At 40.4% G+C, this 72,089-nt stretch overlaps 3 protein-coding genes and 2 pseudogenes across 4 annotated transcripts; 2 read left to right on the top strand and 3 right to left on the bottom strand.

The window, feature by feature from the left end:
• Nucleotides 1-640: 640 nt before the first annotated feature.
• nus1 (NUS1 dehydrodolichyl diphosphate synthase subunit) lies at nucleotides 641-13,477 on the bottom strand. The gene is made up of 5 exons (XM_084737706.1): nucleotides 12,910-13,477; nucleotides 11,344-11,475; nucleotides 4,958-5,110; nucleotides 2,698-2,797; nucleotides 641-1,441 (listed from the first exon to the last, which is right to left on the bottom strand). Exons 1-5 carry the CDS (start codon nucleotides 13,304-13,306, stop codon nucleotides 1,351-1,353), a joined length of 873 nt encoding a protein of 290 aa, XP_084593832.1. The 5' UTR covers nucleotides 13,307-13,477; the 3' UTR covers nucleotides 641-1,350.
• Nucleotides 13,478-16,795: 3,318 nt separating this feature from the next.
• On the top strand, nucleotides 16,796-20,715 carry LOC146313712 (uncharacterized). The gene is made up of 7 exons (XM_084738170.1): nucleotides 16,796-16,903; nucleotides 18,322-18,336; nucleotides 18,825-18,936; nucleotides 19,264-19,490; nucleotides 19,632-19,806; nucleotides 19,915-20,045; nucleotides 20,398-20,715. Exons 1-7 carry the CDS (start codon nucleotides 16,796-16,798, stop codon nucleotides 20,713-20,715), a joined length of 1,086 nt encoding a protein of 361 aa, XP_084594296.1.
• A 17,118-nt stretch (nucleotides 20,716-37,833) lies between these two features.
• On the bottom strand, nucleotides 37,834-39,911 carry LOC146313711 (E3 SUMO-protein ligase KIAA1586-like). Its single transcript, XM_084738169.1, has 2 exons — nucleotides 39,832-39,911; nucleotides 37,834-38,935 (listed from the first exon to the last, which is right to left on the bottom strand). The coding sequence occupies exons 1-2, from the start codon at nucleotides 39,909-39,911 to the stop codon at nucleotides 37,834-37,836; spliced, it is 1,182 nt and encodes a 393-aa protein (XP_084594295.1).
• Nucleotides 39,912-42,986: 3,075 nt separating this feature from the next.
• LOC146313710 (uncharacterized) lies at nucleotides 42,987-44,964 on the bottom strand (annotated as a pseudogene).
• A 6,823-nt stretch (nucleotides 44,965-51,787) lies between these two features.
• On the top strand, nucleotides 51,788-57,065 carry LOC146313709 (uncharacterized; annotated as a pseudogene). The gene is made up of 7 exons (XR_014771968.1): nucleotides 51,788-52,452; nucleotides 54,063-54,203; nucleotides 54,580-54,690; nucleotides 54,792-54,847; nucleotides 55,220-55,424; nucleotides 56,289-56,354; nucleotides 56,871-57,065. The product of XR_014771968.1 is annotated as an uncharacterized LOC146313709 (transcript).
• Nucleotides 57,066-72,089: the final 15,024 nt, after the last annotated feature.

Genomic DNA, 72,089 nt, shown 5'->3' with positions numbered 1-72,089 from the left:
TCTAGAGTTAGTACAGTACAGTTAAAAGAAAATTTACAGAGAAGTGATGGTTCACAGATAAAGGGGTGAGGATTGGATTTTTCTACACAGCAATGCCACTATATTGAGTTGCAGCATTTGCCATATGTACTCAATAAATAAGACTGACCTGTGTGTTTGTTTACCAGCCATAAGCAAATTATCAAAAAATTGTAAAAAAAATAATAAAAATTTTTACCCTCATTTTCTCCAAGAGGTTCGTCTAACCTGACAGATTTTTTCCAACCTGTCTGATTGTCTGACTGCTCATCTTTCTTGACCTGTCAGACTTTATAGTGATGTTGCCGTATCCCCTGATCTCAGGTATTGATTTAGTGAGCAAAAAGTTATCATTACTGATATGTTTGTCAAATCTATGAGAATAAGACCTAAGTTGAGTGTTAATAAACCTTTCATTATACATCTAATGGTCTGTGGAAGCAGGTGGAGCCAGCCAATTGGTCAACACAAAACACAATTACATGGTTACATGAGTACCAATAACTCACTTACAGAAACTAAGCTAGTCAAGATTAGTTTATATCATGGGGAGTTAATGCTTTTGTCATGGAATTATCAATTAAAGTAAAACAAAATGGACTTATCCATAAGAGCTGTCATCAGACATAGACAGTGCATTTCTTTATTTCAGAATGTGGTCAGTCTTAACAGAAGCCTTAAACAAACATGTATGTGTCTGAAGCAACACATGACTACAAGCTGGAAGCCACAGGAACAAACAGAGCCACATGAATTTTTCATATTTACACATTATTAACCATTCCATCCCTAGGTTCAACTTCAGCTGTTCAACTTATGTGTCATGAGTAGTTAAGCTTCTGCCTTAAATACAGCTGTAGTTCCCAAGACGCCTCACGAGGATGGGCACAAAGCCTTGTTTCTTCTTTGTTATCTGCTGAGTGAAGGCAAGTGTTCAGCAGTAAATAGCAGCTGGAGACTGAATGACAAACAGTGAGCCAGAGGGTTTGAGAGGACAGAGCAGGGCTTGTGGAACACTGAATATGTGCAGACAGTCTTCTCATGTCAGTGTGTGTCTCTGATGTGCTATTTTCTCTTGGCTTGGAGAGCATGTTCCAGAAGTCCTGGAATGTGGAGTTCATCATAAGACAAGAGTTGGTGGCAGGAAGTGAGCTGGCTGGCTATGTCTCCTGATTCCCTTGTCTTTGAGATGTCTTCAGTCTGTTAGAAATCCAGAAGATGGGCGGAGAGGAAAAGAGAGTCACATAGGGGAGCCATAACCTGTCCAAACTCTCCTGATTGTGTGAGCTGCACACTTGTTTCTGTCTGAAGAATCTGACGCTGGCCTGCACATCACTGGCCAAGCCGCTGCTGACAGGCACCATACTGCTGCAGGGCACCTAATAAGTCCTCATAGGAGACATTTCTGTGGGAAGGCATGGAGCTGAGGACACAGAGCAGGACACACACTTCAAACATACAGTATCAAACTGTACACAACTGAATACATCCAAAGAGAAGATACAACCACACAAGTTCAACAGTGCCATCTACTGTTCATGTTGAAGGGTCTTTTTTGCTTTCTTTTCTATTATTCAAAATGGCAATGCAGTTTTGTAATTAAATGATAGTTCACCCAAAAATGAAATTTCACTCAATATCTACTCACCCCTGTGCTGATGTGAAGATGGGTGAAGATCTCCAGTTCACAAAACACTCCTGGAGCTTCAGCAGAAAACAGTGTTGCAGCCAAATCCAGTACAATTGAAGTGAATGGTGACCAGTTTTAAAATGTTAAAAAAAGAACACAAAAAACCACAAAATGTCCCATACTGCTCATGTGGTGTAATCCAAGTGTCCGTAAGACACAACATTAAAATTTGACCCAAAAAGATGCCATTTACACCATGTTTTTAGCCTATATGTCAACTGTAGCCTCTCAGACCTGATCCTCGTGCACACGCCTGAAGCAGGTACACAGGCTCTCGCCCAAGCGGCGCAACACGAGATATACGAGATCTCACGATACTTTCATACCTGTGTTTACATGCTACCTGGAAGAGACTCGGACAACAGAGAGATCTTTTCAGAAATAGTGACTTGTTATGCATACAGTTGACTTCGCAATTTTAAACAAAGAAGAAAATGTCTGAGGACTTTGACATAGAAGAAGAACACCATTTCTTTGCTGCAGCTGTGCCACCTGCGAGAGCTTGTGTACCTGCTTCAGGCGTGTGCACGTGTTTCTGGTCTCAGAGGCTACAGTTGACATTTAGGCTAAAAACATGAACATAAAAAACATAAAAACATCTTTTTGGGTCAAATTTTAATGTCGCAGCTTACAGACACTTGGATTACACCACACGAACAGTATGAGACATTTTGTGGGGTTTTTTGTGTTCTTTTTTTACATTTTAAAACGGGTCACCATTCACTTCAATTGTACTGGATTTGGCTGCAACGCTGTTTTCCGCTGAAGCTCTGGGAGTGTTTTGTGAACTGGAGATCTTCACGCATCTTCACATCAGCACAGTAGATTAGTAGAGATTGAGTGAAATTTCATTTTTGGGTGAACTACTGCTTTAAGCCTGAACGCTCGGCATGTGTGTGCAGAATCAGGCCTAATTCATAATTCTCGGTGCCTCAGACACAGATATATTCAAATGACACATCTAAGCACAAAGGTAGACAGTAGCTTACATGAATTCAGTGAGTCTGATGTGCCAAGGAAGGAAGCCCAGTGTGCTGTCCACAGGACCAAACTTCACCACCAGCTCAGGGTCTGGAATGTTCTTTGACTCTGAAAGGGGAACAAAGACAGGTCTTGGCTACAGTGGTGAGCTGGTGAGCAAGTTGGTGAACCACCCTCCCCAAAAAACAACAATGTAATTGTCCATTGGTGAAGTTGAACTATGGACATTGTCATATGACAATCTGAGTTTGCATCAGGCTGAATGTAAACAGCAGCAACAAGATGGTGATGATAACAAGATCGACACGTAACTGGTTTGACATCTGGGAGACAATGGGCCTCATGCAAGAACATTTTCGTATTCTTGTCTTACAATTCTGTCACTTTTTTCATATGAAGGACTCATACGAACATGCCATGTCAGATTCAACAAACGCGCGTATTTCAACACCTGTGCATATTTGACTGCACATGCATGAGAGTTGTAAATTAGTACGGTTAACACCCCTGTTGTATAAGGAAGTGTCCATTTATGAAAATGGCATCAAAGAGAAAAAAGAACTTAACGAGTTTGGACTCTGACATTCTGATTTCAGAGATCAGTAAAGGAAACTCCCTCATTTTAACGGCATTAGCAGTAGAGTTAAAAGACATGTTAAAGCAAGGAAATGGGAAAAGCGAGTGCAGTTATGCCATGTTACCTGAGGGTTGAACCATCACTGACATTAAGAAGAAGTGTCTTAATATGAAAATTACTTAAGAGAAAAAAACGACTCACCACAGCCACAGTAAGGGCGATAGATTACTGCAGCAAGAGGAGAGGGTTAAGGGGAAGTTTTCATCATGAAGTCAGAGAGCAGAATAAGTGAAGATGTTCGCCTGGACAGAGACTTCATAAACCTGCATGTGCAGATATGCAGCCAATATACCTGACAGCTGGTAATAATAGATATTTGAATGAATGATGATAGGCCTTATATGTAAATTTACAATTATATTATAATTTGAAATGTAGTCAAACAGGATAATGTCGACATAATTACGAAGTCAAAATGTTTTCAAACTAATGAAATATGCAGTCATAAATTGTGTTTGTATCTGAAAGAAAATTCAAAATATGAGAAAACTGGTGAATGCAACAAGTTCTTGCAACTTTTATGCACCACTTAAGAACAAATCTTTTCGTATGAGTAGTTCTTGCATGACACCCAATGTCCATAAACTTTAAATCTTCATGCTACATGTCTTGCATGTTGCATCATATCAGCTCAGAACTGGTTTTCCCTTCAACTGCGAAACCTATCTAGGACGTTGTGGTGGAGCAGGTATTTTGATGTGTGAAATAGCTAATTAAGCACTGTGCAGCACAGACTGTATCCACTCTTTTTAAAAAGGGTAAATTTGGTAGTTTTACATTTGAATATATGTTTGAGACATACAGATGACTTTAACTTTGTGATTGTATTTATGTCTTACCCGATTCTAGTCAAAAATACATATAATTAATAAGTTAATAGTATATTTCATACCAGTGTTTTATATGCTACTGGGTTGCCTGCTTTTCACTTTGAATTAAAACAGTTATTGGTCAATTTGATGGCAATAATAGCTGTAGCATTTTTGAATTTGTAAAAAATGATCTGAATGTATTTCAAGATGTGCTTTATTGTACTATGTGCAACTGATGGATATTAGAATGCACTAATATATATATTTTTTATTTATACAGGCTTATTAGTACAAGCTAGAGCTTGAGATCAGCTCTTAACTGCATCAAATGTTTTAATAAATCAAAACACTTTGTTGTTATTGTGATAACTTTAATAATTATGACCTAAATGAAGTCACTGATGCCCTCTGTAACATCCTATGTTATCCGGTTAAAAACTCTTTCACCCTCTCCCACCCTCTCTTTCTGTCTCTCTTTGTAAATGGATTGAGAACTTAATCAGAGAGGCAACATATAAATTACCTAACAAGCTGATCACTGCACATTAGTTCAATGGTGTCTCCAATCCACAAATTACTGTTTAACTCAGCCATGACACTGCAGTGCAGCATGCCTCATGTGCTCCATTGAAGCACAAGCAGATAATTATGAGGATTTAATTTGCCTTTTGTGTGTAATTTGTTGCAGCATAGTTTTGATATTAAGACTATGGAAAACATGAAGCTGTGACATGTTGGATGAAAAGAAATACACCTTAAAGCGCATCTTAATTAAAACAAGTCAAAGGAACTTTTCTGCACACAGCCATGAACTGGTACCTCTGAGCAGTATGTCCAGCATGGAGACACTGATGTCTTTGGAGCTCCTCTCTTTGTTCTCCACAGATCTACAGAGCTGCTTTGCTGCCTGGACAATGCTCTGCTTCCCATCCTCTGGAGACAACACCTTCACTGTGGGCCTGCAGGACATCACTGACATATGCACACACACAACACAATGTTTGAATTTATTTTGAATGTTGGAATGGTGCTGACCAATCAAACATCCAGCAGATACTAAAGATTTCAGTATTTGTATTCAAGTAGGCCTGGGCAATATGTCAACATTATATTGTATCATGATATGAGACTACATTGGTTGAAAAAAGTTTTCGGACACCCCATGCATTTGTGAAATATTTAAGAATCACTCTTAGGTCTTCAAGTGCAATTTCTTTTAGTACAGTCACAGCCAAAATACTAAACAAATCCTAAAAAAGGCATAAAAAAAAGACTTAAAATTGATTGGTTCCATAAAAACACATAAGAATTTTTGGTACCAGTGATCCACTAATGAAGGTCGAGCTTTTTATTAAAAGACACAATTTTTGTTGCTGTGCTTCGTGTCTATATAAAGCCAGCACATTTGAAAGTTCTTCAGAGACAAAAATGGCTAAAGCAAGGAACCTAACGCAGGAAACACGCCTGAAGATACAGATTCTCAGCCAGGAAGGGTACAGCTGCCGCCAGATAGCCAGGAAGTGCAGATGCAGTCCTTCAGCAGTTGGATACACTCTGCAGAAATACAGACGAACCAACAGCTTGGAAGAGAAACCAAGATCTGGGCGTCCAAGGGTTTCTTCAGCAAGAAATGACCGCATCCTGATCTGCATGTGCAGGGAAAACTGCCGAATAACATCACAGGAGCTTCAGCAGCAGTGGTCAAACCAAACTGGTGTCCAGTGTTCCACCCGCACTGTACGTGGCCGACTTTTAGATCATGGCTTAAGGTCCTACAAGGCTGTTAAGAAGCCCCTGATCAATGAAAGACAGAGGTTAGCCCGGCATCGTTGGGCCCAAGCACACAAGAACTGGACAGCCAGGAATTGGAAGAAGATTCTGTGGTCAGATGAGTCCAGTCTCCAGCTTTATCTTCCTCCTGCTAATCTGAGGGTATGCAGAAGGCCAGGCGAAGCATTATCTCTAGCATGTACAGTACCTACTGTCAAGCATGGTGGAGGCAGTATCATGGTTTGGGGATGTATGAGTGCTGCTGGTGTTGGTCATCTCACTGTCTGTGATGGCACATTGAACTCTGCCAAGTATTGGGCCATTCTCGAAACCCACATGCTCCCTTCTGCACATGCACTGTTCCGTCGAGATCAAAACTGGATATTTCAACAAGATAATGCCCCTTGCCACACATTCAGGGCCAGTAGAACTTGGCTGCAGGAACACAGTATCCAGGTCTTAGAGTGGCCAGCTCAATCCCCAGACATGAGCCCCATTGAAAATCTGTGGTGGATTATCAAAAGGTCTGTTTCAAAGCGTAAACCAAAGAATTCAGAAGAATTAAAAGCAACAATTCAAGAAGAATGGGACAAGATTACCCCTCAACAGTGTGAAAGGCTTGTGGGGAACATGCCAGCCAGGATTAGAGCTCTACTGCGTGCTAATGGCAAGACTACTAAATATTAATTTGATGATGTGATGGTTTATTTTTTGTTCAGTTTTGAACACATTCTTTGTTACTTGTTGACTTTGATACCGACAATGTTGAGAACTGACATATTGAAACTGTCAAGAATTTAGTTTTGTTAGTTTTTCTTGTAAACAATAAACAAAAAAATCATTTGTATTTGTTTGTGTCTGTCTAATGCAGCCACACCTTTTGAAACACAATATGTATATATACATACATACATATATATGTATATATACATACATATATATGTATATATACACATATACATATACATATATATATACATATATACATATATACACACACATATACATATATATATACACATATACATATATACACACACATATACATATATACACATATATACACATATATATATATATATATATATATATATATATATATATATATATATATATATATATATATATATATATATATATATATATATACACACACACACACACACACACATATTATGCATGCCATTGCTACCATTGATGAGGCTATGCTACAGAAAACATGGCAAGAAATCGAGTACCGTCTTGATGTGCTTTGTGCAACTAATGGTGCCCATACAGAGGTGTATTAAATGAGGCAAAAAAAAAAAAAAAACCCTTCAATATCTACTTTTCATTTTGTAATAATTTCCACAGATTTGTCTATGCATTTGCTTTTGTAATAAATTTGTTAAATTGTGATGAGACTGTATTTATGGACAACCTGTATATTGAATCCAACATGTTCAAAAAATTGAATTCTATTATAATGAAATTCATTTGGGATGGCTGGAAAACAAGATTAAAAATGAAACTCCTAAACTACCAAAAGAAATGGGTGGTCTAAATTTACCAAACCTGCAAGCTTACTAGCAAGCAGCAAAAGTATAAAGTATCAAAGTGCAGATGCTAGAAAGCTCACATATAAGATGGAGAGAAATGGAATTAAATTGTGGAGATATTCCATTAACAGTTTTACCTTTCTCCAAATATAAAAAAAAATCATATGTTGCAAATTTAGACAATAGGTGGGTAGTTGCTACGTTTAGAATTTGGAAGGAAGTCTGTCAAAATCTATCAATCAAGATTTAATATCTAGGGATGCACCGATCAACCGTCCAGAGACCAGAACTAGACGGTTTTCAGCATGACCAGCCCTGACCGGTGACCAGCCAGTCAGCGTCACATATCCAATTCTGTGCCAGTTATTGTCACACACAAGTTCTGCACGATGGTCAGACGGAGAGAATGTGGCAAGCCGACAGCAAAACACAGTCACATATTTTGGTCTTGTAAAGTGATAAGTAGCTTTTGGAAAAAATCTATTGAAGAACTGTCCAATATCTTTGACATTTCTTTAAATAAAACCCCACTAGTTCTGTTACTTGGGAAAATACAAGAAGTGATCAATAAGAAAGATTCTCACTTGTTTTTAATATAGGGTAGCAATGATTAAACAAATTACAAGGAACTGGTTAAAAGATAATCAATGATAAATGGAAGGATCTTGTGAAGGAGATATATGAAATAGAAAAAATTACCATGAGAATTACAAATCAAGTGCATATTTTTTAAGTGAGATGGGGAAATGGTTGGGATATATGTCAAATGATGTTCCCAATGATCTTTGATTAGATGACAGCTGAAGTAATGAGACTGATGTGTTTTCTTGTTCTTTACCATTCACATGAATGTGTGTGTGTGTGTAACTTTGTGCCCATGTCTAGGTACACACATTCATGTGTGTGAGCACGTACGATTAGCTATATGGGTATCGTATGTTGAAATCTGTGTGTACCTATGATATACCTAGTTGTTATATAATGTATCCTGTATATCCTATGAAATAATGTATTTTTCATATAAATAAGGTATTTTTTAAGTTTCTTATTTTATTGTCATATATTGTTGTCACTTATTTTCTGATATTGTTACTGTTTTTGTTTACATTTTATGTATGTATTTTCTTTTTTCTCTGTTATATGTCATATGTTAAATAATCCTCAAAAATGCAAATAAAAAAATGCTAGATGGAATTCAATTTTAAATGGATACAGGAGATCTACTAATATAGACATTAAAACTATAGCGACAGGTGTAATATTGCTGATATGATGTTGATATGATTATTCACAGATCATTTTCCATTGTCTCTTTTTTCACTGATCACCATATGAAAAAACAGACAATACACTGAATGTCTCTTAACATGGGAACTGAAATGAAAAGCAAGAGGTTCTATTTCTGTGGGCTCACTGGCAGTGTCAGTTTCTGTCTTTTGTCTCCTGGAAGAATAGCCTGAAAAACTAGTCTAACACCTTGCAACAGAATGCAATGTCCTCATCCTGGTTTTCATCCAACAGAATGACATTAGACAGAGAAAATTCACTACACTGAGCCTTTCGTTTGTGAATGCAAGCTTCATGTTTTACATTATGTTCTTACATTTTCGTCTCATTCTACAGTCTCCCCCCCTTGCCTTGTGGATGTTGACGTGCTTTTACATGTTGGCCTTGGTTAAGGACTAGAGGGTACTGGTCATGTAAGCAGTGGTAGCTCCCTCAAGGAGGTGGTTGTTGACCTCAAAACTTTACTGGTGTGTAATTGAGGTCAAATTCTAGGCAGAGTTCTAAGACAGGTGTAGTCCAACTCATGAGTAATGAGTACTCATGTAATAATGCAGTAATGACAACCGAGTACTCGTGGGTCGGAACATCAGCATGTTGACAAGCGTCACCGCTGGTGTGATCCCCTTGCAAAATGGTCTCTAGTTGTCCTTGTTTTTAGTTGTATGTCTTTTTTTCCACTATTTCTATTGGAACTGTGTACATAACATAACCTAAAGCACTGTCAAATTCCTTGTCTGTGTATACATACTTTAAACTGACATGCCAGATGGTTTGTTTGGATGAACCGTCTGTCATGTCTAACATGGGCTAACTTCAACCAATTAGATCAACCCACTGAACTGAGGCCAAAGCCACCTGGAAGAAGAGTGAAAACATCTTTTCGTTTGATAAAAGCTTTCAGTGTTGTTCTTTGCTTTTCTTTCAATGAAGAACTACTCTCTACTTCTGATATAACTGATGCTATCACAGTATCTACACCAGGGGTCCCCAAATGGCGGACCGCGGTCCGAGTCCGGACCCACACGCCGTCCTATACGGACCCCCACCTATAACCAATAAATTATTAATAGATTTTATTTTTTTACAGGACACTTCCATTTTAACTGGCGCAACTTTTCTAGTCTTTCCGGCGCTGGTTTATCTGATCAGGAAACGCACAGACCAACTGCAGAAAAGCTGCGCGTGGAGGAGACTGTTGTTAATGATGGAGTTTATTACAACAGAAACTAACGTGATGGTTAATGACATCGACACCAACCAGATGCTCTTATAAAATTAAACAACTGTATAAGGAGGCCTATACGTAAAACAGGAGAGTCTGTGTTTCTCTGAGAGAAACTTTCAGATCTTCTCACAGCAGTGACCATTACATTGTGGTATTAGTGTTTTTACTTAATTACAATTTAAAAATTGTGCATGTTATCGTTTCATTTTTTGAAAAATCAACATTTTTATTGCTGTTGTTGTACTTTAATGGTATTCTTATCGCTATTTTTTTATTACTAAATACAGACGTGCAAACTCATAAGAGGAGAAAAAGGTGGCATGTTGGTAAACCAGTCCCCTGTCCTCTGTCCCCTGTCCCCTGTCCTTTGGGGGTCTGGGAGCATCTGTCCTGCTCTAGAAGAAAAATGTTGCGATTTTAACATGTGAACAAAACATCCTGGTGACTGTTTCAGTTAGAAGAGTTAGTTCCATCTTCTGTTTGTGGTTTCTGCAGACATTACTACCTTTACTTTTAACTTTGTACTTGAAAAAAAAAAGTAAAGTGAAAACAGTAAAAGTAAATCTACATTAAAAGTAAAGTTACTTTGCTGAGTCTTTTTACTTTTACTTTAGCAATTTATGGTTGTTCATTTAATAGAGCTGTCTTATCTTTTCTTTTGTATATTACCATTGTTCTTAAATAAAACAAAAGTAATGTAATAGAAAAAAATGCAGAACAATATTTCTTATCTGATTACTCGATTAATCGGCAGAATAATCGATAGATTATACTTCAATTTTACTGGTTCGGCCCACTCAAGAAAGTTAGACATTATGATGTTCCGGACCTTTGCTTTAGGAAATTTTCTCTAACTGGACCTCTTTGAATTTTAATTGAATACCCCTGATCTACACTAACAGTGTAGGAGCTGTCAGGAGCCCCCACTGTTTGTTTGAAAGAGTCATTTCCATGGACGCTTCTCACTGTCAGCACACCTAAAACCATGCCCACAGCTACCTATACTCCCTCCGAGGACACTGAATGGCTCGCGCCACCTCTGGTGCGGACACAAACGGAAAATTGGAGCCTGGCAAGATGGATTCCAGCATGATCTTGCGAATGCAGCTACACATACTTGGCTAATGAAGCCGATTCTGATTTGGAAAAAGGAACCTGGTAATGCATACACATAGCAAAGGAAGCAGAGTTCATGAGGAGAAATCTAGCTGGGGAAATCAGGTTTTTCTACTCCCCTACCCTGACTAGAGTAACCAAGTTTCATCTTTCCATGAAATTTAAGAAATCAATTAACAAGAGCAAGCTGACTGTGGCCCAATTCCACGTACATACATGTAAACACATTGACTGATATAAAAGTAGAGCCAGCAGTGTTAAGTCCTTACCATGATGCTGTTGTTTGTCACTGCCATTGCTCAGGAACTCCACATTGTATTTTGATCCATCTACACCCAGCAAGTCCTGCTGCTGCCTTACTATCTCCTCCAGCATACGGGAGCCGTTCTTCCGGAAAATACCTGAGAGAGAAGAACAATGAGGATGAAAGGCACATCATGTGCAAACTTCCGTAATTTCACAAAGATGCTGAAGTAGAAAGTAGCCAAGATCACAAGTGGAAGACTTCTGACAAATATATGCAAGTGCTAAATAGGTCTGCTGTTCACCCATCATCACAGCAGTTTAGACATATCAACACCAACTCCAACTCTTAACCAAGAGCAACTGGATAAAAAGACAAACCAGAACTGAGAACTTGGCACTAACACAGGTTTACCAATATGCTTTTGTGGTTTCTTTCTTTTATTAGTTTCAATCAGAATCAACTACAAATTAAGTTATTGAGCAACAAGTAGTTTTAGTAAACATAAATTAATCAAAGATGGCTCCCCCAATACAGATACCTCAGTTGGAAAAAAAAAAGACAGAAACAGGGCAATGAGTAGAGAGCATCTAACCATATGTGTGCATGCACAAAAAGAAAATATATTCACAAAGTAGACAGCTATAAAACAAGGGTTTATGTGACCAATTGGAATCATTTGATTAGAAAACAAACTTAAAGCAAGATGAAGTTGCTTTTGGAATAAACCAGTTTATTCTGATCAAGACGTTTACTTGGGGGATGTGTGCTCTCTTTCTGGCTGGATCCATGTTTTGAACACAGCTACATGTACATGTATGCGGGCATGGGCTTATATTCAAACTGCCAATGAGCATTCAGAATAGACTGGAATGAGTCATACTGGTTCCCAATATTTAACCAGTAAAGTAATTTACTATATATCAGAGTTTAATAATATAATAATATAGTTTCACTTAGGCACAGCCTATGCATGACAGTACAACTGAGGCACATAATGTGGAACAAACTAACCTCTCCAGTCACATGATATTACTGAAATAAGCCACAGAAGGGTGGATCATTTTCCTAGGGGAGGCAGAATCATTTTCTGCTTGTATAAATTAAGGTCAGATGACTTATGAAACATAATGGAAGCATACCATCTAACCAGTCAAAAACAAAGGACGCCTAACAATTATGAGAATAGAAAACAATTGTGTAGTTTAGTCTTATAAACATTCCTGAAGCGGTTGAGGACAGACAAGTCCATCCCTGTCTGCTGCTGTCTGCTATAAAAATGTTAGTTGTATTCATTACCTAATAGTAAGCCTTAAAATAGGCAGGAATATTTAATATGCGGGATGATGAAATTCCACTTTTCCCTAACCCTTGTATTAACCCGACTGGATTAACACTTGATGAAAGTTACTTAGGACCACTTGGGAGCACGAGATAGTAATTAGCATCAGACGCAACATGATCATTATGTCACATTAGATATATTAATATAGAAAGGTAACGTTAAGTCAGTATTCAGTCTGTACAGCCAACAGAGACACCGAGGGCAGACTGTAGCTAGAAACCGCAAGGTGAAGTATAAAATGTTTACCGTGATTATCATAGACGCTGACATAAGATATACCAACAGCCATGCACCAGACCACCAGGTTTGCTATGTCCGTATAGCTGGGCTCTTCTTCCGCTACCAATAGGCCGATGTGCACCGGTAACTTCTCCAGAGACCTGCCGTCAGACAGCCAGCGTGACCGGCGACTGGCACTGCGTCCAGTCACCGGGTTAGCGTTAGCATCAGGGTTAGGGTTTAACTTCTTCTGGTGGTCCGGGAAGCCAGCTAGGGCTAGAGGCAGTAGCAAGGCACCCATCGCCTGCTCCCACAACCGGCCCTTCCAGCTCCGAAGCCGGACACGAAACCAGGAGATGAGCGCTCTGTTGACGTGGACCAGAACCAATAAGAGCCGCCATAAAAATCCGTACAGCAGCGCCATTGCTGTCCTCGTTCTTTCTAAGTAAAGTCTAAAAGGATACTGGTCAGTGTCGGTTGTACAGGAGCCTTACTTGTCAGTAATAGCTGCCTGCTAAATTAGTTTCGGCGTTGCCTGCAGCTCAGTCTGCCTGCCGCCATCTTCCTCGCTCCTTGGCAACCTCTAACCTGTGATCCCTCACGTTATACACGTAGCACGCTGATTGGACAATGTAAGAGTGACGCACTGCCCAATCCACCATTAACTTCTTCTTCTGCCTCTATGAGGTAAAGTGGACGCTTACACTGGCGTATTGCTGCCCTCTACTGTTTTGTTATTAATGTTCATTCTGACAGTTATTTGTATTTCTATAGTCCAGTACCATGTAGCTACTCTATCACTTAATTTTAGTCCAGTTACTCAGGTTGAGTGGGCAGTATTTAAATGTAATCTTTTTTTTTCAAAATTGATATAATTTGTTATAAAATACTTTAAGAATTTGCATTTGAAACTATTCTAAATATATTTTTAAATGTGTAATTATATTATATTTAAAATATATTATAATATTATTGTAAAATATATTAGATTCAATTTTAAATAACATTTTTATCCCCAGGTTTAGACTGTACAAAAACCTGTAAAGCAATTAGCCTAACAGTCTGGCTAAATGTAAATAAATCATGTGACATGATGATGTTAACTGCTGTACTTCATTCGTATTCTTTGTGTCTAGTAGCTTGAGGAAAGAAGATGCTTTGGTGTGTGGTGCAAATTAGCCTGTCTATATAACAGTATGTAATTAAAATATGATTAGATAGTGTATCACATGTTAATATTAAGGCAGTTACACTGAAATAAAACAGAAGAAAAGAACAATTAGCAAACTATGCACTTGAGAACATTTCAAATCTCTGATGTGGGAAATAGAGAGATCCCTCCCCTGCCGGTGTGCCCAGTGGAACTTTCTTCAGAAAAAACATGAACAGTATTTAAAGCCTCTGTAAACTCCAATCCAATATTGTCATCTAACCATGTAATTTAGGGTTGTGTGCACATAGTAGTAAGTATCTATATATATGTTATATGTTATGTTGACAACTTATGTAGCACTTATGATGGGAAACTTAATATGTATAGAAATAATATTTATTTGTAAAACATAAAATTATAATATAGAATAAAATAAATGGAATAAGTGAAGTTGGGCTAGTATAAATTCAGCTATGGAGCTGGGTGAAAATTAATGAACCAAACAGACACAGAACTAAATTTACCAGCTGTATTGAATTTTTAAACAGAAAATACTTTAAGTAAATCAAGGCAAAAACATCACAGAAAATAAATAAATACAGCCTTTCAAATTAACAGTGTAGTATCCCACAGTTCAGTATATTCAGGAGTTCAAGTTCTAATAGCAGTTTGATAAACTTCTTCTTCTGCTTACCAGTTCATCAATGCAGTACACACAATCCTATTCTTTCAAGTCCATGAAAGTCCATAGCAAAACCCCAGTCAATCATTCAGTTAAATGCACATCACAGTAATTATTAGTGTGGCACTTTTAAAGTGAGATCAGTGCACCTTTAAACCTGATGATTGTGTAATTTGGGGGGGAAATGTCAGTAATTACGATGTTCACTCAAATTCTTTGTTTACAAAGCGAACATAGTGAAAAGCCTTATTTTGCACACATTATGCAGTCCTACCACACCTTAAGCTCACCCTCCACTTCTTGCCACAGCAATAAAGCCTGGTTGTTCAGCAGCAAATCTCATTCTGCCACAGCAGCACATCATGAGTCGTACCAGCACAAACAGTTCCTTGGCTGCATGGGATTAAAACCAATTTCCAAGTTTCCAGTCAATATGGTATAAGAGGGGTTCAATGCAATGTTGGCATCCTGGATCTTGGATAGGTGGACAACCAGAATATGCCAGAGTGACCCATCATTTTATCCCCTCCCCTCCTGTCCCCGTGTATCCTTTTTGTTGCTGCATGGTCATAGGGACATCAAACAGTGGGAGCTGCATAGATGGTACAGTAAAATTGTATTCAGAACCAGCTAAAGAGTTAGTGACAGCTTTGCTTAAGCCTTGAAGCAAAAACTGGATGGCAGAAATCAGTGAGTTTCCTAATTCAGCATAGTGGAGACACTCTGGTTTCTTTCTCAGTCTTTTCGAATATCTGTCAGGCTCATTATTTTACCTGGGTTATACCTAGACTGGCAGGAGGTGTAGAGCAATGCTATGGAAATATTTATTTGTAATCGAACCAAATCCACCCAAGTCAGAATTGTATATCATACACAGATAACACCAGCTCTCAAAAATAAAATGGATGCTTTTGTGTCTCTGCTCTGCTGGAAGTGTAACTCTGCGACCGGCAATTACATTCACTGTGTCTTGTCATATGTAAAGCTATAAAGGTACTGGTCTGGCATTGCAGATGGATTATAAGTTATTTTTGGTGTTCCATTAGAGCTAGATCCTATGTGCGTCTTTCTTTGTCTAACAGATTGTCATATTGTAAAATATTTATTACAAGAGACTGTTCAATTTACAGACTTTTGTTACCAGGAAGAATGCTCCTTTGGATCAAGGATATTGCTCCAACTAAAATGTTGTGGCACAATCTTACAATGGAGTGTGTGACCAGTGAATACATCTTATGAACACTTCATTCTTCTGTGGATGCTTTCTATAAAAGCATCCTTACTCAAAACACCCTGGACCTACTCTCTTATCCTTAATATTACAACAACTGATTAAACCTGCCTAGCCTGTCTTTGTACATTGTGTATTGTGTCACCAGTGTAACCTTGCCATTTGTTGACACACTTAAGCATTTCATGTTGTCTGTTTCTGTGGCAGGGGATGTGGAGGGTAGGGGTGGGTGGCCTTCTATTTTTATTCATTTATATGTTTCTATATTATATTCATTCCTCTCTGAGCTGCTTTGTTCTCTGTTGCATAAAGAAAATCTATTATTAGATATAAGATAGTATTCCAAAAAAGTATTACAAATCATATCTAATTAAAATTTGAAATAAATTAATGTATAATTTATATAGTTAAATATGCTTATAGTTAAATACATAGAACCTGTTGTTTGTATGTTTTTGTTAAGACTGATAAAAAATGTTAGTAATGAAAACAAAGATGTTAATGTCTTGTAGTACTTGAACATGAGATGACAATATCATCAGTGGCCCCTTTGAGACTGTTGCTGAAAATAGTTTGTACTGTGAAGTTATTACAATCTAGCAGTTGGTGCTAAGACAATATTTATGGATGCCATAAGTAGTAGTAAGTAAGTAGTAAGTTACACACTCCAGTACAGTAAGTGGCAGCATGCACCTTTAACTATGGTTTGTAGCCTGCCATTTAAACTAAAGAAGAAGAACAACAACAACTGAAATTTTGAAACACGATTGGACAACGTTTGGATTTTAACTACGATTTTTGATTTTGACTTGGCGGTTGGCATAAGCTGGTTTGTGACTGGATCAGGATGGCAACACAGGTAGTAGATGATGATGACGATATAGATTTTAATGACTGGACTCCTGTTGTGAGTGGAAGAGGGCAAGGTAAAGTAAACAGGAGGCAGGACAAGGAGGTAAGAGCGAACCGTTATGCTAGCCAGGGAAATAGAGTTAGAGGAGAATAGCTCTGATGAAGGAAACCGGGTTGTTCACAAGAAGGTGGACAGGGAGGAATTTAAAATAACACTTAAATTCAGGAGGGAAAATGAGCAGATGAGTCTAAGCCCTGGAGCATTGTCTTTAGGAAATTTTCTCTAACCGGACCTCTTTGAATTTTAATTGAATACCCCTGATCTACACCAAAATGTACAAGCAACTCCAAAATATGAGGCAGGGTCCCATGCCGCAACAAGGGAGGGCCAAGAAGACTTGTGCTTTTGTGTTATTTTGTTCTTTACTTAAGTTCAGAAAATTTTCAACTATTTTCCCTAGAATAAGCGTTCCCACCACAGCTACCCTCCAGTGTGCCAAGGAAGTCAAACAATAACAACCTGGCTTCACGGGTACTATCCAACTCAGCTGCAGGCTCCTTGCGCAGGACTGTGACAGTTCCACCAGCTGCACCTGCAGGAGATGTTGTTGGTAAGCCTGCCGTCACCCTTTGACACCTCTCATATCACAGTTCTGCAGGCCCAGTTTCCCTTGACCTGTTCCCCATTCTCCCAGTTTCCCTCCTGCCCCTATGCCTCAATAATTTTCCACTCTCCCTGCCTCTGCTCCACTCTACCTGCCAGCCACTCCCACCTCATCAGCCCAACTCTACCCACCTGCAAGCTCAGCTGCAGCTCATCCTCAATGAGCCCAGTATAAAGCCTCTCCAGCACTCTCAGTCCTTGCCAGACTGTTCTTCAGAATTCCCTCAAAGACTCTCCAGCCTTTTTTCCTGGATGGTTTTCCTGTTTGCGTACCCTGCCCGCCTGACTCTCCTGCCTTGCCTGATTCCCAGATATTCACCACAGCCTTCTGTTCCTGACCGTGAGATGTCTCTACGTTCCTTGTTTTGCCTGCCTGTCCCTGTGGCTGCTTGGTGAATCCGCCTGTCATTACTTCTCCACCTGGTTCCAACTTCCCTGCTGCTCATCCCCAGTCTGCTCTGCTGCATCATCGGCCTGCACTTCTGGTTCTGGACTCCTCGCTTTGTTGACCTCATCTCCTGCAAACTCCTCTCTGTCCCCCTTGCCTGCTGTGTTAGGGAACTGTATGGGTCCGAGGGTTCACGTCCTCCCCCTCAGTTCTGCGTTCAGGCTCAGCTCGACCCAGTCCCCAAGCCTAAAACTCAGACTTTGTGTGGGCCCCAAGCCTGAAGGACAAACTGTTTCCTGTGCTTCTTTAAATTTTATTACCAACTATCACAGTTTTCTAGTGTGCTGCTTTTGGGTCCTAAATACACCCTTACATGTCAGCCTGCTAGATCGTCCGTCCGTCCGTCTGTCCGTCTGTCTGTCTGTCTGCATGCATCCATCCATCCATCCATCCATCCCTCCCTCCCCAGGGCACTTTGGGCTATGTAAGTACATAAAACAAGTCTAACCTTTTAATCAATACTTCTAGTATTAATCCAAAAACCGAGTGAGATTTCAACCGATCTGCTCTTTCATCACAGACTACAGTGCATCAGCTGTGGGTCTAACTTCAGCTTGTCACTTCTCTGTCCCTCCTCTCTCTCAGCCCATTCTAACCCCAGCTGACAAAGTTAGCCTTCTGTATATTCAGGTTCATAAAGGTATCACTTGTGTCATAGTCAGACATGTTAACGTTAACTATCCGAGCAGTAAACACTGTGAACAGGTGACGGAAACCTGCACAGCTGTCCACAAGCGGCAGTGTATGAACGGAGAGAAAATAGCACCAGGCGATTTTGAGGTCTGACTTTTTTGAGGACAGCAGTTTTGTGATGCAAATATATCACTTTTTTGAACGCATATTGTTTTGAGACCAGACAAGGACATGTTAGTTTTTTAAGGAGGAAAAATAAAACGCTTTCTTGGTTTTTAGGAGCAGTATTACAATCCAGTAGATGGGAGTGGATTTCTTGCATGGAGAGTGAAAACGCTTCAAAAAGAAGCCTCAGAGGGACAAAAGACAAGAAACCCTCAGCCACTGACAGGTACATGATTTTGAGTGTAGTTAGATTTTTTTTTTTAATGAGAATTCACATGTTAAATTCATTTTTAAAGGGCATTTTCAGTCACAATGGATGTTTACCTCGGATATCAGGTCACCTTTGATAATTTTATTTCATACCATCCGTATTCCCAACTGCAGCGTGCAGACATTTTATATTCTGTTTTTGTTGAAGAATTTACAGTTTTTTTTTAATGTTCATTAATGTGCTTTGGACTAATTTTTAAAATTTCCTGGGGTCGCAAGTTCTGTCTTGTTGCGGTATGTGGTTTCACTGTTACAGGTCACTGTTCACTGGTAACTGTTACAGGTGGTCCAGATTCTGGTGACAGAACCCCCTTCAGTAAGGAAAACCAGCTAACCACAGAAACCCAGTGTCGTGAGGCCATCGCACTCATGCAGCATACAACTGATGAAGCAATCATCAAGGAGAAGATGAAACAGACCTTCACCTATCGCCAAGCAATGGTTCATGACCCAGTGAAGTCCTCTGAAGTATTCACCACCTTTCCGAGATTTCTTGACATCACGGGAATGGTATGTTGCTCTTAAACTGCCTTGCATTAAAATCGAGCTGAAATGAAAAATGACCTTAAACAGATCACATCCCTGGTCATCCCTGGTGCATCTATTAACAATGTATGCCATGTTGTTTTCTGTTTTCCATCTTGTCTGCAGATAGAGCAGGATTTCAGTCTGATGTTTGGTGATGACATCTCTGCTAAGTTCCTGGAGAAGTGGCCTACTCACTACAGGCAGAAAGTCCTTGAACAAAGCCGTGGCCTCACCCAGACAAGCGACCTTGAAGATCTTCTTCATAACGCTGAATCCACAACAGAAGAACTGGATGATGGTACACTTGAATTAAAGAAATAATAATAATGGATGAGGGAAATGGTTTTGAAACAAAAATATAAACAGTTTAGTAAAAATGTCTTTCTGAATTTTCTTGTATTTTCAGGATGGGACAGTGAGATGTCCTCCATCTTGCTCCTTATCCACCTCATGCCACCATCACCTCATGGCCGCAACAAGAGACCAGGAAAGCTCTCCGCCAGACAAGCCATTGACCACCTTGTGAAATTTATCAAGGTAATGTTACAGTTTAATTGAAGTTTAAGAAGGCTCACTGTTCTGGCCATAATATTAAACCTTAAAACTATACTCTTGTGAAATCATGCGATGACCATACTCATCTGTAATCAGTGAGGGCCCTGTGATATTTATCTGATTTTGCTCCCCACAGATCTATCATCAGCCTGAGATATGCTGATATGAATAAGTTTATTTCTTTTACATTTAGCAGAATAAAAAATATAAGGCTGAAAATGTTATGGTTCATCTTGCGTTTTGTTTCATTAAGTGATTCTGGTGGTGATGATGGGGCCCTTAACTGCAACAGATTAATTTTAATAGCAAGACTAATTAAGTTTTCTTGTAACAGACTGGGACCAGTGTTGAGGGGCATCTGGACAGCATCACAGAGAGCCGTCAACCCTATCTACTGGCTGTGGGGACCCGGAGGAGCGCCATACACAAATATTTCATTGTGATTGACAAACATGCAATCCCGTGTCAGTCACCAGATTCTCTTGCCTCTTTTGACGAGCTTTTTAAAGCTCATTTTGTCTTCGCTACCTCATACAACAGGGATCTGGCCAATGTCTACCACTTCTTGCAAACCGCTGTTTACCAGATTGATGCTGCTACCACCAAGGTGAATCCCAGGGTCAAAGAGATGAGAGCTCGGATGCTGCACTGATTTTGATGCTTTGGTTTGGAGGGTTCTGATGCTATACTGCAAAGATCTATTTTGAGGGCTCTGATGCTGCACTGATTGTGATTGAGATGTTTTGTTTTATTTGCAAAGGCCCTCAGGCAAATGCCAATTCACTAACTAAGCACTTAAAGTTGATCCACGGATTTTGTTCAGGAAAGACACTTCGTCTGAAATGTGGTCAACTTGGTTGTTGTCATTTTTTTGGTACTTTTTCTGGGTTTCGAAAGCATCTTAAAGCACATGAACCTTGTGATGATCCTGGTGAAGGCCCCTCTACAACTGAAGATTTAGCCGGAAGTTTTGTTGATGACTTTACATCAAACAGTGCCCCTTCTGACCCAGTCCTTCTCAATAAGAGGCTTGTAGACAGCTGTGCTGCAACAGTGGCTGAACTTAAAGTGGCAGGTGTAGGTGAAACAATCATTAACTCTTTGGTTACTTCAATGGAAGAGATTGTTGATGATATCCATAATCAAGCAAAAGAATCTGTGAAGCAGTGTCTGTCTTTACATGAACCTATCAAAACTGAGGTTGAGTGTAAAATTGATCAGTGCTTTGAAAAAATTGAAAATCCCTTTGGTGTCTTAAATTCTGAAACTAAAAGAAGGCAGTATTTCACAGAGAAGTGGGGAAGGGTGGAACCCGTTGAATTTGTTCTTGGTACAAGATTTGATACACAGCGCAATCGGACTACTGGAACTTATGATCCAGCTGTTGTTACTGATAAATTTGTTTATATCCTAATTTTGAAAACATTAGACTTAATTTACAAACACCCGAAGATAAAGGAGATGATGCAGAGTCATTCCAGTTCAAGAGAAGATCTTCTTAATGACTTTTGTGATGGAGATCTTTTCAAGAGTCATCCTTTATTTTCAAAACAGAAGCATGCAATTCAGTTGCAACTTTTCTATGATGATTTTGAATGTGCAAATCCATTGGGCAGTAAAAAGGGAATACATAAATTAGGAGCAATCTATTTCACCTTACGTAATATTTCTCCAAAGCACAACTCAATGCTGCTTAATATTCATTTGGTCGCTTTATTCCATGCACAAGACATTAAAACATATGGCTTTTCTAAAATACTTGCTCCAATTGTGAAAGACATTAAAGAGCTGGAGACTAAAGGAATTCGGGTCCAACTGTATGAGGAAAATGTATATGGAACTATTGTCCAAGTTACTGGTGATAACCTTGGCCTTCATGGTTTGTTTGGTTTCGTAGAATCATTCAGTGCCAGATATTGTTGCCGCTTTTGTCTTGCTGAGAAAGAGCACTTTCAGACAGAATTCACAGAAGATTCACCCAAGATAGTGATGCGAACTCAAGCACTTCATGCAGAACACTGCCAGATAATGGAGAAAACTGCTAGTCTTCCCTATGTGATGGGTGTTAAATGTTCTTGTGTTCTAAATTCCTTGCAGTACTTCAATACATGTGAAAACTTCTCTGTAGATATTATGCACGATATCTTGGAGGGCGTGGCACAATACGAAATGAAGCTGCTAATACTACACTTGATCAAAAACTACACAACATCAAAGGAAATAGACAGAAGAATTAAGAACTTTAACTATGGCTACATGGAACAAAACAACAAGCCACCTGCATTGAAGTTAGTAGAGGACTCAAATGACTTAGGTTTAAATGCGATCCAATCTTGGTGTTTACTTCGCAATCTACCACTTATATTTGGAGACTTGGTTTGTCGAGATGATCAACACTGGTATTTGCTTCTGTTGTTGCTTCAAATAGCAGATATTGTATTTTCTCCTATGTTATCAACTGGCATTACCATTTATTTGAAACATTTGATTTCAGAGCACCATGGGTTATTCAAGCATTTGTTTCCCAAAAAGAAGCTACTACCAAAGCATCATTTTATGGTGCATTATCCTACATGTATTCGTAAAATTGGACCACTTTTGCATACCTGGTGCATGCGCTATGAAGCGAAGCACAGTTTCTTTAAAAAGCAACTAAAAAGCTTCAAAAATATAACTAAAACATTGGCAAAGAAACACCAAAGTCAAGTAGCATATAGTTGGCAGATATTTGAGCCCGACAGACTGGTGCTTGGTCCAAGTAAAATGGTAGCTTTAAATGTGATGGACAGGGGCTGTGAGATCGCAGAGGCTCTTCAGGTAGCAATTGACACTAAGGTGTTAGATGTTAGATGGGCCAAACACCATGGAAATACGTATCGTCCAGGTTTAGTTGTTTGTCTGAAAGTGCTTAATGAGATGCCAGTTTTTCACAAAATCCACCATGTTGTTCTTAAAGATGAGAGGTTACTGTTGTTTACATTTGCACTACAAACAGTGTGTATGGATGAGCATTTTTATGCATTTAAAGTTGTGTGTACTGCAGATGGACCTCATGTTGTTGACGTCAAAGAGCTTTTGTGTTACAAAGCATTCGATATGCAGATGTCATACAGTAATGATGATTCAAGTTCATTTATTGTTCCATACTGTTTCCTGTGATAAAAGAATCGCTAAGCTAACTATTGCACTGGGGATGAACAGTGGATTTCAGAATGTCTTTGCCCATAACTCAAATTCTAATTTATTTTTATTTTCTCCTCTTTTATCTGATACATCTAATCCACCCAATTTCAAAGAGCACATTGTGTCCAAATTGTGATGGCCCACCAATTGGGTGTGAATGTTTTGGCTGGGCTGATGGCTATTGCAGAAATTTACAGCCTTATCTGCAGCTACTGATGGTGTGGTGATAGTGTGCATACCTGTTTGCAATATTCTGTTTGTTTTTATTATGAAATTATAGGGATGTGTCACCCTGAAAGACTTTTTTCCCCTCATATTGATTACCCTGCCTGTGGAGCCTTATTCATGGAGATTTTTGTTGCATGTATTATACAATGCTGTCATATTACAAAGGACAAACATGTATATTATGAGTGCTCAGTGCATGTGTATTGCATTTAAGAAAAATACAAGTGCATTGTTGAATTTTATTTCTTGTCTTTTTTATTTCAAACATTTTAATCCAGAGTTATTATTATAATCAATATTGAGTAAAATACAACTCTTTATTGAGTGAAATAGAACTCTATTCATAGTAGAATTAGGCCTCTGTTTTGAGGCAGTTACTACTCTGTACAGAGTAAAATACAACTCTTTATTGAGTGAAATAGAACTCTATTCATAGTAGAATTAGGCCTCTGTTTTGAGGCAGTTACTACTCTGTACAGAGTAAAATACAACTCTGTATTGAGTGAAATGGTGTTGGAGTTGTTCTCACTTTATGCTAAATTGAGTAAATTTTAATCTTGTGGAGTAAAATATGAACTCTAGATAGAGCAGAAATAACTCTGAAAATTTAACTCTTTGACGAGAGTAAATTTTACTCTTTTTGGACTGGGACCAAATACTATCTTTTTGGGAGTAAAATTTTACTCAAATTGAGTAAAATTAACTCTTCAAAATTTTCTGTGTACGCACACCACAGGATAGAGAATCTTTAGACCCCCTTCCCTGGCCAGGTGTTCGTGCTCAGTGGAGCTTTATAGTTGTTGGGCTCCTATAGGTTAAGGGATATAGTTTCTGATATGTGGACAAATTTTTGTAGACCATGAATTATGGTTTATAAACATAAGTGCACTTTTTGCAATTTTGAGGAGTATTAGGAATTAATTAGTTCTCAAACTAAATTTCAATCCAGCAAATTTAGATCGATCCAGTTATAATTTGAGTGACTTTGTTTCTGGTAACAATAACTGATGAGTGTTATTTGTGTACTTAGGCTATGTATCAGCTTCCATTATGGTCATCTGCACAATAATACACTCATCACACTTTCTACTTGCTTGTGTCGTCATTCACAACATGCTGCGATTTGCAGTCTGATTATATTAATAATGCCAATAATCAGTTATTTCTTCATGAGCTCTTTGTGAAACCAAAGGTCATAAATATTCACATCAGAATCATTAAAGTGCTGCAAAAACTTTGTCAGTCACTGGACTTTGATCTCCCTTTGTGGGTCTTGATGACACAGGATGAAAATCGCCAAAACTGCCCAATCAAGGGATACACCAGTGAATCCTCAGTCTGAGCTCCTCCCAGTAAAATGCACTGCTCTCTATTCAACGTAAATGAAAAGAAACTAAACTTAATTGATTCAGGATTTTTTTTTTTTGATTGCTTTTTCTGCATTTGACACACCTAGTTTTCATACTGAAAATTTTTCAGCTCTTGCAGTGAGTAAGGTGAATGAAAATTTAGAGTTGCGTGTGTTGAAAATATCTGTTTGCTTAATCAGTTTCAATTTTCACTGTAATCAAAGAGTACATGTAACACTTATTCCAAAATTTTAAGCACTGATAACCCTGAACTTTTGAGTTTATTGGCTCAAAAAAAAGTTAGCTTTACTCTAGTACTTGCCTAACTTACTCAGGTTTACAGTGAAAACATATTATTATTATTAATAATAATAATAATAATAATAATAATAATAATAATAATAATAATAATAATAACGATCATAATAATAATAATAAATAAATAAATAAATAAATAAAAATAAAAAAAGGTCAACCAGTCAAAAAGATGGTATTAATTTTTTTTTTTTTTTTTTTTTTTTTTTGTAATTTCTTTTCATAGCACCTGTTCATAGAAGCACCAAAGAAAAGACATTTGTTGAAAGTATCCCTGAATTGCACCTCAGTGGCGAACCATGACAATTAGAGCTGGGACTTCAGTTCGGCCAAAACTTTGCCAGACACCAAATATGCAGCAAAATGGAAAAGGATTTTGCTGGAATAAGGGGGAGGCCGCAGTTAGCTCATGACATGTTTGTACTATATACATACATGCCATATATAAACTCCACTAGAGGGCAGCAAACACCACACAATAATAGCTGAACAAGAGTTTTCTGTACTAAAACTTTACTGCAGTTACTGTTACTGTTACTATTGTTTGGGTAAGTTATAATTAAGTTTGTGTTTGATATTAAGAGCTGTACTAATGGATAAGGATCATAAGTCTCCAGTTTTATTACTTTTGTCTACCAACATCTGTCTGCTGTGCTGTTAGGAGAAACTAACAGCTAATGAAGAAGATTCAAGTGTCTGAAAATCATTTTCTAAAAGACATCGGAATGAGTGCAATTTCAGTCTCAGACATGCAGATCCTCCACTACACCACGAAAGTCTGCCTTAAACAAGTCAGTACTATCAAGTCAGCCACCGAGCGACAGCGTTGGTCTCGATGGCTTAGTCACCAGCAAGATATCACTGACCTTCAAGAAGGCCTAAGGCAGGGGTCAGCAACCCATGGCTCTGGAGCCGCAAGCGGTTTTTCAGCCTCCTTGTAGTGGCTCCCTCTGGTTTTGACAAAACAAAAAGAAAAGAAAATGAATAACAATTATTTCTTAACTTAATTTGATTTATTTTTATTTATTTTGTTGCACAGATATCTTGGAGTTTGAGGTGATACTAATTTTAAAAAGTTTTAATAAGCTGTCAACTAAAATATGTATCATATCCACGTCTATCCACGCCTTTACCTGCAGGGGGCTTCTTGAGTGTGCGATCCCCGCCCTCTGTAAGCCAACCATGAATAAATCCGAAAAAAGAAAAGTCTCAGAGGAAAATAGAGAGTTTAATTCTGCGTGGACATATTCCTTTGCCTTAACTGTCAGCGATGCTGGCTTACCTGTGTGCTTGATATGTGGTGAGAAATTAGCAAACAAAAAAAAATGTAACGTTGAAAGACATTTTCAGAGCAAGCATTTGCTGAAAAGTACCAAACTGGAGATGAGCGAAAGAGAGTGAATTTCAGAACTACAACGGAAAGTTGAGCAGAGTAAACATACTTTCAAGAAGTGCATTCAGTCTCCAAACTCAACTACAGCTGCTAGTTTTGTGGCAGCTCATGAGATCGTAAGGCAGGGAAAGCAGTTCACAGATGGAGAATACATGAAAGAATTGTTCATAAAACTATCAGCGCATCTATTCTCGAACTTCAAAAACAAACAGGAAATTGTTCAGAAAATTAAAGAAATGCCTCTCTCTTCAAAGACCGTCAAGGACAAACATCACCAGTAAGCAAATTAATCACATCAATTCAGCTCAAGCATATTCATTTGCCTGTGATGGGTCAAGTGATGTAACAGCACTGTTATGCAGATATGTAAACTCTGATGGGCTGCAGGAAGAACTGATTGAACTCATACTGCTAAAAGGACAAACACGGGGGGAGGACATTTGTGAGGCTGTTGTGAGTTGCCTAAAAGCCAAAGGAAAAAAAAACCCCACTCACCTGGTGTCAGTGGCAACTGACAGTAGTATGAGAGGAGCACAGAAGGGCTTTGTGAATTTACTTCAGAAGTCACTGGATCGAAAGCTGCTGACATTTCACTGCATCTTGCACCCAGAAGCACTGTGCGCTCAAACAGCATTAAAAAATAAAAATATAAACAAATAAAAATATATAAAAAAATAAAGGAGGATTTCTTTTCTTTTCTTTTCTTTTATTTATCTCTAGGGTGGTTCTTTGGGGATTGCCTCTTTTTTTTGGGTCTTTCCTTGGTTTTTCATCTTGGGCCTTCTTTCCAATTTCTTTTTTTCCCTTTTTTTCTTTCCCCCTCCTTCACTCCTTGCTTCTGCTTCTGCTTCTGCTTCTTCTTCTTTCTTCTTTCTTTCTTCTTGGTTGGCCTAATGGACTTGACCTGTGGTATGGGATTATCAGGTGGGTGGGGTTGCGGGGTGTGGCTACTGACTGAGGGAGGAGGGAAGGGGTGGGGCTGTTGGTTTTATTTCAGGTTTTTTTTATATACAACTGTGGGGTTTAGTTGGATCTATGGGTTTGTTCGGGGTTGTTGACCATTCCTTCTTGGATATGAGGGGTTGTTTGATGGAAGGAACATTTTTTGGGGCGGTATTTTTTCGCTTTTTTGGTTTGGATTTCCGTGGTGGGAATCCATGAGTCAGGGGAAGCTTCACCACATAGGGCTGGCTGATGCCCATTATCAGAATCTATTCCAACATTCGAAGTCCTTTCTTGGTAAGTACGGGGTAGGGAGCATTTTCTGGGGCCGTGCGATGTATGAGGCACAGGAAATTGGGGGGAAAAAAAAATTTTTTGGGGGGGGTCAGGGAGCCAGTTTGCTGGCCCTGACCCTTCCAAATATGGTTTCCCTCTTTTGTATCTATAGATCCGGGGGGGCTGGAAGGCAATGCTAGAGCGGGACTGGTCCAGGCCTTCCCCCGGTTATTTGTTAAAGTGACTGATGGGGGTGCGTTTTGAGTGTCTAAGGAGGCAGTTTTTTGGCGGCTGGCCTTGGTCATTCCAAACGGTTTTTTTCCCCTTTTTTTCCCTTCCTTTTCTGGCTCCATTTTGATTCATAGATCCCGGGGAGCTGGGAAGGCAACGGTTGGTCGAGGCTGGTTCTGGCAGTTTTCCGGTGTTTGTCCAGGTTGATTCTACCTTCTGCTGCAGCCTTACTTGGGCAGGCCAGAGTAACCTAGCGGTGTTAACAACTGGTCTGTTGAACCGGGTAAGGGGTAAGTATGCGGCCCCCCGTGTCCCGACTCTAGGGACAAAGCACGACGGGTGTGGTGGTCCAGGGCGATAGGACCTTGAACGTGGCCCGATTTTCTATGGAGAATAGCTCCACCCACACAACAGTCCATTGTACACGACACACGTCTTAATTAGATGACCCAAAATTTTTTTTTAAAGGATTCTAATGGTCACCATTCCCCTAAATAGTTTTTCATCCCTAAGCCCAGATTTAGGGGCTAAGCCGTGGATGTATCAGGGGGTAGGCTTGGACATAGGATGGGGGTGGCGTCGTTGCCAGGTTGGGCATCAGCTTGGACAAGTTTTAGCGGGTCCTTTAGGGGGTGGGAGGTATGACACACCCTGGGGTCTGATCAATCCCAGCGGGGCCTTCCTCGGGGGAGAATGTCTAGTGATAATGGCCGAAACACCCGATGATCCTGAGGTTCACTACTGAGGATGTGTGTAGGAATAGCTTGGGACTTGGTTTTGAGGGTGAAGGTTTGTCTGAGGGGGATGCTGGTGGACGTGCGGTAGCTGGTTTTTATGGATTAGGAGGGGGCTGACTTACTTCGTGCGGTCTGAAGGTTTATCGGATAACTAGGGGGGTGAAGTTGTTTTGGCCGGCTTCTTTGTTAGATCCCTGACCCATAGACTTATCCTAAACCTAACCATCATCTCCATCTGGTCTAAACCTAACCACCTTTGTTCTTGCCTAAACCTAACCGCCTTGGTTCTTGCCTAAACCTTACCGCCTTCTCTGCATGGACTGACTTTATTCGGTGGTCTCTCGGGTTATCTTCTTCTTTTCTTTTCTTTTCTTTATGAGACCTCTCCCCTCTTCCTCCCATTGGCGAGGCAGCGGGGAGATGCAGGATATGCCTATTTGGCAGGGTAGTGTTTGAGATGCAGTCCCATTTCCTGCTACCTATTCCTGGTGTCCCTCTTTTTCACTGGTTCTTAATTCTTTCGGGGTTCTTGTTTTCTTTGGGAAAATTCTTTTCCCCTCCTCACCCCCCCTCCTCCTCGACCTTGAGGTTGGTGGGGTGATGCAGGACATGCCTAATCCGGCAGGGTAGTGGTTGAGATGCAGTCCCATTTCCCACTACCGGTTCCTGTTTTTCTGGTTTTCTTTGTCTCTTCCTTTCTTCCTTTTTCTTTTTTCTTTTTTCTTTTTTCCTCTCTGACCCTCTGACCGGTGTACTTTGTTTCACGAGCTTCTTGATTCCTTCAGGGTCCTGAGTTCTCTTTGGGAGATTTTCTTTCTCCCCCCCCCCCCACTCGGTGCGAGGTTGGCGGGGGGATGCAGGACATGCCTAATCCGGCAGGGTGGTGGTCGAGATGCAGTCCCATTTCCCACTACCGGTTCCTGTTTTTCCTTCTTCTTTCTTTTCTGATTACTTCGCTTTACTAGTTCTCGATTCCTTCAGGGTTGCAGCTTCTCTTTGGGGGATGGTCTTTCTCCCCTCCTCTCCCCTCCTCCTCGGTCCGAGGTTGGCGGGGGGATGCAGGACATGCCTAATCCAGCAGGGTGGTGGTCGAGATGCAGTCTCATTTCCCACCACCAGCTCCTGTTTATCTTCCTCTTTCCGGTCTCTTATTTTCTCAATTTTCTCGGGGTGTTATACCTTGTCTGTTAGCAATTGGTAATTGGGACATGGAGGTAGGATGAGCGTCTTGTACAGTTTCCCGGCCTGCCTTGGGTTGGGGGTTACACATTAAGCCAGGGGTCCTGTAGTGACAAGCGTCGGCCAGTGCCTTGCCTTTGTCTTCCCATTCCAAACTGGGCCAGTCGTCGGACTGGTCTGGGGGAAGGCATCGAGAGATCTTTCCTTTTCCTAACCCTTGTTATTCAGATCGTGAACAAAATAATGGCAAAGGGGTTAAACCACCGACAGTTCTGTTCATTGCTGGATGAAGTTGACAACGCATATTCAGATCTCCTGTTGTACAACAAAGTCCGGGGAAGAGGTGCTGAAACTTTGCTGCTTGTCTGGAACATGTGAAAGCCTTCTTGCAAAGCAAAGGCCTCAGTTATTTCATGCTGGGAGATCTAGGTTGGCTGGAAATGTTGCACTTCCCTGCAGATGCTGGAGGATGTTTTGGCGTTTAAGCGCAAGATGACAGTGTTTGCCAGAGATGTACAGAGAGGTACGGTGTCTCACTTCCCCTCCCTGAGGGAGATCAAAGAAGAACACAGTCACATAAATTGTGATTATTTACAGCGTGCAATTATGGCAATGCAAACTGCATTTGCGGAAAGATTCAGCGAGTTCAGAAAGGGGAAAAAACACTCTGTCCTTCCCTGTCACACCCCTGGACATCGACCCATCCCTGCTGAACATTTCTGCATTCACAAGAGTAATTCAGCCCGATCTTGAAATTGAACTGGCCGACATGTCCAAATTCAAAAGCCTGGCATCTCGAAGAAGTCATCTGTCAGAAGGCCGTTCTCGCTAAAGAGCACAAATCGAGTGATATTGAAAACCTCCCCAACCCCGACAGACTTGTTTTTGAAACATGAAATGCCATTCCCGACACTTATATGAACATGAAAACCATTTGAAGTCCTGTCCATCTTTGGCTCAACATACTTATGTGAGCAGGTTTTCTCGAGCATGAACTTCATAAATTCCAAATATCGCTCCCGCCTCACAGATGAAGATCAAGTCACATTAAATAGGTGAGAACACTAGCATTTAATAAGTTATTGCTTTTCAGAAAAAACATTTATTTTAGACCCGGAGCTGATGTAGTTTTGTTTGTATGTTCAGGTGCTTCGGTGCTGATTGCTGTATGTGGCTGAGGAAAACAAAAACAGAAGAGGATGACAGCACACTGACTTTAGTCACAAACATTCCTGATTTTATGTTTCCTTTTTTTAAGGTGCTGCTATATGTTTTATTTCTATTAAAGTGGGCTAGTTTTTATTTTATTAATTTTACACAAATATGGGAAGGACTCAAATAGGCACGTATAGTTCAGTGTTTAATTCATTTCACAGTAGGCCTACACATGCACACTAAACTTCTGTTTGGGGTTTCCTTCATTATAACAGGTAAAAATATAAAAAGAATAAAAGCTGTGTGTGTGTGTACATATAGGTGTGTGTATTCATATCCATCACATCAGGAAAAATAAAATAAAAACTAGAAAAAAATAGGTAGAAAAAAATAAAGTGAACAAGTTTAGTTTTCCATCAACATATTGATGGAGTAGTAAAATATGTCAAATATGTCCCTACCTGGGAAGCTGGGGCATTATTCAAGTACTGTCCAAATTCCTTTATGAAGACAGTATACTTTATGCAGCCAGTGTGCCTAGCATTTTTAATCACCCTTTAAAAAACTGCCGCTTACACAACAATTTCTTGTTTGTTAAAAGTGCAGTAATCCATATTAGTGAATTATCACACAGTAAAAAATAATTAACACTTTTTAACCTTCTTTTAACTGATTGTTCTGATTTTCTAGATGGCAAACTCAGATCTCAGCCTCAGTGTTATCAACCCAGGTTCTAGCAACAGCAGGCAGCTATTCAGTTTTCAGTGAAAAGGCTGTGATAAATTCACTGTACACTACCTACCCAGCACCAAACAGCAGAAATTTGGTGCAGACCAAAACACAAATAAAGTGAATATTGATATTTGGCATGATATTTTGTCATGACAAAGAGACAGAAAAGGCAGGGGAAGACAAATTTCTTCTTGGGACAAGAAACCCAAGTGGGAACTGTGAAGTCCCACTATTGAATTAGAAAACCCTTCACATTAAACTTCTTTACTTCTTCTTCTCTCTTTATTTTTGCATATTCTTAAATATTGAGCAGGTTCTTTAGAATGATAGTATTAATTGTTTGATCTTCTAGCTGCCTTGTGTTACATAAACAATGAATGCAGCATATCAAGTCGACTAAGACAAGAGACGCCAACAATCTGAAGGCAGAGGAACGACCGACCAAGACCTTTAGGTGGAAAGCTGCACAATAAAAGCCCAGTAAGTTTAAAATTAAAGTCTTTGTGCTGGTTATTGGCATGGGTGATTCTCTGAGATGGGTGCCTTTAGAGTCATACAACTTTTGAAAAAATTACCTCAAATAATTGTGTTTCTGATCACTACATCTGATAGTGGACGAATTAAACCATTGAGAAATTACATTTTCCCACCTCAGGCATGACATCCCAATCATTATGAGACTTTTTCTTCTCACTTAAAGTTATTTTGAGTTCAACCCCGTCACAGACATCTTCGACACGGTGTGAATATGATTTTGAAAGATATTCAAGTAAATTCTTGTAGAAGATTAATAATGAGATGTTCCTTGTTTAAGATCACTAGTTCTGAATGACTTTTTAATTTTATAATACTCCACATTTGAGTGCACAAGCAAGGCACTAAAACTTTACCTAACATTGGCCTTCATATTTTTATCAGAAATCTGTATTGACATTAGGAATTTATTAGGTTTTCATATATTGTCTGATTATCATGCCAATTCTGCACACAGTTAAAAGAAGATTAACCACATAATTATTTGGATTATCAAAATATTAATCAAAATCTATTCAAAAATAGGGTTGAACTCAGCATAACAGGGTTGAAGGGACAATCAGTTTAAATGGTATGGATTTATTTGTCTGCGAAAAGAAACATTCAATAAAATGGTAACTGGATGTTATTAAAGTTGACAGAGGGCAATGACCAGATTTTTCAATTGTCATGAAAAAAACACAAAACAACCTGACTGGACCAACTCCCGCCTACTTATTCCCTCGGCCAGTCTAGTCAAATAGCTGCTTTTTTTTGTAATAAATCAACCATTATTAAATTGACTTAATATGTTGTTTGTATTTCATATCTTACCTTTGTCTATTTATGTTACATTCAGCAATTATATCATAATGTTGTAAAATGTGGAGGAGGGAAGGGGGAATCATTTTGGTACTGACTATCTATGTATTTCAACCAGTTAAAATTCTTTGTAGTTTAAACGATTAGCTGGTTAATGGCATTGCCAACTAAGATCTACCACAGTGAGCCAAATGTTCTCCAGAAACGAACTTGCTGCTGATTTGCTAGCTAATGTTATGGAATAGCCTGGTTACCAATAAAGGTGACCTCAAAGGGACAAAATAAATGTCCATTGTGCATTTGGTCAAAAACAGGTGTGTGATGCAACTCATATTAAATCAAAAAACATTATGAGGGAGGGGGACACCAAATTAGTGCCATCAAACTCCACGACAGACAGGCCTCCACAACTATCATCAACTGACACAGCAATCAATGCCCCACTGACTCAACCAAGAATGTCAAGTTGTTCTGAAACTGTCAGGAAAATGATGCTATTTGTTGGTATAACTACTTTAAGTGAGTATACCGAAATAAAGGATACTATCTTTTGCAAATGCTCTAAACATTTTCCCCAGATTCTTGTGTAATACTCATTCCATGGATTTAGAGATTGAATAAATGAATAAGAATGATAAGCATTGTCACCTCCTCATGACAGAGACTGAAACGAGAATAATTACAATGTGGCAACCTCCTCTTTGGGAAAAGCCTCAGGTTTAAAGATCAACACAGATCTAAGATAAATCCATGACAGAAGCTGAATATTCCCCAATGTAAATGTATTGCTAATTCAACTCTGTCACAATGATTCGACCCTATCACAATAAAAATTATGACGAGGTTGAATGTGACCGGGTTGCGCTTTTTGGCTAAAACTAGCCATAATTCCATATTTAGCTAAGATATTAGCACCATGTGGCATTTAGGACATTAAATTGTAATATTTTGCAATTTCTAAGTAGATTTTTTTCCTAAACAGTACTTTATCATCATTTATTCATATAACAGAGTTGAACTGTTGAGCCTGACAATCTCAATCTGACAATAACAACAAAATATGAGTATGAAAAGATAGTGACTCTTCTCTTTTCTTTGCAGCATGTTATTCAAAAGACTTGTGTGATGTCACTTCCTCAGTTCTGATATCACAGGGCCTAATCTACTACTTTTATAGAGGTAAATGGTATGTTGTGACGGGGTTGAAAACAAATTGGGGGACGTGTGCAAAAATTGCAGGATAATAGATCATTGATGTATTTACACAAACACATGATTACATCAGCCAAACCAAAATTGCATTAACTGCAATTTTTATCTGTTTGTTTTTCAGTGAAAAGCTAATGATGGTTATTGAGGACCGGGGGGGGGGAGTTAGGATGATTCAAAGGGCCCGGGCCTGACAGGGGGCCCTTTGAGAGCTATCAATATTATTTTAATGGTATTATCTATTGTAGGTTTTTTTTCTCAAAAATATTTTTATTAAATTTATTCACATATATATGGTACAGGTATAAAATGTTGACAGGAAGAAGTAAAATACACAAACAACTTCAGTCGCGAAAGATAATCCTGTCCATGCACAATGGGGAGAAAATAAGAACAACACAGAACAAAAAAATGTTGTCTAACCCACCCAGCCCACACATCATTACCAAGCCAGACTTTTACATAAAAGAATCAGCAGGACAAATAGACCAATTGTACTTCATTCCTGGAGTGTTACAGGTAACAGCTGGAAGTCCGGTGTCAATCTAAGAAGGTAAATAAATAAACAAATAATAATAATAATAAAGTAAAATAAAATAAAGAAATATACACACACACACATATGTATGTATGTATGTATGTATGTATATGTGTGTGTGTATGTATATATATATATATATATATATATATATATATATATATATATATATATACATATATATGATGTATATGTATGTATAAATTATGAACCCACACACCGGCCAAAAGGAGGAATCAGAGAGAGGACCATTTATACACTTGGTATTGCTGATGTAAAAACAAAGAACAGAGTGTGAGTGAGGGATCCAATCCCTAGCTAGTTTGAAGGTTATGGAAATATACCAGGAAGGGTCCCCACACTTTTTGAAACTTTTCTTTAGAGTTGCAAAGTGAGTAATGGATTTTTTGTAAGGTTTAAACAAGACATAACATCTCTCAACCACTGAGCGTGGGTGGGTGGGGCAACATCTTTCCACCTCAGCAATATTGCACGCCTGGCCAAGAGAGAGGCAAAAGACAGTTGGGCGTTTGGCTGGGGTCAGGCGCACATCAACATCGTCTGTGGAGCCAAAAAGAGCAATCAGAGGATTGGGCTCCACATCCACGCCGACAATTAGAGATAACGTTTGGAAGACTTCCCTCTAGTATTTCTCCAAACTTGGACATGTCCAAAACATGCGAATAAGTGAAGCCTCCGCTCTCTTACATTTGTCGCAACAGGGGTCTACATCTGGGTAATAGCGAGACAATTTTGATTTGGATATATGGGTCCTGTGTACAACTTTGAATTGCAACAAGCAGTGATGGGCACAAAGAGAAGTTGAGTTAACTAACCTAAAAATGGTGTCCCACATGTCCTCAGACAAGGTTAGATTCAGATCTCACTCCCATGCGATTTTAATGTTGTTGAGTGGGGCCTGCCTTATACCTAGCAGTTTATTGTAGATAATGGAGATCAAACCCTTGCTTGAAAAATTGTAAATTGAGAAGTGCATCGGCCATGTTCACATCAGGTGTCTGAGGGAAGTTAGGTATCTGACAGCGGAGGAAGTGTCTTATTTGTTAAATACCTAAAAAAGTGAGACTTTGGGAGACCAAACTTTTCAGTCAGTTGCTCAAATGATACAAAACTAATATCCGAGAAGAGATCTCTGAAGCGCTTGATACCCAGTCTCCGCCATTCCTGAAAAGTTGGGTCCAGTAAGGAGGGTTGAAAAAGATGGTTGGCTGGGACTTGAGAGGCAAAAATCAAGGAAGCCAAAATGTCTCCTGAACTGAGCCCACACTCTCAATGTGTGCCAGACAACTGGATTGTCTATGAGTTTGTTTGGTGGGAGAGGGAGTGGAGATCCAAGAAGTGCTGGAATGGAAAAGTTTTTAGCAGAGCCCAACTCCATTGCCACCCATAAAGGGCAATCAGATCGATTATGAAAATATGACCAAAAAGTAAGACAGCAGATATTGGCTGCCCAATAATAAAAACGAAAATTAGGCAGCGCCATACCCCCCTCTCCTTTAGGCTTCTGGAGATGGACCTTATTTAGCCGAGGGCGCTTGCCCTTCCATATATAAGATGATATGACAGAATCTAATGTATCAAAGAATGATTTAGGAATGAAGATCGGTATTGATTGAAAGATGTATAGAAATTTAGGGAGAATATTCATTTTGATGGAATTAATTCGGCCAACCAGGGATGTAGAAAGGGGTGACCACTGTGTCAGGCACCGTTTTGTGTGGTTTAGCAGAGTGAGAAAGTTTTCTTTGAAAAGGCACTTGTGCTTTTTCGTGATTGTAATACCAAGGTAAGTGAATTTGTTTTCCACAATCCTAAAAGGGAACTTGGAGTAGTCTGATGCCGGCGTCCCCCCATTGACAAGAAAAAGTCCAGATTTATGTAAATTTAATTTGTATCCTGAAAACAGGCTAAAATCATTAAGTAAAGATAACATGGCAGGTAGGGAGGTATCTGGACATGAGATAAAACTCAACAGGTCGTCTGCGTATAGGGCCACCTTATGTTCCACTCCATTCCTCCATATGCCAGAGGTATTCTTACAACTGCGGATTGCAATCGCCAATGGCTCTATGGCCAGGTCAAATGGTAGGGGGCTTAGAGGACACCCTTGTCGGGTTCCCCGGTGGAGGTTAAAGGGTTGTGACAACTGAGAGTTGGTAAGAACCGAAGCGGTGGGACCAGTGTGCGAAATACCCGTCAATATTCGGGGGGGTCCCCAACTCCCGATTGTTGCGCAATACCGATGTACATTTTCTCAATATGCAGTAGGCCTATAACATTACAATATTTCATGGATGCAAGCCGAGACAATCAGTCTATAGCCTACATGACAACACACAGGCACACATATCAATTTTTGATAATTCCATAGTATTCGCAAAGCAACACTGACATAGGAGGTTGCATTGGCTAAAGTTGTATGGATGCACGTTGTTTTATAACAAGGAGAGGCAAAGTTGTGCATTAAAATGCAGACACAACAACGATTGGCACCAATCTGGCGCACTTACAAGAGCAATTGACTGAATAAATGTCAGGTATAGCCTATCAGCACGCAATCAGTGCACTTGCACTTGCACCGATCGTGTGACATAATTTAACCATCCATCTACAGCAAATATGACAGACAGATACATAATTGAACACATACACAAAGCACAATTGCCTAACCATGCAAACAGGCCATCTCTCAAATTGAAAAAGCACCACGGCGGATGCTGACAGACAGCATACACCACTCTCTTTCACGCACACACGCACGCACACAATCACCCCAACTTCTCCAACTCCAAGGCTAGGCTGCTTCACTAAGACCACAACCAACCACAAGGCCTACATAACCATGCAGTATGTCGAAGCCGGAAAGCACGCACAGTGGCGCACACAACAATCAGTTATATCATCACAATTCAGTCACTGCAAAGATTGAAATAAATTGCCTCTTACCTTAAGCTAGAATAGACCAAACATGCCTTGGCTCGACTTCTTGTGGTTGCCGTCCTGGTTTCCAGGAAGAAGAGAGGCGATGTCCTGCTTTAATCCAGCTTCTGACGAATGGAACTGGGTCGAATTTGTCCAGAGGAGGTCCGTTGAGGTCCACAAACAGGAGTGACGATAGGCTGTCTTCGCGCAACCTGTTGCGCATCTGGTTGTCCGTGTTATTGACTGCGGAAAAGCCTCGTTCGCACTCAGCTGACGTCGGGAGATATGTGCGACTTGCTATGCAAAGTCTTTCCAGTGTTTTCCCCGGTGCAGTGCCATGTAGTTTCCAGTCTCGAAACTGCTCCACGGCCTCCCTGGTTGGTTCTCCAAGCGCTTTCGCAAGGCTGTGTACTTCTGGTTCGCCATGCAAAAGCAGGTCCTCCTGCTCTCCTGGCCAAAAACGCCTGTCAAGAGCTTTGAGCATCAGCACCAAATTTGACTCCGGTAATCGCTTACTAAGAGACGCAATCACTGATTCATAAAACCAAGACCTGTTTATTTTCGCCCTGCCTTCACTCAGCTCTACGCCCTTAAAAAGGCCAGATGAGACGGACTGTTCAGCCTTCTTGGTCGATTTCCCCCCACCAGTCGTCTTCATGGCCGTCAAAACATTGGTAGTTTGTTGGATGGCGAGACTTGAATCCACGAGTGACATTTCTCTTTTCTGCAGCTTGAGAGACAGGCTCTGGAGTTCGCGCAGGATGTCTTTCATGACAGCCAAATCTTCCACAAATCCTGAGTTAGTTAGGTGCTTCAGAAGTCCCTTGTATTTTTGCCTCTCAAGATCATTGCGTGATGTGTCCTCACTGGCTGTTTTGAAATGGAGTGCTAGTGCAGGGAAATCTTTCCATACTGCTTTTACTGTTTTAAAGCTGCTGGCCACCCATCTGATGGTGAAGATTTGACCAATTTTCAGTATTTCCATGTCGAGCTCGGCCGCTGCTTCTCTAAGCAATCTGGCGTTCCTGGTTGACTGATTGTAGAGTGAGTATAACTTTGATATAAAAAACTCAAACTGATTAGTGCCCGCCACTCCTTTAAGAGCATCTTTGACAGCCAGTTCTAATCTATGCGCCAGACAGTGAACAGACTGCACATTTGGAAACTTTTCTTTAAGTCTAACAACAAGCCCACTGCCTTTTCCTGTGAGCACCGCGGCTCCATCGGTGGCAATGCTTATCAGGTGCGTCTTCAAAAAGTCATCATCCATTCCAGCTTTATGTAGACTCGCCATCATCGAGTTATAAATGGATTCAGCATCAACCCCATCTCTAAGTTCCACTAGATCTAGGAAAACATTGTCTACATCCCCCTTACCGCTGACATCACATCTTACGTAGATTATTAGATAGGGACTGCCATGAATGGTGCTTTCATCAATTGTAATTGACACCCGTGAATTCATTTCTTTCACATTGCTGACAAATTTGCAGCGCATTTCCTTGGCAATGTGACTGATTATTTCTGCGCATGCATGGTCAGATTTGTGGATATTACCAACTTCGACTCCATTAAGTTCCTGCATTGTCATGAGTGGATTGAGCTTTTTGTACGATAGCCTCTCCTTTGCCACGGTGTAAGCTGTTCTGAATGAGACTGTGGTTGTCTTGAGTAAATCGGACTGTATATCAATGAAAGTGTTGGGGAGGGTGTCTTTCTCTTTCATCTGGGCTATTTCCATTGACCTTTTGTGGGCCTGGCTGTCCCTGTGTTTGTATATCTTCTTTCGTAGCCTCTTTGCTTCAGAGCTAGTAACATCACCGTTGATCCATTCTTCTGCGAGGTGTAAACCCGGTCCCTTTTCTGAGAGTAGTAGCGATTTTGCGTTTCTGCACACTAAACACACCAATTTCCCTGCCTTAATGTCAAGCCAAGGGTTGCGGTATTTCCATTCGTCCACCTGCTTCGTTGTCCAACCAGGTGGCAAGTCACTTATGCTAGCAGCAGTAGCAGCTAACGTTACCTCAGCACCTGCTGGGTCTTCGGAGCACTCAGCCTCAACTTCACCCTGTTCTTCTTCACTGGGTGGACCAGCATCTTCATCTCCGAGTGCCACCTTTTTGAATGTGAACCCAAAGTGTGCAAGTGATACACTCTGGGTTAGCTTTCGCTTGCTTGCCATTTTTCTCAATGTTACGTCTGTCCTGTTTGGTGCATGTGGCTAATTTGCATACACGCACGTGGCTAATTTGCATACACGTATGCTGGCTCTGTTTGGCAAAAAATATTTGTGAATATTTTTTTTTTTTTAATTCTGAATACTGGACATGGTGAGCTTAAAAACATTTTAGTGACCATTAGTGACAATGAAATATTTCTTTTGACAAAATTTGAGACCCCCTTCAAATTTTGCTTTTGAGGCTTTGGGGGTCTCATGGGTTAATCGGGGGGGTCGGACCCCCCCGGACCCCCCCGTATTTCGCACACTGGGTGGGACTTAAGTATAATAATTTGATCCAGGTGATAAAATTCGGGCCGAAGCCAAATTTATTTAAGGTCACAAATAAATATGCCCACTCTATCCGGTCAAACGCTTTCTCCTCATCTAGAGAAAGGACACATTCAGGAGTCACACTGAAAGGGAGATACAAAATATCCAATAGCCGACGTATGTTGAAATAGGAGTATCGATTTTTGACAAAGCCCGTTTGGTCTTCAGATATGACAGATGGTAAGATGTTCTCCAATCTTCGGGCCAGAACTTTAGCCAAGATTTTAACATCAACATTTAATAAAGAGATTGGCCTATATGAAGAGCACTCCATTGGATCCTTGTCTTTTTTCGCAATAAGAGTGATACATGCTTCATAAAATGATGTTGGAAGCTTACCCTGCTTGAATGAGTCAGACAGCACTGTGCTTAGCTGCGGTGAGAGTAGTGAGGAAAATGCCTTAAAGAATTCCACGGGAAACCCGTCAGGTCCTGGGGATTTTCCTGACTGCGAGGAAATAGCAACATCTATCTCTTCTTTTGTTATGGGTGCAACTAATCTCATTTTACTGTCTGGGGAGAGCGTGGGAATAATTAGTTGGTTCAAAAAATTATCCATTAATTTAGTATTCGATAATTAAGAGGTGTAGAGTTGAGAATAGTAATTCCTGAATGTGTCATTAATCCTTGCGTGATCTGAAGTAATGTTACCATCCTCCATTTTAATATTTGTAATATGCCCCTTTGCTTTGAGTCCTCTCAGCTGATTAGCTAATAATTTCCCTGATTTTTCACCATGGATATAGAACTTTAGGTTAAGGAATTAACCCCGGTTCTCTGAAACATGAGTGAGGTATCTCACTATGGGACACGCCCTCCGCGCTGTCCCCCAGAAGCCCTTTTTCACTACGCCAGTCTTGACTGGCCGACAGACGTGATGTCTGCTCCGCTGAGGTGTAACATTCTGGGTTTTATTATGTTTCCTGTTTTATTTTTTAACACTACCTCTTGTGTCTTTTCAGTTTCCTGTGTTTTCCCGCCCCTCATCAACTGCACCTGAGGCCACTCACTCACCTGGCCCTGATTACCCTCCTTGTCATCCCTGTGTATTTATACCCCCACCAGCTCCACATGTCTCTGCCAGATTGTCTCTATTGTCTGTGAAGCTGCTTGGTGCGGTTATAGACCTCATGTTTCCATTTGGACTTCGCCTATTTATTGGATTATAGTTTTGTGCCTTTTTTCCCTGTCTGTTTTTGTTTGCCTTTTTGGACTCCCTGTGTTTGCTTTTTTTTTTTGACTTAAGTAAAGACAGTGATTTTCATTTGAACCTCACTCTGCCTCCTGTGTGTTCTCTGCACCTGAGTCTCACTTCCCAGAGTTGTTACATGAGGAGGGACATCCTTCTGCTATAAGAGCCTGATGTTACGTCATCCTCTCCAGTCTAAGTAAGCACACCTCTTCCTCGCTCCAGGCAAGGAGGGTGGTCTGGTGAGATACTTCACTCATGTTTCAGAGAACCGGGGTTAATTCCTTAACCTAAAGTTCTCTTTCAACATTCGTCTCGGTTTCTCACTATGGGATGTCACGACTCTTGCATTGCCAGACAAGCTCACCTTGAAGACCGCCCTTCAACACATAGCCAATCAGACTGGCACAGTCGGAACTGAACCAATGCTTAATACTGTATGAGACAGCGTAGGTGCGGTAACATCCAACCTGTAGAACCTGGCGAAAGTGTGAGGCGTAGCCCAACTGGCAGCCTCACATATTTCCTCAACAGAAATCCCCTGAAACAGTGCCCAAGACGTGGCTATGCCACGAGTGGAGTGGGCGCGCAGACCAACAGGGGGGCGCAACCCCTTGCTGTCATAAGCCATCGCAATAGCACCCACAATCCAGTGTGACAAACGCTGTTTAGTGAGAGGTTTCTCCAGGTGTGGCATAGCCCATGACACAAACAACTGCTCTGATTTCCTGAATCCAGCTGTCCTGTCAACATAGGTGCATAATGCCCGCACCGGGCAGAGCGCATTGAGCCGTTCCTGCTCCTCCGTGGAGAAAGGAGGTGGACAGAGAGCCAACAGCTCAATAGGGCGGCATGACAACGCCGGCTTAAACACCTTGGGCACAAATGCAGGATTAGGCTTCAACAGAACCTTAGAGTCTGCAATGGAAAACTGCATACATGTCGGGTTCACCGACAGTGCATGGATATTGCTCACACGCTTGGCAGAGGCCAACGCGAGCAATAAAGCCGTCTTAAACAAGAGTATCTTTAACTCTACCTGCTGCAACGGCTCAAAAGGTGGACGTGACAGTGCATCAAGCACCAAGGACAAGTCCCACGGCCAAATTTCTCGACACTGGTCACAGGCGGCGCGCTCCCTTCATAAATTGACAAACAAGAGGGTGCTGACAAGCCGTCTTGTCCCCAAAGCCTATGTGACATGCCGATATAGTGGCTAAGTACACCTTGACCGTGGAGAAAGCTAGACCTTTATCCAGCAGCTCCTGCAGAAACGTCAGAATAACGGGTACCGGGCTTTGGAAAGCCGCCACCCCCGCTTTTACACACCAATCCTCAAACGCACACCATTTACCATCATACGCAAAGCGCGTAGAGGAAGCCCTGGCGCTCTGGATGGTTGCAGTAACACTCCGTGGGAGCCCGGCCGTAGTTAAATTCAGCCTCTCACGGGCCAAGCCCATAGAGCCACGCGCTCTGGGTGAGGGTGAAATATCTCCCTGTGCGCCTGCGTCAGGAGATCCCTGCGGATCGGCAGGGGCCACGGCCGGCCACATAACAGCTGAAATATTTCCACCAGCCAGTGTTTCCCCGGCCAGCACGGAGCTATTAAAATCAGAGTTAGACCCCGCTCTCTCACCCTGGAGAGAGTAGGAGTGATCAGCTCCAATGGGGGAAAGGCATACAGCAGGACCCGCGGCCACTCGTGTGCCAAAGCATCCAACCCCATCGGAGCGCTCCGATCAGTCAGTGAATAAAACAGAGGACACTGAGCGTTCTCCTCCGATGCAAAGAGATCTACCTCCGCCTGACCATACATTCTCCATATCTGAGCCACCACCTCGCTGTGGAGTTTCCAGTCCTTGTAGCGAGGGTCGCCCCTGGACAGCAGGTCCGCTCCCCGGTTGAATAAGCCGGGAACGTGTGCGGCTCTCAGCAATAACAGGTGTGAGCTGCTCCACAAAATCAGTCTGTGTGCCAACGTGTGCAGATGGAGTGAACGCAACCCACCCTGTCTGTTGATATAGGCCACCACCGTGGTATTGTCCGTCCTGACCAGAACATGCTGCCCTCTCAGGAAGGGCAGAAAATGTTTCAAGGCCAGCGAGACAGCCAGGAGTTCCAGACAGTTTATGTGAGCCAACCGCACCTGGGGGTCCATGTGCCATTCACCGTCCTGCCCTCGTGTGTGGCTACCCAGCCCACCAGAGAGGCATCTGTCATAACCACTTTCCGTGCCCCATGGCAATGCCTGTAGTCAGGAAAGCCATGCGTCTCCACGGGCGCAGCGCCAGGACGCACGCCAAGGAGACCAACACCAGACGGTGTCCATGACGCGTCCAGTTCAACTTCAGCGAGGCAACCCACCTCTGAACAGGCCTCATGTACAAACGGCCTAGTGGGACAACCGCCAGTGCCGATGCCATCAGTCCCAGCAGCCTGAGGCACGTCCTGAATTTCAGCATCGCCCCTCGACAGAAAAGTGCCAGACAAGCCTGAAGGCTTCCACTCTTTCCACTGACTGCTTTGAATGTGACCAAGTTCAGTGACAAACCTATGAACGTTATGTCCTGAGTTGGGACCAAAACGCTCTTTTCCCATTTCACCGTAAAACCCAGGGCCGCCAGACGCGAAGTGAGCAGTCTGGTGTGTGCTTGAACATCCTGGGGTGACTGTGCTGCCAAAAGCCAGTCGTCTATATACATCACGAGGCACATACCCCCCTCTCTCAGGGGCGCTACGGCCGCCTCGGTGCACTTTACAAACACCCGCGGACTTAGGGAAAGGCTGAACGGGAGCACCAGATACTCGTATGTCACATCTCGAAAGGCAAATCTGAGATATCGCCTGTGAGGGGGATAAAGAGGGATGTGAAAATAAGCGTCTTTCAGGTCTATGGACATGAACCAATCGCCTGGACGCACAAACCGTATCAGAGCCGCGTGTGTAAGCATCCTGAACTTGTACTGTCTTAAGTATTTGTTCAGAGCCCGCATGTCCAATATCGGCCGCAGACCCCCCCCTTTCTTTGGGACTAGGAAATACCTTGAGTAGAAGCCGCTCAGGCTCTGTTCTCACAGTATCACCCGAATGGCTCCCTTTTCCAGCAGCGACGATATTTCGTCCTGCAGAATATGAGCCCTGTCCTGAGCCTGTGACTGCACCACTCCGTTGAATCGGGGTGGAGCGGATGCAAACTGGAGCCTGTAACCCTTGGTTACAGTCTTTACTACCCAATCTGACGCCCCACACGCACGCCACTGGTCGGCCCGATTCGACAGCGGGCCCAGGGGTGACTCCGCCACAGCACCGGGCCGGACGGGCACATTGGGCTGCGCAACTGAGGCGCTCATCATGCCCACCGAGGCAGGCAGACCCGCTTGCTGCACCATTGGGGTGTGTGGCCGCACAGCCATGCTCTGTTCCCACTTTATTTCTTTCACTTTTTTGTATTCTTTATGAACGAAAGAACCTGCGTCCTCGGCTCGTGGCCTGGATGCGCACCAACCATTTTTAATAAATTTATTGGGAGGGAGGGACACTTTGTGTACAGGCACTGGTGTGTGCTTGTGCTCTGGTGTGTGCTTGTGACACTCAGCTGTGGCTCCAAAGAGCTCTCCGCTGGTCTGACCTTCCTCCTTTTTGCTCGGTCGTGAATTGTGAGCGCTGACATGGCCTCTGCACGCCTTTTGGAGGGACTGGAACACGCCCTCTTTAACTGTAGGAACAGAGCCTCGGGGGTTTGTGGGGCAGGCGTCTGGCCGGGACCGCCATTTTCCCCCGATGACAGCGCACTAGGTGGCGAGTCTCTTCTTCTTGGCCCAGAGAGTGGCAGGATGGGCGGCTTGCTCTCCTGGTGTCACACTGGGGACAAAAGGTTTCTTGGCCCACGCACCTTTAAGCTCCGGAGGCCTGCTCTGACCCCGGCTGCTCGCTGGGGGTTGAGGCTGACGTTTGGGGATGCGGTAGGCTGGTCGAGCCACAGCTTAGGCAATGTCTGCCGGGGTGCAGTGGGGGGAGGGGGTGGCACTCGTCTGGGGAGACACAGCTGGAGTGCTTCACCTTCCCTCTTCTTCTCCTCACAGCGTTTTTGCATTGTGGCTACCGCTGGGCCGAATAAGCCTTTGGGGTCCACAGGGACGTCGAGGAGCTGGGTTTTCTCCTTCTGGGAGAGGCTGGAGAGGTTCAGCCACCTGGCCCTCTCTTGAGCGACCATCAGGGCCATGGCTCTTCCAGAGGCCTGGACAGTGCACCTGTGTAGACGCAGGCAGAGGTCAGTCACCACGCACAGTTCGTCCCACAGGGCTGGGGTTGGTGAGGCTGACATGTCATCTTGTAACTCGGCCTGGTAGGCCAGCAGCAGTGAGGACGCATTCAGAGCCTTCCCAGATGTAGCCACTGCCTTGTAACCTTTTTCAGTCTGAAAACAATCGGCCTTGGAAGGCAGAGCTGGGCCCGCAGAGGTCATGGTGGACCTCTGTGTAGGGTGGAGGTGAGAAGCCAGCAGAGGTTCGACCGGAGGCAGGTGGGAAAAACCGTTCATCTCCATGTCAGCCCAGTCCAGCGCCGACCCCCCTTGGATGGGGTTCTTGGCGGTGTGAGGGTTACTCCACGAACGGGTCACCTCCTCCAGGCACTCAGGGAAGACCGGGAGGAGCTGTCTTGTCAAGGATTTGGCTTTAGGCAGCCGCTTCCCCTCGTAGCAAGACGTGGTGGTCTCAGCGGGGGGTTCAGGCCACGCTATACCCAGCTTTGCAGCTGCTCTTTTGCAGGCTTCATGTAGGTCGATGCTGGCAGTCAGGTTTGGAGAGTTGCTGCTAGCATCACCCATACCCGGCTTCGCAGCGGGCGGGAAGGCGAACGGTTCTGCACCGTCGTCCTCGTCGTCGTCAGAGCCGAGGCTGGTGCATTCCTCTGCCGAGTCAGACATAATCCCCTCAGTGTCAACGAGGTCAGCCAGCAGGCCAGCCTCGTGCTCGTCGGGGTCAAGTGGCACTGCGGCATCGAGCTGGTCACCCCAGCTGGGCCCTGCGGGGATGGTGTGTCCTTGAGGGACTCTCCGCCACCTCCTGTAGTGGGGGGCTGGCTACCCCCACCACAGGGTCCACCGCCGACAGGCTAGCTTGGCGCGCCAGCCTGCGTCAGCGAGTTTTGCTTGACAGGCGTGCACAATGCTCACAGGCAACCGGGGATGCCAGCGCGTCCTGGGCATGTTGCAGCCCCAGGCACACAGCACACACAGGATGAGTATCCACCCCGGCAATCTTGCTAACATGTGCACACCCTTACCGGTAGCTTGTCCTTATCTATGGCGAGGGAAGGCAGGCTCCGTTATAGTAAGTCACAATTAAAATTACGAGATGTGTGGAGTAACTAGTATGGCGGCTAGTTACTGCAGCAGCTAGCTACTGTTTGGAGACAGACCAGCTAGCCAGACTCAGACAGTGTGCAGCGTTCAGGTAGCATTTGGCGACCGAGTGGTTAGCTCGCTCTGAGAACTGCAATGCTAGCCGTTAGCCACACAAGCTGTCCGAGAGGTTGCTTCTAGGAGCGAGAAGAGTGTTTAGACTGGAGAGGATGACGTGACGTCAGGCTCTTAGCAGGAGGATGTCCCTCCTCAGCGGAGCAGACGTCACATCTGTCGGCCAGTCAAGACTGGCGTAGTGAAAAAGGGCTTCTGGGGGACAGCACGGAGAGCGTGTCCCATAGTGAGATACCGAGACGAATGTTGAAAGAGAACAAACTCTTACTTCTCGAGAGCTGCTGTTCGATGGGATGAGTTGAAGCCAAATCAAATTTGGTTTGAAGCTCTACTTGTGTTTTATATAAGTCAGGGTTTTTAACTTGAGCATATTGTTTGTCTATTTCCTTAATTTGGTAGGCCAATTCTAATTGTTCTCTGTTGGCCTTTTTTTTTTCATATTTACGGTGTAGGAAATAATTTGGCCCCTAAGGTACGCCTTAAGAGCATCCCAGACTACTAGACTAGGTGTACCCTGGGAAATATTTGTCTGAAAGAAAAAGGATATATGTTCTTCCATAAATTTCACAAAATCATTGTCTGACAGGAGAGTTGAATTAAATTGCCAGTGTTTTTTAATTTGAGGAAGGTCAGGTAGTGCCAGAGATAATACAACAGGGGCATGATCTGATATCACTATGCCCTGATAAGCACAGGAACGCGCCAATGGTATCAGTTCATTGTCAATGAGAAAGTAATCAATCCTAGTGAAGGTATGGTGGACATGCGAGAAAAAGGAGTACTCTCTCTTATTTGGATGGAGGAAACGCCACACATCAGAGACACCAAAATTAGATAGAAAGGACTGGATGAATGAGGCAGACTTATTAACTGAGTCTGGATTGGGAGAGGAACGGTCCAGCACAGGATTTAACTAGCAGTTAAAATCCCCCCCAAGTATAAGCGAGTATGAGCTCAGATCCGGGAGAGAAGAAAAAAAGCGTTCAAAAAAGCCCGCATCATCTACATTTGGAGCATAAATGTTGGCGAGCACCATCTTGATAACTTCCCTGAGACAATGATAAAACGGCCATTAGTATCTGATATAACACTGTGATGCACAAAAGGGATGTTTTGGTCAACAAGGATTGAAACCCCCCTGGCTTTAGCTTGGAATGAGGAATGGAAGTGCTGCCCCACCCACCGTGACATCAAGCGAGCACTATCAGAACCACGAATGTGTGTCTCTTGCAAAAAAACAAATGCTGCCTTAAATTGTTTTATATGTGAAAATACCCTCCTCCTCTTAACAGGGTGATTCAAACCCTTGACATTCCAGCTAACAAAGTTTAATGATCTATCCACTGTCTTTAACTAAAGGTGCAGGATGATAAGTACAAATGATGTCAAAACTCCAGGAATATAAAAGACATAATAAACCAAAAATGAACAGTACGTGGCTTCCCTGGTGAAAAAAAAATGACTTTATTGTATTTCAAGTATATTCATATTTTCAATAGTATATTGAAAATGTACTTCCACAAATTGTACTTTTTGTAAATACATAATAAGTATACTAACATCATGCTTTCACGCTAACACTTTTAACACACTTTAAAATAATTATACTACACATGATAAACCACATTGCTACAAATGAAACGGTCATAAAATAAACCTGAATGAACTGTCACTCCTATGAAACTTTCAATAGCCATCCTCTGCAACACAGATGTGCTACCTTTCTTCGGGCAGCCAAAACCTCTGACATTATGTTGAAACTCCTTTGATTTCTTTCTTAAGATAGAGGTACTTTGAAGTTTGTCAAATAATGTCTTTATGCTGTCATTAGCATTTGCCATTGTAGTTCCTGCTTTTGTTGAGAGACCCCTCCACCGAAGAAATCTTTTCACTATTTGTGTTGGCACATGTGTAGTTCCACTGAAAGACCTAAGCAAAGTCCCATTAAATGATTCAAATGGAAACGTGGATGTTGCCCACAATGGTCCCCAGTTGCGCACGCCTGCTGCCAAGTGCATTAATAAATGCACATTAAAAGAAGCATTAGCAGCACCATAAAGTTTCTCAAAGTTTCGCAGAGCTTGTTCTGCCACATCCACATGTCTCACTTTGATGGCATCCTGAACAAGAGTGTGCATTGCAAAAACTAATAAAAAAAGATGATTCCAATACTTCTTTTTCAGAATGTCATTCAAAACAGGCAATGCATAAAACAACAAAAATGACCTCCACTCAGATGCTTTCCAGAATTTTCTGTCCTTCACTGATCTTGGTGCCCTTGTGATCTCCACAGGTGGGTTAATGGCCAGCAATTCCTGGTCTATATCACTGACCTTGCCGCCCAAGTACCAGTCTTCATTATGGTGCTTACTGTCTAGCCACAGAGATGTAATCTGTTTAGTGACACCCAGGCAGACACTGTGTTGGTACTCAGGAATGAATCCAGTGATCATCTTAAAGCTCTCAAGTTCCATCAAAGGGGATGGGCCTTTCACACCCATAACTGGATTAGCAGGTGTTGCCAGCATAGCATGCTGAAAATGATCCATCTCTGTCCTTAAAAGTGGTTCTGGGGTTTCCCAGACATATGGACCACCACCAGTGTGAAGGCAGAAGTCACACCCATATTTGCCATTGAACTGTTTTGTGTTTCTCAGGAGGGGGCGGGCAACTGAATCTGAGGAGCACAGGAGTAAATGAACTTTGCTTGTATGCTCTACGTGCATACGAGTCCACCCATTTAATTCCAGTCTGTTCCAGTACCTTGAGCTCTGCCACAAAAGCAGTTAAAAATGTGATCATATTCGGCTTGCTTTTACCAAACCATAAGCATGGTATACATATGTTGGCTTGACGATCTTTTGGTGACAGCTCTATGACTTGACACTGAATTGGCCATATCTGAAAATTATTGCTGTTGAAAACTGGAATTCCATCACAATTCCACATAACTGATAAATCATCAGCCCCTATTTTTCCACTCTGCTTGAGTTTTTCGTATTCAGCCCCACACTGAATATCTGAAACAATGCCTGGAATTGATTCTCTTCCATTTAAATGTATCCCAGATTTTTCCAAAATGTCTACTATTTGGGTTGACAGACTAAGTACAAGAAAGTAAGACCCAACCCTTAAGTTTCTATCAATGTCAAATTCAGCATTACAAGAAGAACAATTTTTTGGAGCTGTCTCACTGGGTCCCATATAGCTTTTACAGTTGATACAATAAAAATGGGGCACATACTGGCCAAACTGTCCATACGCTTTATGAAAAAGATATGAGGTTGCTGGCACCAAGCCAGGGAAATGTTCATTAAACACTGTAAGAAGATCCTGAAGAGCTACTCCTGTCAAATTGTGCCTCAGTACATATGACATGAGTAAGAGCAGACTCTGTCCTTTTGTGAGGGGAGCACCAGGGTATACAGGATCGTCATCATGGTGTTTCTGTAATAGAAGACAAGATTGCTCACATTCATACCTAAAACACAATAGGAAACATAAGCCAAAATTATAATGACAGTGTTGTCCTATTAAGAGAGATGTCTCATACATGTAATGTAAAATAACATTATACAGATAATCTGTAATTAAATGGTAGTACCTTCAATTAGTTCGAATCTTGATTTCCGGCTTGGCTCCTCTCTTCTGCTCTGTGTTCTTGCCCACTTCCCCGATCTTCCTCTCTGTCATCATGTCCACTTCCCCGATCTTCCTCTCTGTCGTCATGTCCACTTCCATCATCTTCCTCTCTGTCGTCATGTCCACTTCCCCCATCTTCCTCTCTGTCGTCATGTCCACTTACATCATCTTCCTCTCTGTCGTCATGTCCACTTCTCCCATCTTCCTCTCTGTCGTCATGTCCACCTCCATCATCTTCCTCTCTGTCATCATGTACACCTCCATCATCTTCCTCTCTGTCGTCAAGTCCACCTCCATCATCTTCCTCTCTGTCGTCATGTCCACCTCCATCATCTTCCTCTCTGTCATGATGTCCACTTCCATTATCTTCCTCTCTGTCCTCCTGTCTCCCTCCATCCACTTCTTGGTTAGTATTTGCATTACTATGATCTGTAAGACAAATCTGAGACAAATGTAAAGCAATTAAGTGCAGCTTCAGTGGTCCAAAATGAATGGTTGAACATTGGGATATAAAAATACATTTACTATTGTAGATAACATTTCTTTCTCCTGAACTTACCCTTTCAGTAACCTTTCTTCTGTAAATGGATGTTCTTGGAACTGAAGATGTACAGAGAAATCTCTTGTACAACAATTTTCTCTGTTTCTGTGGATACAGTAAAAACAAAGATAATAGGAAACCTGAACACAGCTAGTGCTTTATCCACTAGCTAGCACTAGTGTTGATGTATGATCACCCTTGATGACTTACAGTGAGTGGACTTGGGCAAACATTTTAGGATGAAGATATGATACTGGAAGTAGCCTATTGTCTTTTAGAACTATGTTAACCATCAGATAGGCTGATCTTATAGCTGGGATATTATAATACAGGCTACCAAAGATAAATATTGTGGTTTTTGTAGTGAGCATCAAAGATGTTGACAAGTTTATATCCTATTTTTCCTGCAGATGTCACAGTAAAAGTAGAAGAAGACATAATAGGCCTACATGTATTTTTTTTTTTTATCTTTATGGGGTCTGTCAGAAGTCTTTGACGTGAAGTCATTAACAAGATGATTTACACATTAAAAAAAAACTCACATCATATAGCTAATTTCACTTTTCACAAACATTTCACTTCATAATGTTATACAGAATACAGAATTTTTCAGGCGGGAGACTAAAATTCAAATTTTCGTCATAGCCCACAGCTTTTCACCAATCTTTACCTGATTCGATTGAAGTTTTCTGTATTTTGTTGTTCTTGGCGTCTCTGGTTGAGTCTCGTCAGCATTCATATGTCTCTTCAAGTTTCGTTTTGCTGGCATGATGATTTTGTATAGTAACTGTATTATAACAGATTCTATAAATTTCGTATTTCGTAAAAAAAAAAAAAAAAGATCGGCGCCGAGTCTCTGACCAATCAGGTGCATTGCTTTTCACTTTCAGCCAACCAGAGCTGCGGACGTTCTCGTCCGTTGAATCTGAGCGCGCGTCACCATAAACTGTAGGTCAGTCACATGAGAGCAGGTTTGCAGGTTAGGGAGAAGCAATGTCATTCCAATTCGCCATCTACTACTTATATGATAAAACACTGAGAGTGGAAAGTACGTCGCTCATTCTTGATAGTAACCAGTTCACCCAAGTGACATCCCAGCCGGACCTTGATGACGACGTGAACTGGATTGAAATAAATTGGCCCACAAGAAAAGAACCAAACAGGACGGCGGCTGCTAAGGTCCTGTTATTTGGAGGCAAGTATGGAGAATACCTATTATTTTCCCAACTCTTTCAGCTAGCTAGCAGCTAACTGTTAATTTTTCTTACTCTTCTCATTATATCAGATTCCTACAAAGAACTCGTGTCGAAGAAGAATTTGTTCCTTCTCGGTGAGGATATATGAGCCGAGGAGAGGAAAGCAGGGGTGTGCGCATGAAAAAGAAAATGTGTGAGACCGATGCAGTGAAGCCTAAAACGGCCATGCAGGTGAGTGCACCAACATTCCTTAATGCTAGCGCACAAGCTGGCATGCTAGCTCCAAACTTGGGCTAGCTACACATCCAGGTGCTTTCTTTTATGGTAGAGGCCTTGACAAAATTCAAATTATTTACATAAGTAAAATACAGTAAAGCGATGCTAAAATACTCCATTACAAATCATGCATGAAAGATCCCACTCAAGTTAAAGTGCATAATCATTTGCAGTAAAATGTAGCTAAACTATCAAAGTAAATGTACTGATTTGCTCTATCTGACTGATATATTGTTGTGTGTGCGTGCGTGCGTGTGTGTGTCTGTGGGGGGGGGGGGTTACCACTGATGAGTCTGACTGTCAGTAAGGGGGGAGGCGCTTCTATTAGGGTAGTGTGTTATGCAGTGCTTCTTTACTTGAAAGGGAAATATCATGCATTATACTGTGTGCCCAGTTGGGTGAGTAGAGGTGTGTGAGTGAGGGATACCATGCATAGAGGGGTGGGTGTATCTGCAAGTGTGAGTGTGGTTGGGGCAGCCAAGGGATGAGGAGTGTGTGTGAGGTGGAGATGTAATTGGTGCAGCAGGGGGCATCCCATTTTTATGTATTTTTTATGTATATGTGTGTTGATGACAAGTGGTTTTTGTTGTGTATGGCGTCACCTATTTATTGATTGTATGTATCTGTACCTCTCAAATGCCAAAGACGAATTTATCCACCTTAGGAGACAATAAAGGCTTATCTTATGTTATCTTATGTTATCTTATCTTATCTTATCTTATCTTATGACAACATTAAATGAATAATACTGAAACATCACAATGTAGCAATATTTTGTTGTTGTAGCTGCCAGAGGTAGGCCCACAGATAGATTCAATTACTATGCATTTTTACATACAGAGACACCAAATAGGCTATATCTGAGGGATGGTGAGATAATTAATGGAAGATTAAATAAGAAGACATCTAAAATGTAAACCTGATTACACAAAGCTTTCTGTAGGACGCCAAAATCCAAAAAACTTGGAAACGACTAGTTCAATTGTTAACAATGTGCTATGTTTAATTTTTTTTTCTCAAATCTTTGAGATAGCTTTTTTACACCTGCCAGTAGGATGCACTGAAGCAACACTGATCTAATTCAATTAAAAAAGCAAAAAGGCATCACTAATCCTTGAATTTTAAATCAGTTGAGATTTATTTGATCAGTGATGAATATTTATAGTCAAAAAGCAAGAATGATGATGATCAATGATTATGGAGGCCACTACTGCCACACCTCTACCTCCACTGTCTGTCAGGGTGCTGATGAAATTATTTCTCTGTTTTCTCTAGTATAAATTTATCCAGGCTTTAATTAGGCTTAGTATGCAGTGAGAATTTTACATTGTGATGACAGTCTTATCTTTGTTTTTACGTTATAAACATTTTTGACAGGCAAAGCAAACCAGGATTAAAGAGGCAGCCAGGGACCAGGTGTTACAAAACCTAAAGACTTCCCTGTCTCAGAAGAGGGCCCTAGACACACAAGATCACCACTGCAGTTCTGAGGATGAATTTCCACAACATGTTCATGGGGTAAGACATACTTTTTTCTTGAGCAGGTGGTTTTGTGGAATATTCATGTGAGAAAACTACAAGATGGTCTGTTCAAACAATATCAGACACCCTGATATTGTTTACTGCAGGTCTTGTTTTGGGAAAAATTGGACAGAATCGTTTCGTCCTGTGAATCTAACATCTATTATGCATGTTTCTTTGTGTTAATTATTAATGTAGTTTGTCCATTTTAGTTTTTAAAAACTCGACTACAATTTATAATAGTTAATGCCAACATCAACTGCTGTGATATATCTTTTTTTTCTAATTAAATATTGTAGTCTCTAGTACAACTCAAATTTCAGGACATAACTAAACATTTTCCTACTTTTACTATATAAACGTTTTTCTTCAGGGAAAGCGAGCAAAGATTAACAAGACAGCAAGACATGTGCTTTTACCCCTGGCATCCAGTCCCAGTTCTGATGACGCCACATACATAGGGAATCCACAACAGCATGACATTGTAAGTCATAATTCTTTCCTAGCTGTTGTGTACTCTCAGACATAAATTCTTTCTCTGTTGTATTACTTTTCACAGCTATTTTCTCTTTTCACTTTTTAAAGTTTCAGGACCATGCCTCTGATGACGAGTTGGGGTTCAGGACAGTGAAATTGAAATGGTATGTTATAATTGAGGGGTGAACGCATGTATTCATTACTTGACAGTTCATTCATAAAGAATTCTATATTTGCATTATGGGCCTTTTGTCTTTGGTAGCATCATCTTGTGTTGGTAATTGAGTCAGCAATGAAGTGATGGGATTTAATAGGTTATATGTTTCACAAATCAGTCATATGAATTATCTTGCTGTCAGTGGGAACCCCAACACCACTGGTCAGCACTCCCTAGTTGTTTATATATACTAGCAGTGTTTCCAAGTAAAGATTGAATTGAGCACATTGTTTTAATGTTTGGATAATGTCTGTTCATTTCTCATAAGTAGGTAGAGATAAACTGTCCATTTTGTCCTCTCTTTCTCTCCCATATGCAGCACCACTTGGCAGGCAGCACAGTGACAGTTTCAAAGAGGGCCTTCCTGCGGCTGAATAGATCTCGCATGACCATTTTTGCCCAGGAGCTGGCTGTCCTGGTATTCACAAAGGAGGGCCTTGCACAGTCCACCCTAACTGGAAAGTCTGGGACGGAGCAGGCACCAAAGAGACAGCTTGATGTTGCCAAAGTGCAGGCTATTACAGGTATGTAATTGTTTACATTACATGTAGTCTATTTAAAAGCTTCTGTGATTTCTGTAGCAGCTAGATCACATGGAAACAGACCACCAGTAATTATTAAATACATGTTGGACTTCTGGTAGCAATATTGATATACCATACTGATACAGTTTCCAGAGGGGTATCCCACAAAGCAGGTTATGTCAAAACTCAGAGTAAGTCAACTCTGAGATGAGGGAAACTCTGGGTTTTCCGTTTGCAGAATGAGACTCTGTGTCAGTCACCATGGTAACTGACTCTCTGAACCTAACCTGCTCGCAGGTTTACTTGAAGAAACCCTGAGTCTGACAGGAGCTGTACTTTCCTTCTCAACACGATCATGTTGAAGTAGAGATAATTAACATAGTTTTAAAACAGGAGGATAATTTAGATTTGTTTAAATGAGCTCTCACTCCCTACGGTACTGCGTTTCATCAGTCCGTCATTTATCTGAACAATATTCTCCGGCGGGACATTGAATATCGGGCTACACGTCACCGCTGACGTGTTTTCAGATCTGAACCTCTTTGTTTTTATCACTTTGCAAGTTAATCAGTCACCTTCCAGCAGTCAGAAAAAGAGAAATCATTCACATTTCATTTGGCTTTCTTTATTTCCCACAGATAGCTACAAAAGTAACCATCAGCCTGCATAGCCTCCAACAACGCAATTTCAAAGTCCATGTTTCTAATTTGCCGCCGCATTGGGGATAACATTAAATAATTTCGAGTACTATTTGTAGATAAAAGTGTGTGTCTGCCTCTAATGTCGGTCCTGGGGGTGAGTGATGCCCTCAGCCTCTGGTCACCTAGCGACCTGACTCAGGACCAGCTCCTCTGCCTCTGTCAGACGTGGTGGAGGTGGAGGTGAGCACCACCTCTGCCTTCTTCCACATGTCCATCTACTCAGCAGGATGTTAGGAGACATGATGTGTGTTGAACAGTATCTGTTGGTGGTAAAAGCTGCTACAACCTTGTTTACCTTGTTTAATATGTGGAATATGAATAAAACCAGAGTGAGGAGCAATTATGAGGAGCCTATTTCAATTTTAACCAACTGCATTTAAATAAAATAAAATAAAACATTGAACAACATCCAACCACTTCCTCAAAGGCTAATATTAAAAGAAAGTGATGTTAAATTCAAAATGAAAAGACGACGGCATTTAAACTCTGTCAGTGATTCTTATTACGGCTGAAGCCATGTTACTATTTTATTACCATGGTGAATCACAGTATCGGAGCTCCGTTGATGATGGCTTTTTACTAGTCGTCAGGCACGAGCTCAACTCAGAATTAACATACTGAGAGTCGACTTAACTAACTCAGATCAGCTGTTCTGGAACTGAAAACTCTTCACTCTTCACTCTTCAGTTTCACTTCACAGAGTAAGACAACTCAGAGTTCAGGGTTAGAGTTTGTTGAACCTCCTTTCTGGAATACCCCTCTGATGTACTGTTCAAAAATACTATGAGTATGCTGCATGACTTACAGTATCTCTTGTCTATTTTGTTAACAGACGCTGTTCTTCTGGAGTTTCCGCAGACAAGTGTCTCTGATGTGCGCGCGGCCATCAGACGAAAGTGTAACAATGAGCAATTCAGCCAAAAAAAATCAACATAATGTGTGGTGTGTGTTTCTGTATGGTGTGAGGGGTTAGGGGTTCAGTAATAAGGAATGTTGTTTTTAATTGTTCAATATTCCTCAGTGTTCTTTAAAGTTCATAGGTCTGCTGCCTGAAATGGACCTACTGTATTTCTACAAAGTGTATTAAAGTACCAATATTTGAAAATTTAAGTTTTGTAATGAAAATGTTTATGGTTCAAATACATTAAAGCATTTTTTCACCTGGAAGTAGTCCCACAAGTCTTTCAGCCTTTAGTATACTGGTAATACATTTGCAAGAATGTGCAAGGTAGAAAGTAGTATAGCAAAGTAATGATAAAGTATATTGATATTAACTGCAGTATGCTTTTTTGGTAATTGGAATAAGCCAAAAGTATAATTAAGCATATTATTACCACAGTAAGAATATATTAAAAGTATAAAGCTTGTATATTTTTAAGACACTAACAACTAATTTTTAATGTACTAATAATACAAAGAAAGTACACTTTAATTTGACTAATTAAGCATATATTAGTACATATAAAGTCATATACTTAAAGTATACTAAATATACTTTAAGTTGTTCCACTTCAGCACATAAAAGTACACTAAATACACTTCAAGTTGAGCTTTTCTACAATTTAATTACAATTTAAATATATTTAGTACAAAATTAGTTGTTCCAAAATAGCATGCTTCAAGTTAACTAATCATAAACACACTTGAGTACACAAAAGTATGCTAAATTTTAGTACACTTAGCACATTTATTTTTCACCTGGGTTGTGTAGGTTAATAAACCAATACTGGCATCGGAAAAACCTCCTCTTGCCCACCCACCCCACAACAAGACAGCTGCCAAAGTATCTATCGTAGGTTTTTGAAATGAAATATCTCATTTCATCTGTTAAAATAAGCAAATTATATATGGTTGTGATTTGCTATTAAAAACAAAATCCTTGAATTATGTATGATTATCACTTCACCCCTCTCTCTTTTTACGGAATGGTATGGTCTGATTTTGGCAGAGGGGCACGTGAAATGTGCATGCTACGTAGATGCCAGTAAATACGCAGCGTTGGCTACTCAGTTGAAATGCGATCAGGTGCGTAGGCAACATATTAGAACACGTGTCAAACCCAAGGCCCGCAGGGCACATCCGGCCCACGATTCAATTATATAAGGCCCGCGAGATAATTTCACGTGTCTATTATGAATGGCCCGTCGGTAAATAGCACTCCCACCACTCATACTACAAGTCCCACAATGCACTGCGACAGCTGCCGCGCAACTCGAGAAATAAATCAGCTCGCAGTCGCGGAGACGCGAGTTTCTGTCAAACAACAATGTAAACAGTTTGTCTGTTTAGGCAACTGACTCAGTGCAAAGAAACACAAGTATATGAGGAGGGAGATGAACTGCAGCTCCACTTGAAACCAGGTAAAAATAAAAATAAGACTGATCCACAGCAGAGAGAGAGAGAGAGAGAGAGAGAGAGAGAGAGAGAGAGAGAGAGAGAGAGAGAGAGAAAGAATATGGACAGATGTGTCGACTTTATATAAAAAACTTTTTATGATTATGAATCATAATATTAATGTATACTTATGTGGTGCGCGATTTTTTTTTTTTTTTTACTCCAAGTCTGATATGTGTACTTTTAAATACTTAATTGCTGCATTATTGTAAGTCATGATGAAGAGTCCAGACTCTGTCTCTCCTCTTCATCTCCTCAGTGTGTGTCAGTGTGCAGTTTAACCTTTTCCTAAAATACTGCTGGTTCTGTGGTGTTACATTTTAAATCTGAAGCCTACAGTGCACCATAGAAGCTACAGTTGACTTTTCTATTGAAGATCTCAGTGCGTTTTGGCCTTAATGTTAAATTGAGCAGGTCAATATGTTCATCTGTACCTGATGGACTGATGGGTTTGTAATATTATTATATGAGCATATATTTTATGCCAAATGCAGTGCCATTGAGGGTTTGCATGATTAAAGTGTGTGATATATTGTGTCCAGACAAAAAGCAAGCATTTTCAAATGTAACCCCCACCTGGATATGTGAGCTGAAATATTCTGAGCTGAAATATTCTTGTTTTCCTTTGTTATTGTTTAAAAATACATATTTTAAATCTTATTTTTAAAAAAAGTTGTTGCAGTCTGGCTGTTCAAATTCATATTTCTGAATAAAACAGTCAGTTTTAGACTGTTCAATAAATCTTAATCCTGTTTGGCCCGCTACTTAGATTGTGTTTTAAATTTTGGCCCCCTCTGTGATTGAGTTTGACACCCCTGCCATGGCATGCATTCAGACACGCTGGATGGTGTGGCTGGCGAGGTTCAGTGTGTGCTTTCTTTTTGTGAGATCTGTTTTCCATCAGATGACACAGTTAAGAACTCCTGATTGGCTCCCACCATGCAATGCTGAAGACATTCCTTCTCCTGTTGACAATACAGATTTTGACATTTATGTGTTAATATATATGTAACTTTCCTACCTAAGTTGCTTGCATTTGTTATATTGAATTCTCCCATCTGCAACAACAGCATCTTGCTTTTTCTAGGGGTAGTATTTTATGGAGTAATGTTTTAAAATCATAATTGACGTAACATTACAGATGTTTCTTCACTCTCTTATACTTTCCTATTATGTTACCATATGTAAGGATTATTATTTGCGTTGAAGGTGTGATCTTTTATAGTCTTTAATAATTTTCCTTTACATGTGACCACATATGATCAAAAGGGGGGATTGTAGTGGGAAAATAATACGCTGAACTGGTCACTGTTGTTCCTCATAGTTATTTCTCATGTTCTGTCAGGCACTAACTGGTTACTTGTCCTTGAACACACAGTTGTTCTCTCTTTGGAAGAAGAACTTCTGATAACACGATCACATCCCGACTCTCCCGATAAGCAGTTCAGGTCCATCCTGACCCAACCTCCTTCATCTCCTAACCCTGCAAAACAGATTTACATTCTTGTTATCAGTTCCTTTTACACTTTGTGTGTGACTGTGTACTGATCCTTTAACAGAAGAGTGCTGTCAAGCTGCATCATCACTGCTATCAGAAGAAAGTACCCATTACCCACTGGCACTTACAGCAGGTTCAAGGAGGCACATGTTCAGAACACATCTACCGATGAATGACTTTTCAATAACTGTACTCTTGACTGCACTGCTGAGCAGTCTACAAAGTGTTCCAGTCTTTAGAGACACTAGCAGAGCCTGCATAAATCTTGCACACTAAGTATTTACAGTACAAAATCATCCACTCCATATATGCAGGGGTGGACAGTAAGAAAGTACATTTACTTGAGTTCTGTACTTTACTTGAGTATTCGTTTTTCTGGAAACTTATGACTTTAACTCAAAAACAAATATTGTACTCCTGTATGATTGTACCACATTTCTAGAAAGGTTGTCATTACTTTGAAGCCAGCTGTTGCTGTTTCTTCTTTTCTAAAATGCGACTGGCCCCATGCTGTGTTCCTCACAGAAGGAAACCAAGTACAGTACCCGCTCTCAACTGGGATTGATGCAAAAGCAGAAATGCGTCATCCAGGCACTCTGTAACAAGCCCAAGCAAGCACTCCCTCTTTCATTCCAACAAAACCCAGTAATGATGTCGGCAGGAGAAAGACAAAATTAAATCTCAAGATGTTGTTAGAATTAGAAAAAGAGAAATAATTTCAGGTAGGCTTTTAATCTTAGATTGTTTTTATTTGGGTGAAAAATACCACACAATTATACTGCCCCTGAAGCCAGAAAGAAATCTGTTATTGAACAGACTTGGAGAACTTCCTTGGCTTCAATCTGATTTTATGCTGTGATTTTAATAGTTACATCAGAAAAAAAATGACAATACCTGTCCTTTTTGTTTTTGATTGCATTTCTATGCTGAAGTTTTTATAGGTGTTTCTATGGGCTTTGTGTTTCATCATGGTTCTACAAATAAGTCAGAGCACCATTGTGCTGGTTTCAGAGAGTTTCAGGTTCAAACAATAAGCAGTGTATTGATAAAAGAAATGTACTTTGTAATGTGTACTTTTGGATACTTAAGGCTTTTTTTTGTCATCCATTTTTTATTGGAACAATAACAAATAGGCTAAAAGCCAGTCCAGCAAATTGCCATTTTACATTTTAGGTTTATGTACCCCCAGCCCTCAACCTCTTTCCCTATCCCTTCTTGCCCCCTACCCCAGCTCCCCTCTAGCAACCAACAGGATAGATCAGAGCAGTCCTATTTAGACAGAAAGTCTTTCAAGTCAGATATCAGATTCATCCACATTAAAATTGTGTTTGGTCCTGCATCATTAATCCTTGCTGATGATAGTTCAGGGAAGGAATGTCCAAAAAGCTCCAGAGCCAATTAATATTTGAGATATTGTGAGGAAGTTTCCAGCACTGGACTACAATCTTCTTGGCTGCAGTTAGGCCCGCCAGCCAGATTTTGTGTGCTTTATCCGTGAGAGAGAGACAGGAATGGTCATTTAGAAGATGTACAGCAGGATGTACAGCATTGGTAATACCACCCCAATTAGTCCTGCCAGGGTATTAACAACTTTTGCCCAGAAATCTAGAATCCCTGGACATTTTCATACAACATGAATAAAGGAGCCAACAGTTCTGTGGGAACAGAAAGAACAGTATGGGTCAGGGGCTAGTCCTATTTGATGCCTAATTCTCGGTTTAAAGGGGAACTATTATGCTTTTCCTCTATTCTGACCTATAAATGTTGTCACAATGTCGGATACTCATGTTAAACGATTCCAAAGCGTCAAATAATGAGGTTCATGCATTTGGAAGTGAGCCCTGCAAGCTGTTTTGGATGGCTCTGCATGCTGTGTTTTACTGTCTTTTTTAACGGTGTAGTAACATTGATGTTAATGCGTGCCAGACTTACTTATATGGTCATTATTAGCTTTCCTAAGGAGGCAAGCACCAGGCAGAAGTGGATAGAGTTGCTTTTTCCCGGCCAGCAAAAAAAAAAAAAACCTCCATGTTTGTCTGTCTTTTGTACGTCACAGGGGACTGTTTTGTCAACATGGGCCAGTACGAAGCTGGATTAGCCGGTAGCCGGGCTCGGCAGCACTCGCCAGCCCTTCGGAAGTCCTCGGGAGTGCGACCAATCACAGCAGAGTGGGCTTGGCAGGAGGCGTACATGGAGCAGGGCCGGGGGGTTGGAGTAAATTACACAGACCGTTTTTGCGGGACGCAGAAAATACAAGGAAGAGATGCAATGAGAGGCACAGCGTCCTGAAGATCTACAAAACTTTCTGTGTGGGCGATCGTGTGTAGCTGCTCTATAGGAGTCCAAAAATCAAATACAAAGGCCCGAAAATGAGTATATTAGGTCCCCTTTAAGGTATGCTGTACGACAAAATTTCAAATGTATATATACTGATGGTTTGGGTTTTAGGAGGCATCAGCAACGTTATTCCAAATTACAACCCATTTCAGTTCTTGTTCCACCTCAGCTATGTCTCTCCCCCAAGCCAAGCGAGTTTAGTTTGTCATATATATAAGCCACTATTCATCTGGAGCACACTGTATCAAACTTAAACTTAGGATGTTCTTGTAAGGCTGATTCCCACTGAACTTTATAGGCTTTACAAACTGACCCTAAAAGAGAATGTTTGTCAATATTGTATGGAACTTAAGGATTGTGCTTGCCCCATTAATATCTTGTTGTAATACCTTAATCTTCCCAGGCTTTGTTAGTAAAAGGTTTTCCCCCTAGATAAAAGGTGACCATTATTCCATAGTAGGGATGATTTACACCAAAGGCTTTTAACTTTGAGAAATTTTTCTGCCGCTTTAAACACTTGTAGCATATGAGTTAAAATCGGATGTATTCTCTTCTTGGGCTGGCAGTAATGATCTTGGGAAAAGTGTACACTGCAGACCCGATGGTCTGCAAGATGCAGTGTCTGGACAGGAATGTTAGCATCAATTTGTAGCACAATTAGCCACAACTTCAGCATCTTTGTCCTGTTCTTGGAATCTGTCGCTGACACCATCTTCAAGCAGACATGTCAGAGTGTGTAGCTGTTTTCAGCGCTGTGTTGACGTCACGGTCAGTTTGTCTGCTGCGCGCATGACGTGACCATCGTGCAGAACATGTGTGTGACAATGACGGGCACAGAACCGGATTTGTGACGCTGACCGGCCGGTGACCGGTCAAGGCCAGTCACGTGAAAACCAGCCCGATTCCGAGCATTGCCGATTAATCGGTGCAAGTCTACTTTTACGGGAGGCATTTGCCCCCATATATACTGTTGTAACTGCTGGCTGCATCTGCATCCCTTAATACTTGACCAAGTTCAAAATGAGTTGTCCCCATCAATCATACACACACATACACATGGGGAAATTGGACCCAGGTTGAAAAATACTGAAGTTATCCTTTAAGAACTGAATACTTTGTAAGCCTAATTGTACTTCCTGTGTCCATGAATGCCATTTTGTGAGCCTGGCAGATGTGGGCATCCAGTGGAAATGAAATCAACTGTATCACCATGTAAGACTGTGAAAGCACTGTAATTGTGTGATCACTCTGCTGATGGAAAGTTGACCAAAGTCTCCCTGTTATGATCACTTTCATTTCTGGCATTGTTGTTGAAGATTTATCAGCCTTGTCTAGTTTTATTTTATCTTGTAAAGTACTTGGTAACATTAAAAAAAGTGGTACATAAAAAAAAGATCATTATTATTGTTACATGAGCACATCTCTCATGAGATCGACCACAAATGTTGTCCCCGCATAGTCCAATCCATAGTGTTTTACTAACTCACTGTCTCTCATCAATTCTTTGTCATGTTCTCCTCTACTTAAGAAACACTTAAGCCTCCTCCCTACTCTGACTGGAATCAAACCAGGGCCGCTGCAGTAAGGATGCAGTTTTTGCATATGGAACATGTGTAATTACAGTTGAGCTAATGAGGAATCCGAACATAGATTGACTTGAGATTCTTTTCAAATCTATACTAGACACGCAAAATTTAAAATATATCTCCTAACAGTGAGATAAGCTGGTATAAAGCACTTCATTTTCCACTCATTAAACATTAGACATTAAAAACCATGTCTTATGTATTGAATAACATTACAGCTTGATTTTTTTGGCTTTAATAACAGGGCAGACTGAAGAATGTGATAGGAAAGGTGGCAGAGAGAGAACAGATGACATGCAGCACATGTCCAAGGGCTGGAATGAAACCCTCTGCAGCAAGGAGTCCGCCTTTGCAAATAAGGCATGTGTTCTACCAGGTGAGCGACCTGATCTTGATCTTGAAGAGGGGTCTATGTATCATCCCTCCCAAACTGTATTTAACTTTGATAACTGGGATAAACAAATATACAATTTATCATTATATATCGATATATCAAACAAACAAACAAACAAAAAATAATAACAATGAAAAATCCACTTGCTTTTTTGGTCCATGTCCTCAAATCAGCAATTGGAATAGAAGTTAAACCAAAACCAGAAATGACTTTATTGTCACTTTAATTGTGTTATCTCTATTTTCTGATATGTTCAGGCATTGCTTATTCTGTCTCATTTCATTATAGCAAAAGGCACTGCTAAGATTAAACATATATTATATGTTGAATTATGAATAAAACTATAGGCTAGATATTTAATTACATAATTTTTTTTAATTAATGAGTCTAAAAACTTTTCACCAATCCACTTGTGCCACAGACCCCTGTTTGAGAACCACTGCCCCAGAATATCTATACGAATTAAAAAAAAAATCAATTCCTCTAAAACTTTGTAGGTGGCAGGAAATGGTAGCTGTATCTGTCTGACCCTTGAATAAAGAATTCTTTTTTTTTTTCCTTTTCATGATTGGTATTCTGCAAAAAAGCCAGTTTGCAGTGTTTTATACATTTCTGCCCAGCCTTTCTTTTATAGCACCACAGCATAAGGTGTGTGATGTATGTAATTCCTTAAGCTCATTAAACATATACTCCCTCTTGTGGCATAAAGGGACAACAACTTCTGTCTTAAGATGTGCTGTGCCTCAGGTTATTTATGTATTTACTGGGTAAAAATTACAGATTTATTTTTTAACTTATTTTTAATTTATTCTAGTTAACTCAGCTACACAGTAAGCAAAAACAATCTGTAGAGTAATTAATGATGTCCTGGCAAATAATTATCAGTACATATTCTGTTAGGTTTGTGGACATTTCTTTCAACCCTAAAATGGAAAATTCTGTGGATTTACAGTATATCCCCTGGGCCGTTCATGGACGCTTCTGTTAATCCTTAAGTAGACATTTCTGTAAAATTAAAGCACATCTAGAGCAGCATTTGCTGAAAATTTCTTCACCGCTTTAAAGTTCTAATCAAATATCAAATCTGTACAGTTTTTATGGGCAGTTTCTTTGAAAGTGAAACGTAAATGGTGACTTACAACCACTTACATTTTCTGGTAAATACAATTGTATTTTCTTCCACGGTTTAGACCAGCATCATGTTCTAATAATCTAACTTATTCGTGTTGTTCTCTCATGACTAGATCCTTGCTTGTGTGTTGTATCAGCTCTCAGATGTACGTCACTTTAGATAAAAATGTCTGCTAAATTAAATTGTAAATTGTAAGTTGTGATGAAATAAATCTTTACACAGCGAATACAGCATCATGGTCCAATAAATCCACCACAATATAAAAATATTTTATGTCTACATCTGCTAGTGGGCCATCACAACAAGATGAGGAAAGATAATATGTTAGTTCAGTCCAAGAGAATCTTGATATTGCCAACAAACTGCCAACTATTTTGATAATCTGTTAATTGCTTTGAGTAATTTTTAAGAAAAAAAAGTTTCTCTGATGCACTTTCTCAAATGTGAGAGTTGTTGTGGTTTCTTTAACCCTTTATTACAGTTTACTAAATATCTTTGGGTTGTGGACATCTATATATATATATATATATATATATATATATATATATATATATATATATGTATATATATATACATACACAATGAAATTACATTAAATATATATATATATATTTATATATATACACACACACACACACACACACACACACACACACATATATGTATCTCACATATATTTCTAGTGGAGCCCAAGTGTAAGTGAAACTGTAACTTTAATACTAGAGGACACTATCATATTATTAGTATAACAAGAAATAGAAGAATACAAGGGTGAGTACAGGAAGGCTTTTAGTGATACCGGGTGAACAGAATTTGACTCCAAAATCAACCATGACGGAGGGACCTCAGTATCCCCATATTTAACCCAATAGTTCAAATTTCTCATGTTTGTTGCCCAATAATAGTACAGGAAGTTTGGTAACACCATTCCACCCTGAGCTTTGGGCCTCTGTAAAACTTGTCGATGTAACCTTGGAGACTTCTTATTCCAAACAAAACCGAGAATAAGACTGTCCACTTTATGGAAAAATGAAAGAGGAAGAAATATCGGAATACATTGGAATAACTATAAAAAGTGCGGGAAAACATTAATTTTATTTGCATTGATTCTGGCAGCTACAGAAAGAATTAGTAGGGAGCACCGCTCAAAATCCTGTTTAATTTGTGTGAGCAGCAAGAACTTATGTATATGCAACATTCTATATACTGTCTATTTGTCTGAGCCAGGAAAATATAACTCATAGCACATAAATGAAGCACATATGAAGACAAAGAGTTGTTGTCTGTTTATGACACATTTATGAAATATACCCTTGAGTGTGCCCTTTCTCTATTTTAAACCAAAATTGAAAACAGGTCATTTTTACATCTAAAATACTTGAAAGATTACATTCTAATTAAAGAATCGATGAATCTGAAATAATTTATATGAAAATTCTTACTAGTAGTCCAACACGCATAAACCAGTATAAACCAGCATAAGCGAGTATTTTGTTTCGGTATGATGTAAATATCTTTAATACATGTGTTTGTAATCTCCAAACATTAACTCTGTGTTTACCTTCATAGTTCAAAAAATAATATTTTGTCTCTTATAATGTGTCCTGAAAACTGAAGAAACTCAGCCCTTTGTCTTTATATTTATCAAAGTTCATAGATTGCTTAAGTAGGATGTAATCTATAAAATTATTTTGGCTTTAAAGATGAGCAATTTCACATTTTGGTTTATTATTTATAGGATATATTCCCTACTATGGTATCAAGGGGCAACACTCATGTCTTCATATATGTTATGCCTGAGTTCGATTCTCCTGGCTCTTATTTTGATAGAGCTTATTTAACTTCCGGGTCAACTGTCTGCCTTTCTGCTGTTTTCAAGTCAACAAGTAAGAAATAAAATTACACCAAAACTGATCCCTTTTTTTAGTATCGTTATTTAGATTTTTACTCTTGTTTTTATGTCTGCTTGCAAAAAAAAAGAAAATTAGCTCTCTTTACCCATTTTTGTTTTCTGGTTCAAAGCACTAACTTGAGGGTATACTCCCTCTTGTGGCAAAAACAGGCAATAACTCGGGGTTTCATCTGTACAATGTGTGAGTATACCTATGAATTGCTAGCTAAAAATTACACATTTATTTTTCAGAGAGGAAACTGGTGCCCAGTGACTGTTTAGCTATCTCTGTTACATCTGAACATAAAACAATAAGTCCCTGAGTAAATGGGACAACACAACCTTCAAATACTATTTCTGTATTTGCTTTTAACTAATATCTTGCCTTTAACTTATAATATTTGTGCCTTTAGTGATGCTTTCCCTCATTGCCTAACTGACACAAGCCATATATTTATATTATATATATTGATATATTGTTTATTTAATGTAATTTCATTGTAGTTGAAGGCAAACAAAGAATTAATGTTTGAAGGTTGCAATGTCCTGTTTGCTAAAACATACATGTATTGTTTTCCATTGTGATATGACTGACAGGAAGACTTGACACAGAAGTTAAAGTAACTTTATGAAAATAAAAAATATATATCAATATAATAAATATTCATTGGATATTGTTTAAAGGCAAATACAAAATTAATATTTGAAGGTTGTAATGTCCTAAAGCAGTCCTAAAGTAGTTCCCCCAAAAATGAAAATTCACTGAGTGAAGATCTCCAGTTCACAAAACACTCCCGGGGTTTCTGTGGAAAACAGTGTTGCAGCCAAATCCAGTACAATTGAAGTGAACAGTGACCAATTTTAAAATGTTAAAAGAATACACACAAAAACCCCCAACAAAATGTCTCATACTGCTCATGTGGTGTAATCCAAGTGTCCGTAAGTCGCGACATTAAAATTTGACCCAAAAAGACGCCATTTACACCATGTTTTTAGCGTAAATGTCAAGTGTAGCCTCTCAGACTGTAGCTGCTTGCACAGAGATAACTGAACAGTCATTGGACACCAGATTCCTCCTTGAAAAATAAATATGTAATTTTTAACAAGTAATTCATAGGTATTAGTGCTGTCAGGCGATAAAAAAAATTAATCTAATTAATTACAGGATTTGTAATTAATTAATCTAATTAATCGCATTTTAATGTAATATCTGCTAAAGGTCCCCAAATAAAGAATTTGAATTCTAGGACATTACAAAATTGTAGTGCATGACTAATCAATTGAATACACAAGGTACAAATCACTGCGTTCTTGTTAATAGTCCCGTCTTTGTTCTTTTTATAAATAAACTGGCCGTTCAAAGGTCCAAGTAAGCTTGCCTCGCTCTTAGGGGTGCAACGGATCAAAAAACTCACGGTTCGGATCGTATCACGGGTTTGAGTCACGGATCGGATCATTTTTCGGATCAGCAAAAAAGAAAAAAGTGGTGGGGGATTAGGGTTAAATTATTTTTAAAATGCACTTGTCTTTGATCTTTGTCTGTCTGTAATTATCACCATAGTTATGTAATGTAATAATAATGATAATAGTAATGATAATGGTAATAATATTAAAAACTTCAAACTTATACAGTGCTGTACTATGTATATACTATACATATATTAGATCATTATACACTGTACAGTATAATACACAACTACGCTCTGTAGTCTGGCTCAATGTCCCGCCTACAGCAGCACATCTGATTGGTTAGAAGTCACGATCAATCAGCAGACACACTGTGTCACAGACGGGGCGAGACAGAGCTGCACCGGTCAGCAGAGAGGAGCTGTGTAGAAGTTAAGACAGCTGATATCACCAAAGTTTCAATGAACATCACAGTTTTATGATCTGTTTCTTTGGTGATAGCATAGTTACATCAGTGAAAAAAGTTATGGTCTGGATTTCACTCAAGGCGATGTGACGGCTTTTAAATCAGTCACTCTTCACAGAGATGCGCTGCATACAGCCGCATTTGTCCTCTTTTCACTGCAACTCTGCATTGAGATTTCGGGTATTATAACTTATACAAAAGTAACAGTGACAGTAAAACTATGATGCTCACATGTGGTCCGTGGATCACACGCGTGCCGAACTCAATGGGCCAAATTTAAAATGCTTGCGCATTGACTTGCCACTCATGATTAATTGCGTTAATTTTTATAGCGCGTTAATTTGCAGCGTAATTAATTAATCTAATTAATGCGTTAAACTGACAGCCCTAATAGGTATACTCACACAATGTACAGATGAAACCCCAAATTGTTGCCTATTTCTGCCACAAGAGGGAGTATACCCTCAAGTTAGTGATTTTAAGCCAACAAAGAAAAATTGGTAAAGGGAGCTAATTTTCTATTTTTACTGGCAGAAATAAAAACAAGAGAGAAATCCAAATAATTATTGTAAATTATACTGGTGTTATCTTATTTCTTACTTGTTGACTTGAAAACTGTTGAAAGGCAAACATCTGACCTGGAAGTTAAATTCTATCAAAATAAGAGCCAGGAGAATCGAGTTTATGAAGAGAAGAGTGTTGCCCCTCAATACTACAGGAGGGAATATATGCTTCAAAGTGTGCCCTTTTTGGGTTTTAGCTTTAAACCTATGGAGCTATATTGGGGCCAAATGTTTTGAACTTGAAAAATAAAATTTGAAACTGTTTTGATCTTGAATTTTGAAAAATACATCAGTGTATTCAAAATAAAAATAAGTGTTCAAAAAGTGTTTTCAGGTTAAATATAATTATGATTCACTCTGGTAATTATTTTGAATAAATTATTTTCATTTTTCACTTTCACATATTTAGATATTTGAGATCCTATTTCTTTCAGTTACAAATTTTATCTTTTCAGATTCAAATCTTATTTTTTATAGTTTCAAATCTTTTTTTCACTTTCGGATCTTTCTGTTTCAGTTTCAGATCTTTTCTTTTCAGTTTCAGAATTTGGTATGTACTCCTTACAGCAGTGGTTCCCAACCTTGGGTCAGGACCTCAAAATGGGTTTGACAGATACTTAAATAAATAATTGCTAAATTAAAATTAAATTCATCTTTATAATGTTAAAAACACAACCTCAGCCGCCCAATTAAATATGGTGGGTTAAGAGAGAGCATTATAATATATGTTTTAACCAGATATTGCCTATATTTGATCACGAGCCAAAGAAGCCTGGGAACCACTGCTGTAAGGAGTACAATTCACAAACACTAGCTGATAGCATCAGGCCTAGGGGTGTGTATCTCACTGACTGAGACGATTCAATATGTATCTCGATACATGTTCAACAATACGATATATTTTATAAATCTTTAAGCGGCCAACGATTCGGTTCGATACGATTCAATTCTGATACGATACGATACAATACAAGACAATGCAATGTGCCAGTCTTTACATTTTGATTCAATTTATGCTATGTTTGTAGAGTGCTGTTAGTTGCCAAAAAATCCTGATAGTTTTACTAAATATAGTAACAGTAGAGACAGAGAGGGAGACTTTACAGTGATGTTTATATCGTATTATGAGTCTCATGTGTAAATGAGATAAATGAGAAACTTTAGAACTGTTTAAAATATCAGTATTTTTGCAGTAAGATGATCTGCTGCTCTGTTTCATTTGAAGAGTGGTGTGGTTTTGATTAGTGTGGAGTAACAGTGATGCTCTGTGTTACCTGTTCTCACAGTGACATGACGTCTCTGTGGGTCAGACTCGTGGCTCTGTGCTTTTTCACTCACAAAAACAAGCGCTCCCTCCTCCCTCTCCTGTGGCTCCTCTTCATTTGCTCATAACGGACGGCGCTGAAAACTGACAGAATTGACATTGTACCGCGTCGCATCACCAAACTTTCATAAGACTCAAGCGTAGAATAAGTTTGGGTTTTCATAAGAAAGATGAGAAATGCTGCTGCAAATCATTTATGCAAAACATGAAAGTAACCGTATATTAAAAAATAAAGCCAGTAGGACATAGTATTCATTGGATTTTAGTCAAAAGCAAATACAGAATTAATATTTTAAGGTTGTAATATCCTGTTAACTCAAAAACTTATTGCTTTACTCCCTGAAAAATCAATAATTTATTTTCTACCAGTAATTCATAGGTATACTCAGACATTGCACACATTGTTGTGACAAAAAGACTCAGAAAAATAGGCCAGTAAGGTCTGGGCTTAGAGCCACAACACCCTAAAAACCTCAGCAAAAAAACACTGTTATCACTTGTATGTTTTCAAAGTTCAAACCATCAAAAATAAGAATCAGGCAAAGTCTGGAAAAATCACTGGAAGAGCAACAAAGTCTGCCACACAAAGTTTATTGATCTCTCCAGGTAGAAAAATCAACATGCTTGAGTCAAACCCAGGTTTAGACTGAAGAAAGGGGTGCAAAACACCCTGTTATATACTATTTATTTTACTATCTCCCACTTTGAACATTTTGGCTTAAAATCAAACATATTTGTGTTTTAAATTTTACCTTATGGGATCATAATGTCATTCATTTTCTAGCAAATTGCTGCTTCCCTTAGGTTTGCACGCATTAATCTTATATTTTTTAAAAATAATTAAATGACAAAACAGATCAATGCTTCACATGAAAAGAACAGCTGATCTGACAATTAATCTGTGTGGTGAGCACCAGGTGCTGGAAAGTACCTACAAGTTCCTTGGGTGACAGTGATTAACGTTGTGGTTTG

This window comes from Lutjanus erythropterus, chromosome 15 (assembly GCF_056507025.1).
Source record: "Lutjanus erythropterus isolate fLutEry1 chromosome 15, fLutEry1.hap2, whole genome shotgun sequence".
Taxonomy (NCBI): domain Eukaryota; kingdom Metazoa; phylum Chordata; class Actinopteri; order Lutjaniformes; family Lutjanidae; genus Lutjanus; species Lutjanus erythropterus.
The sequence above is the reverse complement of the archived record's forward strand: the minus strand, read 5'-3'. Positions and strand labels throughout refer to the sequence as shown.

What these genes read in the sequence shown, in the direction of transcription:
- LOC146313712 (XM_084738170.1), top strand. Translation starts at nt 16,796, where the DNA reads ATGGCAACACAGGTAGTAGATGATGATGACGATATAGATTTTAATGAC. An exon ending in TTCTTGACATCACGGGAATG is followed by an intron (nt 19,491 to 19,631) that starts GTATGTTGCTCT and finishes TCTTGTCTGCAG; the next exon opens with ATAGAGCAGGATTTCAGTCT. An exon ending in AACAGAAGAACTGGATGATG is followed by an intron (nt 19,807 to 19,914) that starts GTACACTTGAAT and finishes TTGTATTTTCAG; the next exon opens with GATGGGACAGTGAGATGTCC.
- nus1 (XM_084737706.1), bottom strand. Translation starts at nt 13,306, where the DNA reads ATGGCGCTGCTGTACGGATTTTTATGGCGGCTCTTATTGGTTCTGGTC. An exon ending in CAGCGTCTATGATAATCACG is followed by an intron (nt 11,476 to 12,909) that starts GTAAACATTTTA and finishes CTTCTCTCTCAG; the next exon opens with GTATTTTCCGGAAGAACGGC. An exon ending in TGACAAACAACAGCATCATG is followed by an intron (nt 5,111 to 11,343) that starts GTAAGGACTTAA and finishes TGCATATGTCAG; the next exon opens with TGATGTCCTGCAGGCCCACA.
- LOC146313711 (XM_084738169.1), bottom strand. Translation starts at nt 39,911, where the DNA reads ATGAAGATGCTGGTCCACCCAGTGAAGAAGAACAGGGTGAAGTTGAGG. An exon ending in AAGACCCAGCAGGTGCTGAG is followed by an intron (nt 38,936 to 39,831) that starts GTAACGTTAGCT and finishes TCTGGCGCATAG; the next exon opens with ATTAGAACTGGCTGTCAAAG.